The following is a 56,905-nucleotide window of genomic DNA, read 5'->3' on the forward strand; positions in this document are numbered from 1 at the left end:
TTTATTGAGTGCCATATCAGCCTTTCCAATATTTTGTCAGGCTGAGGGCTGTAATTAGTCCAGTTGTTCCTTTAATCCCCTCTGAATATTGGCAGAGCAACTCTCTTAATAAGCACTACTGCCTTCGCTGAATTGCTATTGACAGTTCTGTAGATGTTACTCATACACGTGTCAGCTTTTGCCTTGAGATGGCCCTGCTGGAATCTCAGTGTTTGTGTGCAAGAATTTCAGACTCATCACCTTTCTTTTTTCTTCCATTTTGTTGCTGTTTTTTGAAGAACAATTGGAACAATTTCTTGATCAATAGACAGAGGCCCGTAGCATACTGCTGATGAAATTCCCCATGGGGTGCTGCAGGTGAACTGTGAGAAGAGTAGAGGAAACTAGGAAACCCTTTGTAAACTAGGGTTGTATTCTAAGAAGTGTACTTATTGCGAGAAAAGCAGAATGGCATGGGCTGGACAGAGGGACTAAGGACCAGAGTCTAGTAAAATGGAGTGAAATTAGTCCTTGTCTACAATGTCCAGGGTATAAATTCAATCCAGTCTGAATGCCTTCAAATCTTTTAATTCTGGACCTTCCAATAGAACTCCCTTTAAGGAAGCAGTCCCTCCTAGTAAATGAATGCTGTGTACTGTGGGGATTAGGACATACTGGGGAGCATCAGTGGAATCCTTGACATCCGTAGTATCCCAAGTCTGCCTCGCCTACTATATCTGCTAGTAGCAGACAAAAATCCTTTCCACCAGGCTGCACTAGGCACTGGTATGCAGTTTCAATATTTTAATTCAAGCCTGTTAAACTGCTAACAGCAAAGTATACTTCTAAAAGCGTCCTTTTAGCTCTCATTTATATTTTACTCTTTTTTTGTATCTTTTCTGCAGTTTTAGTAGCAGAACCTCCTCGCAAAAGGTCAGGTGCCCCACAGCCAAATACACACAAAGCTGCCTAATCCAGCTAAGGCAGCTCCAGGGAATTGCAGAAGGGGCTGAAACAAAAGGACACAGCTCAGCACGCAACGCGCGTAATCTCTCAGACAGAGTGCAGGCCCACAGAGAGGCACTTGCAAACTCAAATATGCCTCCATGGGCACAGAGACACATCATGTGGGGAGCAGACACATTTGGTGAAGAAAGACATCCCTGGGGGAAGAGCTCGAATGAAAGGAGAGTGGTATTGAAGACGCGCCTCTTTGGGGTGTCGTGGCATTGTTACTCCTTTCGGCAGTGCGGAACAGCAGCTCAGCGCATCAGTCCCCAGGCAGTGCAATTCACTCAGGCACATTGTTTGCTGTAGCCATTCAGGTTTCTGCTCAGTGCGGGCTTGGCCTATTTCCCTTTTCTTTCATGCAGTATACAATCCATTTAGGGATTTATAGCAGCTTAGAGGCCCATGTACACTGCCTTGTCTATCTGATTTTTATTCCGTGATAAGAAGGCTTGGGGTCATGGGTTCATGGGCACTTGCTCCTCCTTGCCATTCAAGTTGCATGGAAATCCAATTATTTGTTAGTGTTTATGATGTCTTGAGGTCCATCAATGTCCTCATCACTGTTTGGAGAAGTTCCAGGGTTTGCCACAAAAAGCATATGAACCTGCTCTGATGTGGTGTTGTAAGCAAGGGGTGCAAGAGACACCAGAGTGGAGCAGGTGCATAAAACCAAATGTGATAACAAAGTGCAAAGGCTATTTGTGGTGAAAACCTTGGCCAGTGTAAAGTGAGGTGATTCCCAGCCTGGTGCACGCTTATGCCAAATCATATAACGATCTTTAACACTGAAAACTAAAATCTTCCTGTTTGGACATTTTCTCTGCCCTACTCTGGCCAGTAGCCCCTGACCTCTGCTCTCCACACTCACAGCACATCTAACTGCAGCCTGGAAAAGGGTGTATTTGCCTCTTGTGCCTGCAGAGGAAATACTGTCTTTCCCTTTCTGTGTGGGCTTCTTTAGTATTAACCATTCCAGTAAGAATACATATCTTCACACTTCTCTCCTCCTCTCAGCTTCCTTGGGAGTTTGATTTCAAGTCATACAAAGAGCAGAGCTATGAGAGCTAGCAATGCTAGGAATAGTCACCAGCTCTGCTGACACCACCATAGTGAAACTCAGTGGAAATGCCACTTATCCCTAGGTTGATCAAATTCTATTCCTCATCTGTACTAACATTACATTGGATATGTAATCCAACAAATATGAGTGGTCCAGCTGACATATTTCACCTTACATGGAGTGATCATGGATCTCCTGTGAATGTTCCAAAAAATGGAAGTATACCTCTTAAAAAGGACACAAGTAATGGATGCAGAAACCCCATTAACTTCATATTAAGCCAGGTTTTCAAAGTCTCTGACGCAGACCATGATAGAAGACACTAAAGAAGTAAAAAACTATTCTCTGACCATTATGTCCTAGAGTACAGAGTACCGTTTCTGAAAGAAACAGAGCTGCAGACAGGAAATAACTTTCCAGAAGTCAAGCAGCACCCAATCTGTTTCAAAGGAAATCTTATGCTCCTCCAGCTCCCACAAACATAAATCACAAGAGATACAGTGACACAATTGTCCATGCTTGCATCAATAGCTTTTAAAGACACACACCTGCTGGGAAGAGGTCAGAACATCTAAATGCTCTTTTATGTGTGTCTGCCATAGCTTGACTATAGCTACAAGAGTATTTACACAGTGTGTTGTGTATTGCTGCACTTTTTCAAGCTTTGGGTAGTTAGTTAAACAAGAGAAGGCTGGGTGGTGATTTGACTGAAGTTATTGTTTCACTGCATTGTGCCTTGCCCTGAAGGCACTTAAAGTACTCCTGGGTTCCTGTAGTGTCTGGTGGATTGTGTGACTGTTCTCCAGGCTGGATTTCTTCTCCTGACAAGTTCAGTATCTCAGCTATTATTGACTCAAAGGCAAAAAAATATGTCTCAACTTATTCTTCTGATGATGTTCTCATTTTGGAGATGGATAGGTTATAAATAGAACTGGATAAAAATTTTACTCTTCTGGAATCAAATGGAAGAAGCAGATATTTAACAAATCACAATAATTTGGTTGAACCAAATTGAATGAAAAGTTTATTTTTGTGACATTTCTTATCATGCTTTGTTAATGAAAATCCAGGAAATCTTAAAATCCTGAACAGTCTGGGAAACCTGCATTTCTATGCCTCAGTAACTAAGTAAAAGCCCAAGACCCTGTTGAACTCCTCTGAGGAATATAGTGATCAAAGTGATAAAATCCTCAAGCCAGGAAAGCATCGCCAGCTGGCAGGAGCTAGGTGGGCACTGAGTTGAGCAGGAGATGGGGTGGCATTCCTGAGGGGAGATCAAGCTGCTGTAAAGTGAGGGCAGCTGCTGGGGACTGCCCTTCAACACAACTTCAAACCTTATCCATTGCTATTTACTCCAGAACTCTGTTTTCTTTTACCTTTCCTGTTCAGGATCATTTGTTTCATCTGTCTGAGATGCTTTTATATTTTTCTTGTGGATTATCAATTATATTCAGCTCCTGCTCTAACCCAAATAAGCCTGGTGTCTGGCTTCAAGGACAAAAGCATTTCAAGAAAGAAGGCTTCTGCTATAAAAAGGAAATAGCTGCTCTTTCCTACTGTAAAACTCAACATTTCTCAGTTGGCTTCATGGCTACAGTCCATCCCCACTTCTTGGTCTATTCCTGGATCAGCTGCTGGCTGGTTTTGAGGGATTTGATGCAACCATTTCACATTCGAATGGCTGTCTCCTATCCACAGAACTGGCGTTGAAGTTAGGAAAGTCAACAGTATTGTAGCTTTTCCATTTTAAAATTTGCTCTGAGATCTGGTGAGATCACATGCAGGTGGAAAGTTAGTACCTGTGTTATACTAGTTGGGTATCTGGCAAGCAGAGTGTATGTTAAATTTTATATTTGTGAACACTCATTTGATGGGTCAACAAGAAAAAAAAAATGTCAAGGGATTACCAAATCAAATAAAACTAAATAATAAATCAAAATGCAAATATTTTGACATGTAACTCCAGGATCTTCCCACCCAATCCAACAGCTGATAAGATAAATAGAAAAGTCATTTGAGGAGACAGCTGTCAGCTCACAGCTAGCCCACAAAATGTAGAAACAGATGAACTTGTTAAAAATACTGTTCACTGCAAATTATTAATTCTTTTCATATTTGGTATCTGGGGGTTTAACCTTCTGAATGAAAATAGTGCTATGTAGTTAATCTCTAGATATTCTTATGGAGAAAGCAAGCAAAAATAATTGTCCATCTGCTCAAGATCAAGATTAAGCAAAACTGGAGGACAAACTTTTTAAAAGTTGTTCTGTTCAATTTTTCAGTTTTATTTTTCATATACAAGGCACCTGGCCATCTCTCTTCTTGTTCCTGGATGTTTGAATTTTTACATTTTTTCTAATTCTGATATGGAAAGTTTCCACCATTTTTCCTCTGGGAAAACCAGAAAGAAAGAAAGAGTGCTGGATGTGACCTTGGGAAGTAATGTAGCCTAACCTTTGGTCCTAAGACAAGATCTGCTGTACTTGTCTTAATTGTTTCTAACGATGGCTATCACAAACTTTTTCCATGTAATCTGCTGCAATGCTTCTCAGTCCCTATTGTCAGAAAATATTCCTAGTATCTAATCTAGTATCTAACCTCATTTGTACTTCATTTTCCCTTTACTAATCTCTCAGCTACCTTTTTTTTCTGTATCTCATGGCCATTTGGAGCAGAGTATTTCTCTGTTTGAAGGGACTTTACATACCTTGGGACATAGCGCGGCCACTCCTATCCTTTCCAGCTCTCCCTTTGGGTGCCACCCAGGTGGGATACACCGTGCAGGCTAGGAGGGAGGCATGGATGGCTGGTCTCCAGATGCAGCAAGATAAACTGAGCTAAAGCTTGCAGTGTTTTGCATCAGTCCTACAGACATTTCAGCAAGACAATACTTCTGTGTCTTGGTTATGAGAGTGCTGTGTGAGATGGTGTTGAAAGCTTATCTAAATCTACTGCTTCTCCCCTAGCTCTGAAGCCTGTTGGCCTGTCAGGGAAAAAAGTTTATTCCATATGTTTATTCTTCAGGAGCCCACGTCTATTCTTCATCTAGACATTTTCTTTGAGGAATTTAGAAATTGTCTGATGATTTGTTCCAGGATTTTTCTATGAATTGCTCATATTTGAACTTTCCTATGAACAACAATCCAATAAAAGGGAAATTTAACACATTTTTTGGCCTTCTTGATATATTCCTTTGGCAAATTCTGTCTGTTAGTGAGAAGATAATTGTTTCCCTCCTCTCATGTGCAATAAGGCACCTCCAGCTGTTTTAGGGCAGCAAAGTGAATTCATAGCTATCCATTGCTTGTCAATCCCCATTGCTCCTCTGGTGCATAAGGGACTAGTATTTTTAAAATATGTATAAATCAAAATATATTTACATAGGTTATTGAGACTGAGAAGAGTATATCTAATGTCCCCGCGGGTGAAAATAACAATTATTAAGGTGCTTTTTATTGTCCTTGAGAAGGATATGTGAATCAGTGTAAATGGAATGCAGGTGATTTTCAAAGTTAAGCGGGTATAACTTCTTTGAATTGCAGCATTGATCAGTCATCACAACAAACTGCTGGGTGACTGCCCATCTCTTGAAACCTGTGTGAATTTGTGTAGGAAATGTTTTACCCCTGCAAGTCATGAAGCTGAATCTTTGTTGATTGAATGAAATGTTAGTGCCTTCCAGTGTGTCATTCCTGTGGATCCCAAGGCAGTGTAAATGCTCACCAAAATCACTAAAGCCACAGCAGCCAGAGATCTGCTCCACCAGGGTTTGTAGAAAGAGATGGGTGACCTGACAAACTGCTTTGAAATAGAAATCCATGGGTAACAGGCAGAGGAAAAAGAGCCTTGTCAGCAAAGGGGCAGTACAAGGCTGGTGGTGTCACCAGGGCACAGGAGAGCTATCCATGAGAAGGCACAAGTAGGAACCAGAGCTGTGAGGCCTTGGGGGAAGGCACAGAGGAGAAGGAGGGTAAACACGGAGCTGTGGGTTGTGCAGGGAGGGTGTGAGCTCCAAACTGACAGGCAGTGTGGCTGGCTCCACCAGTCCTATTTCCGCCCACGCTGTTTTATTTTCTTTACCACAAATGAGGATCTTGGCAGCCACATGAGACCTTACACACCAGGCCCCCAAGTTCTCCTGCAGCTCTGGTGGCTGCTTGCTGCTTGATTTTGGCAGAATGTCTCCAAAAATCCCTGAGCAGAGGGCAGAACCTTGTCCTTGTCCTTCCCCATTCCTCTGAACACTGGATACTTCCCAGACACAGTGCTCAGCAGAGCACAGGTTGTGAAAGCACTGACCACTCTGGCCACAGCACCACTGTATGCTAAAGTAATGTTGAAGAATATTCAGGATCAAATGCTGCTTGTAGAGCTAAATAAAAATTATTTTTTTCTGGAAACTGGTATATGTTTATTAATACTTTTCCACTTATTGCAATCCTTGTAACAAACATTACTGCTACACAGATAAGTTTGGTGATTAAAGAATTGCCAATGACAGCTCCCTGCACTACTTCACTTTAAGGCAGAAATGTATGTGTATATGCCACACGTATCTGAATAGGGTTCAATTTAAACCAATTAATAAAATAGCCTGTTTGGACTAAAAATAATTGTTGTCTTAGAATACGTGAATTCGACACTGCTAGAAAATCCCTGCCATCTGACGTAGAAGGATTTATAGGTTTAGTGGAAATTGCTTTCCCCACTGTCCAGATTAAATACTGCAGGATGATTTTTTGTATGAGTAAACATCCTTCCAATAACGATCAGACCGATAATGTCTTAAAAAGAGAAACAGGATCTACATTTAGGTTTTCTTCTTCTTGTATGGACTATTTCTGGATACAAGACCTTCAGGCAACATGTTGACTGTCCATAAAATGCGTTTTAGCATCTTCCTCCTGCTGTGGGGATGGATTTTATCCACCGAATGCAGAACCCACCGACAAGGAAAAGAAATACATGAGGTATACAAAAAAGGCAGGTGAGTCTCATTTTTTTACATTCAAGTAGCTACACTTTGGATAAATGTAATATTTTGGGTGATGATAAAATGACTAACAGATAATTTGAGCTTATATTTGCAGACTGTGATCTCTCAAGCAAAAATATTTTGGGTTTTCTTTTGTCAATGAGTAAGTTTTAATGCATTTTCTACAGTGAAAATCATTGCTTCTTTCAAAAAATAGGTTTCTGAAGCATCTCAGAGTTTGAAAAGGTACAAAAAAAGAAGTATTTATTTTTACGGTGGTTAAAATGTGATAGAATATGTACATGAAATTGCAAATGAAATTTAGGTCCATGAGAATTATTGCATTCACTGAAGATTAGATTGACTTGAGATCTCAGATGGAAACATTCACAATTTGTTTTTATTGTTCTCATGTAATTTGTTTTATAGACCTTTTAAAAGGAAAAAATAAAGTCTCTCAGCAAGGCAATGATCAGTTATCAGAAGAAAGAGAGAGAGCATTCAGTGTACTGTATTAATATGCTAAAATAATTTAAAATGTTGTCTACTCTTTGTCTCTCTCTTACAAAAATAATGTGATATTTTGCTCTCACTACCTTGTAGACAGCCATTTTAGGAGGATTTGAATTGAGGAAGGGTTTTGCTACAATTGAGTTATGATTATTTATATTTTATTTGGGAAATATTTAGAACTTTGTGTGAAGATTTTTCTGCTCGGGCACAAAACATGTTACACCTGGAGGAAAAATACTTTTTTTTTAATGTAAGAATATAGATGACACATTTATTTTTGTTTAAATACTGTGTACTTCTGCTTGTAACAGGTTGAACCTGGGTTGTCTCTGCTTTACTATAGTGCTGTTCTGTACTGTAAAGTGTATAGAGATGGAGCTGCAGGAATGTTACAGTCCTGAGGAGTTCAAACCACTCCTATTAGCCTTCAGAAAAAACAATTAAAAGTTGGAAGGGATGGAAAGTGCTGTGCCTTTTTATTTTCCTACAGGCCCTTGTAGCAGGTGAGGGGTACTGTACAGAGGGACTGCACGGTCCCGGTTGGTACTTGGGGATCCATGAGCCATTTTATACATAGGAAGTGGCTTTAGCAGTGACACCACTTCCATGGAGGTATAACTGGTAAAATGGATGCAGTGCCCTCTTCATGACCATCCCCCAGGGGATGCATTACCAGAGGCAGTATGGGTGCAAGACAGGCACAAAATCCCTTTTTTTTGTTGAGGCATCATGACAGTGACAGCAGAGGTGATGTGTTTGCTGTAGCAAATTAAAGGGGTGAGAAGCACCGTGTGAGATGAGAGGAATGTGCACATGCAGCCGTTTTCTCTTTTCTCATTTATCATCTTTAAGGAAAGTCTATACTGCATTAAATGCTTAACAGTGTCAGTGTAATGAAGTGACAATATAACAAATCAAAGCAGAAATGTGTTAAAAATGTGTGAAAATGGAAAAAAAAATACCTATTCAGTAAATTCGGGAGTTGCCTCTTCACCCATGCTTTGTATATAAGGTGAAATTGTTCCAGGGTAAGCTGGTCAGAAAGCCTTGACATGGTGTGGCTCTGGAGAATTGGCTCCACTGCCCCCCCAGCATGTCCATGCTGGCCTAGGAGGTCATCCTGGCCTATTTCTCCCCCATTAGGGCACAATGATGTTCAGGAGAGCTGACTGGGAGAGGAACAAAGCTGGTCTGTGTCTGTAGGGTTGTCCACCAGCAGCATGGTGTCCAGTACAGTGCCCACTTTGCCCTGTGATGGGACAGCCTGGGAGACACCATGTAAGGCGAAAAAAGATGATTATGGCCATCCGTAGGATGACCATAAGACTTTAGGATTTCCTTCTAAGCATAAACAACAAACCCTTCTGTGCCAAACCCCTAACCTTCAATGACAAACTCAGAATGGGATTGCAAGAATTTTTAAACTCTGGCTTCAGTCCATTTGGTCCTGTTCTATGCTATCTTGTCTCCTCTCCATCAAGGTATTTGCAGGTGGATCAAGGCTCCATTCACCTCTGCTTACATACATTCAGGAGATTAAGCTTCTTAAATTTCTCAGTGCGGGATGTTTCCCAAGCTTTGACCCAGCCATTTGCCTGTTTTCCTCTGTCTCTTCACTGCTTTTTCAGGATTGACATCAGGACTAGGTGCAGTATTTGTACAGCCCTCCTGCAGGTGCTGTATGCAGAGGTAATCCCCCTGACCTTCTGGGACTGCAGTCAGGCTTTCACAGTGGGAGATGATGCCTGCCCAACAGTACCAGGCATCTGTGTATGGCAGAACACCTCATCTCAGAGGTACAGTCAATCCTCTTTGCTCTCATGGGGTGGTCTCTTCTATGTTAAGATGCTGGTTATATAAAACAGTTTTGAAGTAGGCATGATTCCGTAGCACTTCAATCAAAGTCCATGTCTTTTTCCATCACAGAGTTAGATCCTGGACTCAAAACAGAGCAATGGAGGATGCCACATTACATCAGAAAAACTTGCAGAGAACATTGCTCCTGAACATTTTGGATTTGACTCTGTTTCCCCCTCCCTTCAACAACCAGCTCTGATCAGCCTTTATGCAGGAGGAGAAGTTACAGTAATTGACCTCTTTACTCTTCTCATTCTTATCTCTTGCACCAAAAAGCTTGTGGTAAGGAACAGGATGGAAATCCATCCTTTCACTTTTCCTTCTGAAGAAAGACACAGGCCTCAGTGGAGATTGATGGGAAGATCTATTTGAAGTGGAAAAGACTGTCTCCACACCATCGTGGGATGCTCAGGATGGCTTGATTTGCACCCATCACCCCCCTAACCCCCAGAATCCCTACAGGACAAGATCATCCTCTTGCCCTAGTGCCAGGGCTCAGCACAGCCACTGGTGTTGGCACATGGCAGAGGCACCTGCTGTAAAGACCTGCCACATTGGGTGGGTTGCCAGCATCCTGCTGTTCCTGACAGACGTGTCCAGCTTTGCTCCTGATTCTCATGGTGCAGCTGATGGAGGAGTATATAGGCTTTTAGCTTGTTTCTTTGGATGGTGTGTTAGTTTCTTCCAAGGAGACTAACTTGCTCTGAACTCTGCTTTTAAATTAAAACTCACCACTGGATCTTCAGTTTTCAGCTCCAGGGCTTGTCTTTTCACCTGCCCAGATCCAGCTGAGCTCACATCCACAGCCTTTACAGTCTAGAGGTATGATGAATGGAGTACCTTCTCTGTCACATTTTTTGTCACTGCAGGTACCCCATTCTAGCATAAGACATAAGAGCTGTGAAGAAGAGTGAGCAGACAGGCGAGGTTTTCCCCATGAAAGTTCATGCATGCACCACATTCTTATCAGGACTGGGTTTGCATGACAGAAATTTTTAAAAAGGTTCCAAGTAATTCCTTAAATAAGCTGCTGAGGTTTTACGACATAGAGTGACAAGAAAATGGCAAATCAGTCTAGGTCAAAGTATGCAGACAGTCACAGTGAAAGCAGCATAGTAGATAGCTTTATTCCATGGGACTTACTACAGAGTCTTCATATACTGTAATTCACTGTAAAAATGTCTGTGCCAGTCAAAAACTCAACTACTTATTTTTGTTAATCTCCAGGACAAATCACCTCAAAGGAATTTCACTTCAAAGAGCAGCAATATAAAAATAAAAGCCTTCTCACCTTGCAGACTTATTCACAGTTTGCAGTCAGCCGTGTGCAAAACCTGCAGGGATTGCAAGGCTTTTTATGCCTGTTAGATTCAGAGTGCCAAAACTCCTACAGGAAGGAGCTGAGTTCCGGAGCACTGGCAAGAGAACTGTCTGCTGTTTTCCCAACTGCTCAGGCTCTTGGAAAGTCACCAGGCTTCGGTGGGGGGTGTCACTAGAATGATGCAAAGGCTCACTAAAGTCACAACATGGTTGTGTTAACAAAAGGGCCAAAGCCTATGTTGCTAATTAGACTTGCAGAATCTACTAGAGAGGATGAGTGATAGGAAAAGAACTGTTCTGGAACTGAGCCATGTTATTCTGACAGAGCTAAATTCTGGGGGAGAAAAATCTCTTTTAACACTAAAATCTCCGTGGACAGCATTAAAACCACCTTTCAGACAAACAGCTCTCCATGGAAAGAGATTTCACGGTAAAAGATCTACAGATCATGTTTGTTTAATCTCACCTAAGAGACTTCATGTTACTCATGTCCCTACCATTCCCTGACCATGTTGTAATAATTTTGCTTCACTCTTATCTCCAAATAGTAACCCATTTGCATAAACAAACCTTGCTAATGGAAGCTGTCTTTAGATGAGACTTCTGGAGTGTATGGTAGGACTGTAAAATGCCTGTTGAAGGCATTGCCATTTTATCAGTGGCGGGCCAGATGAAGTGAGCCCACAGCTCCCAAGACATTGCTTTCCAGGATCAGTTTGAGTTGTGTTTGGACACCATTTGCTTCAGCAGTGCTGGGTCTCAGGAGAGCAAGAGGCTCAGTGTGGATTTCAGATCAGTGCAAGTGGTATTTCTCTATCTTGCCAGTTAGTAACTTGCCTTTCCTTTTCATCCTTTTATCTTCATCTCCTTCACTCCTTTTCTTTCCCTCATTCAAGGTTTCTTCTCTTCTTCAATCAGCTGTTCCTCTTTTTTTCTGTCCCTTTTTCTGCCCTCTGCTTCACCTGCCTCATTTTTTTTGTCCCTAGCCACATCCCTTGCCCTTGTCATACAGATCTGCCAAGATTTATCCTGTTGCTTTTCATTTCATATTACTTTGTGGCTTACTTCAAACCCTTTTCTTCCCTCCAACAGTGCTCCTCTACTTTATGTTGGTATACATTAACTTATTTTTCATTATTGCTTTGTTGTTTCTCTCATTTGCCTATCCCTGTCATTCTTTCAAGAAATTTCAATCGTGCATGGCACTTTTTCTTAGACCAGTAGAAGTGTCCCCTCTCTGCTTCTCATAGCAAGTGATAATGCTTTGAAAAATCTATTTTCTACTTTCATCATTATCACCGGCCTGCTTTCATGCCTTCTACACCGAGGTACTCTGCATCTTTACTTGGCCCCTAGTGATAGGAGCTCCAGGCAACATTGCAACTTGCTCAGGATCAACAGCTTCATGTTTTCTTCTGGCCCACCATTACTGCAATGTGTTTTATGAGGAGACATAACAGGCTGTGTGCAGCCTAGCCAAAAAAACCAAAAAACAACCCCAAACAAAATCAAAGATGCTGCAAGGTAATTTCTTCCCTCCTGAGTGCATATAAAGTGATTTTCTCATTGCAAGGTTGAGTTCACGTCTGAAATGGTGACGGTTTTTCTTCTAAAAAATTCTCAGTCACCTTCCAAACTCACTTGTGTGAAAGTACTCATGGATTTCAGAGTGAATTTCACAGTGTGATGACATGCCATGTTTATGTACTTTCTTTCAAATTTCTTCTCTTTGCTATGCATTGTGGAATGTCTTGAGTGACAGATTCCTGCCCACCTGCACCAAGTTACCCTTGAATCCATATGCTTGCACCATATCACTTGGCCAATTTCTCCTTTCCACTCTGAGAGCCCTGCTCAGCCTGCCTGGAAGGCTTCTCCACCTCCAAGATCTCTTATCTTACTCTGCTATTTTTTTCTGGCTGTGGACGTTGGATATGTGAGATGTGGACATGCCTTGGTGTTGCTAACAGCATTGAAATGCCCTCTGTCTGGTTTGCTGCTCTGCTCCCAGTAATGCTGAACCATTTTTTGTCCTCTTTAGCACTGTGCATTATAAAGCTTATGTTTATCAAGAAATACCACAATGACACTTCCTTAGCAGTAACAGCTGGTTTGGAGGCCATCACTATTTTGACATTGTTTCTGAAAGCAAAATGGAAAAAATTGAAAATACAAAGTAGAAAGCAATGTCCACTTTTCTGAATTTGCTAGCTCTGAATTTTTCTGAAGTTATGAGATTCTCCACCTGTAGCTCTGATTTTAACTACCTTGAACAGTCACATATCCTCAGTAAATATTGTTTCAGTAATTACTCTTTAATCCAAAATAATTTATAAAGTTACTGAACAACAGGGATCCTATCATAGGTGTCATAGGACTACAGTGAGAAACTTTCTTCATTATAAAAACTCTCCATAATTCCTCTGTTTCTTGTTTTGTAATGATTCATATGTGGGGAGCTTATTTCTGACTGATTTCTTTATGAGAAGAACCCGTCAATACTCTTTTGGAATTTGAAGTACAACGTGTCACTGATCACTCTTGTCTCCAAGGTCACTAACTTTTCAAAGAAGGCCATTATTTTACAACAACTGTCTGAAAGGCGTTGTAGTGAGGTGGGCACCAGTCTCTTCTCTTATGTAACAAGTGACAGGACAAGAGGAAATGGCCTCAAGTTGCACCAGGAGAGGTTTAGATTAGATATTAGGAAAAATATTTTTTTATCCCATATTATTATGGGAAGGGTTGTGAAGCATTGAAACAGGCTTCCCAAGTAAGTGGTGAAGCCACCATCCCTGGAAATGTTCAAAAAACATGTGGATATGGTATTTGAGGACATGGTTTATTGGTGAACATGGTGGTTGTCCCAGGCTGATGGTTGGACTTGATGATTTTAAAGGTCTTTTCCAAACTTAATGTTTCCATAATTCTAAAGGGCATAATATCCTTCAAAAAAAGTCAAACTGCCTCTTGCTCTTCTTCAATGCATACTATATTTATCTGGGGTCTACTTTTGGTGGGTTTTACTATCTTTGAAGCTAATTAGTCTGGTAGAACAGTTGGTAGCTTTTTAGAGTTCCAGAGAAGTGGAAAGCTGTTGCCTTCCAGTCCTTTGTCACAAATGACAATTGATTCAACAGTTTCTTACTTGGCTTTCTTCTGGGTAAAAACCTATTGACTTGTTACTGTTCAATCCATTTACTTTAAATCTACCTCTGGTCCTGTGCCAATATGAGTATTTAGTTGCCCCAACAGCAGAATTGTTATATTTCTGCTTTTTCTGTTCTATTCTATTCTATTCTAATTCTACTTTTTCATTCTATTATTTCAGCTAGCTATTCCCCATTCATCATCTATACAATTATTTCTCCATATTCCATGCAGTTATTAGTATTACCTTTTATTGCAATTCATCGTATTGACATCAGACCTTTTCTCCAACACATTGTGGCTGCTTTGAATTGTGATCCTAGATCCCCAAATGCCTGTTTCTCTTTCAAGCATGCCCTTCATACCTGAGTATTATAGTTCTGTCATCTGTCTTGTTATTGAAAATATTGACCAGCTATTTCCAGGATGAAATCTACAAAATTTTGTTTAGTGGCTCTCAGCAGCAAATTAATGGCATTACATTAACCATGGTACTTCAACCATCATCAAAGTCACAGTATCATCTTAACACTACTTCCCTTGTTTAGTAATGAAATATTAAAAACCTCACTCAAATCTACTTTTCTTCCTGCTTACACTAAGGCAGCCAGTTACACTGTCAGACGGGACATTAGACTGGACTGACGTCAATTATTGCAAAGACTCACATTGACTGATCTTTATAATCTCATTACTCCCTGGGGGAGGAGCAAACCAATGGATCACTTGAGTTTGTCCCAATTTATTTTCAGGTCTCAAAACTCCAACTTCCTTCTTTTGTACCCATCTTAAACCCAGCTATTGTTTTCACCTTCATGCTCTCCCAGGGGCATCACCTATCTCTGAGGAGTCCTTGGAGGTGATGGCTTACAGCTCAGAGCCTGTAGTGGCTGGTACTCCCAGTGCTCCTGAGGAAGTGCCATCAGCCTCTGTTGACTTAAATATCTCCAGCTACCTAAATACTCCTTAAAATGCCTCTCCCTGATATACACTGTGCTGATGTCTGCTTGCAAGTCAATTTTTCTTCTGAGACTGGGTCAGACATGAAACCTTTCAGGAAGTTCTGCATTGCTCCATTAGTTCTCCCCTTCCCTTCATCTCTGTTTCTCTTTTTAACTGGACTGAGTCCTGGCACTGTGCCTGCCTCCTCCTAGCTGGCAGGATGGACCTTCTGCTTCTTCCAGCTCTTCCTTTCAACATGTGTGGCACAAAACTCAACAAACACCCATGCACTGGATGCAATTCCTGCAACACAGGGGCACTTCCATTTTTGCAGTATCAGGTACAGTGTCAAGACCTCAGGTAGCACAACTTTTCTGTGAGTAATCAATATATATATACGTGTTCCCTTTTTTTTTTTTTTTGGTCAGTGTTTATGTCCAGGCAAAGAGCAAAAGAAGTGCAACTTTTAAAAGGTGTATATATGTCTTCTGCCTCTGTGTATTTTGCATTCTGAGACTGACCTGATGCTGATCTGAGACTGAACTGATTCAAGTAATAATGGGTTAAAATGGGGTTCTCATTGAACTAAAAAAAAAGATGGTAGAAGAGCTCTGAATCCCACTGTTGGACTTTGTGATGTAAACATCAAAAATAGTGCTATTTTCCCCTTTCTTTTCATCTATTTAAAAATATATATTATAATAGCGATGTATCACTTTTCTTCACAATCTTTAAACCTACTGGTCATAAGGACACATGGTCCAAAATAATTACAAACAAATAAGGGCTTGACAAATGCAAAAAAACCCCACCAAAACAAACAAACAAACAACAACAACAACAAAACATTTCATAACAAATTTTCCTCAGTTCTTAGAATCTTGTTTACAGCTCCTGCTAAGCAAGTCTCTCAATTTGAGTACAAATTAGTGGGTTTTTATCCTACATTATCCCTGGGGAATTAATGCGTTATACAGTGGATCATGTCTGGTGAAGTGCATGTCACCAGGAAAGAGCAGCTTCCTCCCATTTCAAGTTTGCTCTTTCCTCCCTCAGGTGCTGGGTGGGGTTTTTTTCCTATTTAGCTATCTCACTTTTCCTTGCCCTGCATAGTTCTTCTCTGGGCTCTGGATGATTTCTCAGTCTTCAGCTGGACTTGCTGCACCACCTATCCACCAGCATCTCCTGCTTGCTGAGAAGACCTTCCCAATTAATTTGCAAGTCAAAGGCATGTTATGAAGGAACGTTCTGTGAACTCCTGCTCTAAACATTCTTTTCTTCCTTTGGGACACAGGCTGGGAAGTTCTTTAGCCCAGCAAGGCTCACATGTCTCCAGAGCTGGACGTTATCTCTGTCCAGCACCACTCTGTGGTGAGGGGACACCACTACTCATGGAGGACTGTCCAGGCTCTCTGTGCCCCAGGAGTCATTCCACAAAATGATGAGGCACTGTTTGAATTTGATGTCTCCCCTCTTCTCTGCTCCTTCTGCTATCTTCCCTTTTGGCATTACCCAATGTTCTCCTTCCCTCCCCACCTCTGTCTACCCAGCCTCTTTCCTCCTCAGTCTCACCCAATGCACAGGCACTATTGTAGATCTCAGCTCCCTTTGTCTCTGCCCTAAATTTTCTCTGCAGAAACCTCCTGTATGTTTGTACATACAATCCCCAATTCCTTTTTAATTCTTCTCTATTCCCTTAGCCAGAATTCCCCTGTCTGGTTTTGGGCTTTAACAGGATGTGGTATGAACCCCAGTCACTAACTGGTCATAAAATAGGGAGAAGAAAAGTCTAGTCAAATATATAGGCATTTAATAGACATATAATAAGATTTTTACACTTCTCACAGAACTCTATAGTACCAATACACCTCTGCCAATCCCATGCCCATCCTGCCAAGACTTTGTTTCCTGCAGGGACTTGTGCTGCCTCCACTGCCCTCTCCTGCTTAATTTTTTCAGATATGAGCTCTGCAGCACATGCTGCGTTGCAGTGTGGCCGATCCGCAGGCTTCCTTACCACTGATACAAGGCAGAGGGGGATATGGATCTTGTGGAGCCAGTTTTCAGCAGGACTTCTAACTGGAAAGTACAGAAAGTGATGAAAGTCCCTCGTGCCTGCCAGCTGTGCCATGGCACTCATCTCTAGGCCCCCATCCCTGTGTGAGCAGGGGTGGACAGTTTGTGCTGTGCTTCCCATCCTGCACAGGCTGTGCTGCACAGACCTCATGCCATGATGGGCAGGGGAATGCCAGCAACCGCGTCCTGCTTTGTCTTCCCATCAAATTACATCTGGGCAAGGCAGGAGAGGGCAGTGGAGGCAGCACAAGTCCCTGCAGGGAACAGAGTCTTGGCAGAATGGACATGGAACTGACAAAGGTGTATTGTTACTATAAAGATTTGTGGGATTAAAGGTGGGAAATGTATGTTACAGAAGTAATTGCAAACTAGAATGCTACAATGGGTAATGACTTCTCACACATTTGTTTTGGTTGCTTTCAAAAGCTCCTGTTTCCAAGATGAAGAATACTGTGGGGTTTCTAATGCACATTTTAAGTGTGGACCTGACATTCCTCTGGCACATGTTCTATTAAGTTGGGCATTTGGAAATGCCTGATGGGACCTTCATATGTCATGGTTGGACTGTTTCTTCTGAAAATCAGACACTGTTAACCCTAACCCTGCAACCTTTTTTGCTATGTTGGAGTGACTATTAGATCAATAGGGAGTATCATGCTTTAAAATACCACAAGAATAAATGCTTTTTGCCTTGTTTCTGTAGCAGTAGTGATCAAAATCTGGGTTGGCTGATTTTCTTCCCCAGCTATCTTATGCACCAGCCACATCATTGCCTCCCAGCCCCAGCAAGCCTCAGACTTTGAGGCAGAGGCATCTCAAGATCCCTTGAAGAAGTGGGTAGATCTGGGGCAATAACAGTGACTTTGAAGAGCTTGCACCACCCCAGCTGCCATCAGGGACCCAAGAGCTATTCTAGCAATGCACAGGGAGCACTGTGAATAAATGCCACTCTGCTCCAGTTGTTGATTTTTCAAAAAGCATCTGTGAGCTTCATGAGACATGAAATGCCTTTTGGCATTGTAACTACTAGGAGAATATTGACATGGTGGGGGGGAAAAAAAAGGGTTGTTCGTTATTCAGTATATTTTACCTCAGGAATGATTGCTGAGTTTTAAAGACAGCCTGTCACCCCAGTGAAGACAGGAGGGACGCTCACAGCCAGTTGTGCTGAGCAATCTGTACACAATGTCTGGGCTGAATCTCCTGGGTGAAGCTGTCAACCGCAACCACCCAGAAACAGCGGAAGCCACAGCAGCTCTCCATCGATTCCCAGCCCAGACAGGGTAATGGGGTGCCACAATGGAGCTGCCATTGATCACTGAGCCAGCAGAGGAGTCCCCAGGAACCAGAGCAGAAAATATATTTGAGTTGTGGTAGTTTGGCATTTAGGAAAAAAAGTGGAAAACAGAAAGAAACACAAAGAAATGGGGCTACAAATTGAAGTAACTGGGTAACAGGTAAAAATGTTTTGCTGCCACAGAGCTGTGACAAGGGGAACAGGGCTGGCAAAGAAAAGCAAAATACCCAAACCAAAGCTCAAATCATGAACACAGTACCCTGCAGTGAGTGGAGCATGGGGGACATTTTGTGCTTGTTTGCTACAATGAAAGAAAGTTCATTTTAGAGGAAATGAAGAAACACCTGGAGGAAATAAAAGGAAGTACCTGGGGTTGCTGAGTGCAGAGGATGGGGGGGATTTGGCAACGAATCCTTGATGGCCATGCCTTGAAGTCTCCCTTGACAACCAGAATAGGGACAGAGCCACTGTGAAGCATTAGATAAGACCTACAAAGGAAATTAAAATTAGGAATGGCAAGAACATGGCCTACCTCATCCCTGTTCGAATACCAGCATTATTCCTGAACTGCCAAGAGTTTACTAGGGCACTTTAAAGTCATGTAAATCGGTCAGCTTGTTGCCAGAATCTGCTTATCCCCAAAACACGAGAAATTACTTCCTGACAGCCAGCAGATGAGAAACAGGCAGCAGAGGAACATATCAGCAAGGGTATAGAACAAGGCAGAAAGCTCCAGAAAGTGCATTTTGCATTTGCAAGTGTTTTGCTGCGTGATGCCCAGGTCTGAACAGTGCCACAGAAGCTGCTTCTCATAATGGCAATGGTGCTGCACTGCCCAAAGACTTCCCCAAACACTGGTCTGCCTGTGCATTTATTCCTAGAATTTCTCTGGGAAGCCTAGAACAGATTCTGGGAAAAAAAAAAAAAAAAAGTCTTACTCATCCAGTGCTTCACTTCAGGATAACCCTACAGCCCAATATGCCCATTCCTGTCCTGGCTGTCTGGTTCTCTGTGGCAGCAGCAAGATGAATTTCCCTCTGATACTATTGGCTTCTGGAATGTTCCCAGTCCAGGAAGGAACTGTCCCACAAGGCCTGGGGTCCCTCCACCACATACCAGAGGGCAATGGTGCTCAGGTGCTGAAAACCATTACTGCAAAAGGAATTTTACCACTGTAAATCTCTACACAGGGACTTGGAATGTATGCTAATGGGCAAAAAGCCTCATTCGTAGAGTTGATTTGAGTTAGCATTTATTACAGCGAGAAGCTAATTTTTTTTACTTTTAGTTAAAGATGACTTAGAAATGTTCAATATTTAAAATGTTACTTTTGCTCAAGCTAGCACTTACATCGCCAAAAGCAATATTCTTGCCTTTAATGATTAAATAAAATATTGGCCGAAGACCTGAGAAGTCCTTTCTTGACAGCCAGCTGGGAAATGGTATGAAACAATTTTCACAGTTTTTTCTTTTTTTTTTTTTGCCCTGAAATAATTTGAAAATATTTTTTTCCCGTGAATATAACCTGGCTGACTCTGTCTGTAGGTGTCACAGCTGTGTCCCCGCCACCAGAGGCCCCATGGCAGCTCCGGTCCCCAAAGCCCCTGCTGCTGCCAGCTGGGCAGGTGCGACCTGAGCTGCCTGCCTGGGTTCTTTGCCAGACAATCGAAAACACAACCATCCCACCCTACAAGCATCACGGCTCCCTTCCTTTTGCCCTCTCCCCGCTGTGAGCCCGAGCATTCCCCCCTCGCCATACCCAGCCTGAGGCCGGCCTTTGCTGAAGGGGTGACAAAAAAGGTAAGCACCATTTCTCACCTGTGACAGAAGGCGATGCTGCAGGGATCTGGTGCCTCCCTCCTGACATCCTCTCCCGCCTGCCCGTGCCCACCTGTCTCAGCTCTCCCTTTTCCCATTGTTTTCCCGCAGCCGGCCGCAGCGGCAGAGGCGGGAGGCCCACGGCGAGGTGCACAAGCAAGGCAGGTAAGCAAAACCCTCAGGGGGCTGCTGCTGCCCAGGCCTGCCAGCCGCATGCCCGGGCTGGGCAGGGGAAGGGGGCACCACTCACACAAACCCGTCGTCTTTAGGTTTAGCCGTGCCAGTAGCAGATCAAGCAGGCTCCGGGGGAGGCCCCGCTGCCTGACACCCTCATGGGCGTGAGGGGTGAGGCTGCGGCCATTTGCCACATCCCCTCAGGGCTCCATGTGGTGCTGATGCGCAGTTTGTGCTGGCGTGCTGTGCCAGTGGGTGCCTTCCCTCTAAGAATCCATTCTGCAGACCTGAGCCCCTTTCATGGGCTCTCTATCATGCCATTTGTCCTTCCCACTGCCGCTGGACGGGAGAAAGCACCTTTCTGAGCACAGTCAAACCTGCTCACAAATGTTTGTTTTGCCACTGGTCTGCTAATATTGCTCCTCTGCCTTGCACAGGCATAAACCTTCCCTAATGTACACTCACAGGTCTTTCAGAGGATGACTTAAACCTAAAGGAGAAGCAGGAGCCACCTTTTAAAATGCCAGAAGGATAATTCATGGCTAGAACTCACTGACAGAAGTAGACAACTCAACTCTCCTAGAAATTATTTAACTCAGACTAGGCATCTTTCTAAGATACTTTGTAGTCCAGATAAAGGATTTGAGAGAGGAGCTGCTGAAAACACCACTGGCCTCTGTTAGGAGATTGTTGTATTGGCTTCTTGTACAACTTTCAACGCGTCTTTGAGAAGTACAGCATGGCTAAGCAGTCTCAGTTTTGAAAAACTTTATCTCAGGAGCTTTTTCCTCATCAAGTTTCTTTGTCAGCCTGTTTTCCTTTAATCTACTTCTTACTTGTCTTGTGTATATTCAGATGAATATACACAGTGCCTGTCTGAGTGTGCCATCTTTTCTAAAATCAAGAACCTGCAAAACCTTTACTCCTTCTTTTGAGCATGCAGCTGGCTCTGAGGGCAGCAAAGGCTTCCCCTAGACAAGGGAGCAACCAAGGAGCTGCTGCCATCACCATCCCAGTCAAAGCACTGGGGCACTGAACAGCAGTTTGCATTTTGGATGTGGAAGGGCATCAGAGCCTCCTCTGTCCAGCATTCAGTGCAACTCCAACAGCTTCTGGAATTACCCTCCCAGGCTCCTTAATGCTCAGAGACCTCCCAGGTCTGTAATGCTGCTTTTTATCCTTGATGGAAATCTGGGGCAGAAGCTAATAATTTTATCCCAAGTTAGGGAATGGTCTGCCTCCTGGCCTGGTTCCCAGACTGTCTCCATTTTGTTCCTGGGCAACAGCCAGTAGCTTATTTGATATATTGTTTCCCTAATTCCTGGCCTCACACTCCATCATAACTCAATGTCAGGAATGCCTCCCCCACTCCACTTATCCACACATACTATTCCTCCAGCCCACACGTTTTAATAGCTGCCCCCAAACTGCTGTATGCAGAGAGAATTTTACAGGGACAAAAAGCCACCCAACAAATGTTTTCTTAGTGCTAAAACTATCACAGGTGCCTAAACTGGATGATCAGTGCAGGAATCAGTTTTTAATGACATGTTGCCAACCACTGCCACAATCACAGGCTCATGGTCTAAGGGGTGGATGTTCTGAGGAGTAAATGGAGTGAAACAAGCACGTACTTCTCACAGGCACTGCTCAGGGCTCATAGCTGTGCTTCTCTCCTCCTGGTAGCCCAATCTTAAAACGAAGCCCTGACATCACCAAATCTCCCCTGACGAAGTCAGAGCAGCTGCTGCGAATAGATGACCATGACTTCAGCATGAGACCAGGTTTTGGAGGTATGAAACATGCACATTTGTCACTGTTCCTGTTTTACACTGTCAGTTCTTTATACTGTAACATGTACAGCAGTGAAGAAGCAGACTGGCTGTTCTGTCTCTAATTTCTGTTCTGAGTTCTGAATTCATGGCACTCTAAGGGGAATAGAGGTGCAGTGAAATAGCCTTCTGGATGAGCAAAAAGCTTAGTCAAAGGCATGGAAATGTGACTAACAGGCAATATATTATTCCTGGTGCTCAGTGATACTTTCTTCTGATAAAATCTGCAAATACACCTTGTGTTTACTCCTGGGTGATGGAGGGAATTCTAAGATTTTCTCTTAGTGTGGCACATAGGTGTGCACAATCAAATGATGTACCCCACTTACTTCATTTATAACCCAAAAGAAAATATTTTGTCTGTCTGTGTTAATGCTTGCTCGCATTTTTGTGGTTGTGTGCTAGAGCACCCAAAGCTTTCAGGGAAATGGATGAAGGAGAACACACTTTCTTTTAGCCCATCGGATTAGAGAATGTTGTAATTTATCTACCCTTTCTGGCTGACAGATGGTCATTCAAATCCAGGATACCATTATATACTCTGATGAAAGAAGATTTTATCACTAAATGCTCAATATACCAAATACCAGCATGTTCAATTAATTTAAAAACATTTCAGTTTCACAGCAGTTCACAAATGTGAGCATTATTTTACTTGACAGCTCTCCTGGACTGTAATTGCCAGAGGTATTTGAGGGACTAGTCAAAGCCTGGAGGAGGGAAAAAAGTTCAGAATCCCTATTACATGGGGTCACATCCTTCCCCTCAGGAACCTCAGGCTCAGTGGCACATGTATGTGTCCTGCAATGTATCCCCTCCTGTCACCCTTTCTTTTCCACAGCTGAGCACTGAGTCTTGTGAAGGTCAAATACACATAGTAGCTCTCATGGATGTTATTAGCCTGCAAGGGGAGCAAAAGTGAGGGAAAATCTCCCACATTCCCTTAGTTGTGCCACCACTGGTCTCTCTTCCAGTGATCTGTCTTGCCAGTCCTGGACGCCAGCACTAGTGAATTACTGAATTACAGTTCACTTTTAAATTTTGAAGGGACACATGTAGGATGACACAATAGAAAAAGAAAGTTATTAGTGGGTCAGTCTTATTACTGACTTTGTTATTAGGAGTTTTTTTGTTGTGAATTTGTCGTGGTTTTAAACCAGTAAAACTCCCATCAGCCACCAGCAGCTTCAACTTCCCCTCTTTCCAAGCTGTCTTAAAAGTAAAGCTACCCCATGACAGAATTCCAATAATTTATACTTTCTATTGGTTTACTGTTGTTTCTGTTTCAGACTGAGCATGTATTTCTATCTGTAAGATGGTAAAATCAGTGGATTGCTTTGTTTCACTAAGTTTGTCAGCTCCTATTTTTTTTTTTTTTTTCTCTAGGCCCTGCAATTCCTGTTGGGGTGGATGTCCAAGTTGAAAGTCTGGACAGCATTTCTGAGGTGGACATGGTAAGAGTCACAGACAGGACCTCTGGAGACCAAAACTCTGCAGGCTATTTGGGTTTGTGTCCATGGAGTTTGAATACTGCCAAGGACAAACATTCCACAGCCTCCAAAGGCAGATTCAGGTTTGATCTGTATCTGCCAACAATTACTTCTATTAACCTCATGCTACCATTTAATGGCCCTTGAAGCAGGAGGAAATCTGACATTTTCTTTTCTTTATGACAAAATGATAAAACATTACCAAGACTGTCTCAAGGGATTTGGGTTTCTATTTTATATTTATATTCTATATTCTATCTATATTTTCTTAAATAGTGGTAACACACTTAAAAGATCTGAGATCAATGAATGTGTTTGTTTTAAGGGACTTGCATGCTGTAGACACAGTATCACTTTGGACAAGTTCTGAGGTAGTCAGGGGCCAGAAAGCTCCCAAGGAGTAGGGGGAATGGCTTTAAAGTGAAAGAGGATAGGTTTTGATTTGATGTAAGGAAGAAATTCTTTACTCAGAGCATGGTGAGGCACTGGAACAAACTGCCCAGAGAAGTTGTGGATGCCTCATCCAATTCAAGGTCAGGCTGGAGAGGGCTTTGAACAACTTGGTTTAGTGGAAGATAGCCTGCCAATGTCAGGGTGGGTGGAACAAGATGTTCTTTAAGGGCACTTTATCAATCCAAACATTCTATGACCCACAGAGTCTCTAAGTAACTCAGGTTTTGCTTTGGAAGAGAAAAAATCACTCCCCACTACAGAATATTTTTCAAAATGTTCTGACTTTTCAACAAAATTATCAAACAGGTCTGAAGGTTTCACAGGAAGCCTCAGATTCTCTGTGCTCCCAATTAACAGACAGAGGGTTAAAGAGCCTGCACTGGACCTCCTCCCATGCCTGAGCTAGGAAAGGGCTGTGTGGCAACACAGGTGGCGGTGGGCAGACATACTGGTGGCATGTCAGGCTCCTCTCACTGCAGCTATTTCTACTCTTGTGTGGGCTGGGATATCTGCAGTCATTTGACCTCAGGGGTGAGCTTTTCCCCCAGAACTGGGGACCCCTTCAGCTGACTTCCTGACTCCAGTGCTCTTGGTACCTCAACAGCTAGCCATGGGTATCCTGAGCCTTCACCTGTCCTGGCTGAGGAGAAAGCTTGTGAAGGTAGCCAGAGGGCTCCTAAAAAGCTTTGGGATTTGAAAGCAAAGTGGAAGAATTAACATTGAGGACTTAGAAGTTAAAAAAAAAACCAAAACCAACCCCCCAAAACAAACCCCAAACCAAACAAAACCCAAACAATAAACCTATTCTGTTTCGGTTTTTTCTAAATCAAAAATTATGATTTTGAATTAGTTCCCATGGCTTTTGAATACTGCCCCTGTTCCTCCTCTAATGTCAAGTTGCAACACTCATCAACATGGGAAAACCGCTAGATGGCCTTGGGTTAAAAAAAAATTCAGGGTCAATTTTGGCTGTTAGCAAAATAGTAATGGAGAAGATTTTATATTTTCAGAATCAATACTTTTTAACTCATGCAGCTTTGTAGAAAAATGCCATGGTGCTTAGCAAGATCACTGCTTGCTTTTTAAATGAAGACACATCAGTGACAGAGTTATTCATTCTGTACTAAATTTAAGTTTGAGAAGTCAGTTATGTCTGAACCCAGTAAATCTATCTGACCTGATGAATAAACAAGCTGTAGCTGGTGATGGCCCTTTCAGCCCAGGGGGAGTGGATGTGCCCTCAGGAGAGGTGCTTTACAGTTCATTGTTTGTCCCAGAGAGGAGCTATTATGCTGATAAGGTGTAAGTTGTGACAGAAGTCTGTTTGCTGCAGGACTTCACCATGACGCTTTATCTGAGGCACTACTGGAAAGACGAGAGGTTGTCCTTCCCCAGCACCAACAACCAGAGCATGACCTTTGATGGCAGACTGGTGAAGAAGATCTGGGTGCCTGACATGTTCTTTGTCCACTCCAAGCGTTCCTTCATCCACGACACCACCACAGACAATGTCATGCTTCGGGTCCAGCCAGATGGGAAGGTACTTTATAGCCTCAGGTAAAACCGCATTTGGTCAATGCAAGCTATTAGTGGAAAGAGAAAGTGTTTTAATTGATTCCTGTATTGTGTTTTTGCATGACTTCATACAAAAAAAAGCATAAAAAATAATGAATGTGCTGGCTATCCACAGACATCTGAGTGCCTGTATGAGTACATTTAAGTGCCTGTTGCAGAAAGCCAGTTTCTGTGCCAGCATTGTTGGTTCCACCACTCTCCCTTCGCCTTGTGAGCATGGCTAGCCCCTGTTCCTGTTGGGAAGCTGCAGTCAGCTTGGAGCAGCTCAGCGAGGGCCAGCAGGCTGCAATCCCTGCAGGGCACATTCTAAATAAAAGGGCAGTTTCTGGCAATAAAGAGAAGTCCAGGGTAGCTATAGTTATCCACTTCACTACACAGCAAAGTCTCTGGGCTTAGCAAAATGTGCAGTTTCTATTCTTGAGAGCAATGATGGAGAAGTATAAATTTTACTGAGTGCCACTTTATGATAAGCAAAAAATCAGAGGGAACATCCTTCAGCACATGAAGTGACAAGCTTCAGAGCAAGGGTATATAGCTTCTGGTGACTCCCACGTATGGTTAGAGCAACCCAAACACTTGTTTTGGTTTTTTCTGCTTTTTGCTCGCTTTTCATGTGAAATCCATTGGAGCTCCTTGCAGGAGACATTTTTGGTAGTCATTTCTTTGTCCACTGGCTTGAGGGGTGGTCCCAGCCTTGGCTTTCTCTCTTATTTTCCAAATAGTTCATCAGTTGACATAAGTCTGAATGTTATTAAACTGGGATTTTTTAATTTCTGGTAAGTAACACTTTCATGCTTGGAGATGCTAAGTGAGGAGCATCTGTGTCATGATTTAACCCCAGCTGGCAACTAAGCCCCATGTAGCTGCTGGCTCACTTCCTCCTTGTGGGAGGGAGAAGGGAATTGGAACAGTAAAAGCCAAAAAAACCTTCATGGGTTGAGATAAAGGCAGAGAATTAGATAAAGCAAAAGCCCCATGCACAGGCAAAGCAAATCAAGAATTTCATTCACGACTTCCCAAGGGCAGGCAGGTGTTCACCCCAGAAAAGCAGGGCTCCATCACACATAACAGTCACTTGGGAACATGAATGCGTTTACTCCAAATTTCCACCCCTTCCTTCTTCTTCCCCCACTTAATATGCTAAGCATGATGCCATATGCTGTGGAATGTCCTTTTGGTCAGGTGGGATCAGCTGTCCCCCCCAAACTCCCTGTGTGCCCTCAGCCTCCTCCTTTTTGGGTTGGAGAAGCAGAAAAGGCCTTGATGCTGTGGAAGCCCTGCTCAGCATTCATGAAAATATCTCTGTGTTATTAACATTGTTTTCTGGACAAATCCAAGATGTATTCCCACACTAGCCACTGTGAAAAAAAATTAACTCTATCCCAGATAATCAATTTGTCAATCAATTTGTCAATCTCTAAAAGAAAATAAAATCTGTGTTTCTGTTTTACTTGGCTGCAGCTCCATTCAGTTAAAAAAGCAAGTATTGCCAAAGGACCCATAAAAACCTATTAGAAAGAAAATTTCTGTACAATATTCTGATGCAAGAATGTCAACATCGCTTTCACAGCAGTGAAATAATACCTGATAAATAAACAAAGCATCAGATGATAGATAATATATTCTGAAGGACAAAAAGAAGGAAAACCTGAATGATAGGAGGTCAGTATCAGCAAGACTCATAGCTTTAACTAGTGAGAAAGTTGCAGAATACACTGCTTGTGAAGGCTGTGGAGGTCTTTAGGGAATGTTGGTACTGGCAGAGGTGAAGCTGAGCCTGCCACAAGGTGAGGGGGTAACTTCTCAGCCTGACAAGGTGTTTTATGATCCTACAAAAGAAGTCAAGCAAAGAAATTCTTGATTCCCTAGGGGGCATCAGTTTGACAAAAATTCTTTTGTTCTTTGGTATTTTTATCCTACAGTTCATTTGGATACATAGCCTGAACATTGTCTACCTTCTCATTATCAAATATTTTTCTTCACTCATCAGATTAGACAAGGTTCAGATATTCTTTAGGCCTTTACAAATTTTGGTCAGGTCCTGAGTACAATAAAAAAGGCCAAGAATATGACATACTGTTCAGCTGTATCATGCGTGCCTACACACTCATTTAGCTGCCAACCATCTGCATTGCAAGCATTTATGATTATATAAAGAAGATGGGAACAGGAGGACACCAAACTACTCAGATCCTTCACAGCCTTGTGCTTAAACAATTGCCCAGCACAAAGTGGTGGCGAATGTCTTCAATAGCAAACCGGCAGAGTTTCAGTATTTTATTCGGCAGTGAGTGCAACTTGCAATGCTTTGTGAATGCTGGGGAGGGACAAAGGCTCCCCATAAGAACAAGCAGGTCGTTACTGCCTCTCTGCCTTACTGAATGCCTTTGCCTGAATATTGTATTTTTCCTTGGTGTCTGCCTTTTTAGGGTTCTTTGCCAGACATTGTTCTCTCATTTTAGAAACCACCATAGACCTCACTGGCTCCTAAACTTCCATTTCAACCAAGGACTTTCACTCAAAGTCTAATTTCAGACAGGAAAGCAACATCAGACAGAACCCACTTGTGCAGAAGGACTGCTAACATAAGGGATTGCACTGTGTTTTTATCACCGTATGACAGATGTCTCTCTACCAACTAACTCTTCTAAACCTTATTAATTCTTTCCCCGATATGATTTATACTTTTATTTTCATTTACTTCTTTAGAGTCCAAACCAGTCAAGATTTATGGTTTCTTCTGATTCAAACACTAAATTATGCTATTAAAAATGTGGTAATCAGACTATGGCAAAGCCAGAGAGCTTGATTGATGTGCCAGAGCATTTCAGTGGTCGCTGTTGCATTCCAGCTCCAGCCCTGTGCCCTCTGGTGGCTGATTTCCATGTGTGATCACCGGGTTCCCACTGAGCAGCTGGAAATTCACTCTGTGCAGGGAAATTACCTGCATCCCTCATGGCACTACGATGGCTTTGATAAATGAAAATTATTTTACAATACAAAGCATCTGTTCAAAGGACAGATGTCTGAAGAGATATGTTTGCTCATTGTCAGGGGGGAAGTGTCCTTTTTGCCCTTTCTCATTTTCTTCTCCAATACTTTTGTCATCTAATTGCAATTTGTAATGGCCTAACTTTCTAGTCACCTTTAACAGTAGTTTTCTGAGAGAAAGAAATGGCTTTAACTAAAGTGGAATGGCTTTAGTGGAATGGAAGGAATTTATTTTCAGTTGAGTGATAGTGGCTGTAGTTGTTTAATAAAATGAGTGGTACTAGTTGTAGTTGTTTAATAGAAAACCAAACTCACAGCTTTACTATTTTTCAGTTGCACAAGGAGAAAAGTTTTTAATGCGTGATTTTTATTTCTTCCTAGAGTTACAGTAACAGCAATGTGCAACATGGATTTTAGTCGCTTTCCGCTGGATACCCAAACATGTTCCCTGGAGATTGAAAGCTGTAAGTAATGTGGAGGCATAGGGGAGCCAAGGACACCCCATGAGCACCCAAACTGTGTTAAACCAATAATTAATTGTACCAATAATTAAACTGCTGCTACAGTCATGGGAGCTCTAACCAAAGTCATCAGAGTTCAACACTAAGAGAAGCTCCCGGCCCGTATTTTTTCACTAGAATTAGGTGGTGGTGGAACAAGTGTTTTTAAAAACCAGCTGTGAGCACTGCCTTGCCAGTGGTCCTGAATGCCAGCCAGGCTGCCCCACTGCCTCTCCACCCACAGGGCCCTTGCTTGCAGGCCAGCAGCCTCCAAGAGCACCTGTTTGCCCAGGTGCCCTCAAACACATGGATAAATGGCCTTACACCCTCCGCTCCCATCTGCTCATCTGTGGTGTAGAAACCACAGCAGGGTAGTGACATTAATTGCCTTCCTCTTATGCTTCTTAGTCCTATTTGAGATAAACCCAGCTTACACCCTTTGTCCCAAGTATGATGCACATTTGAATTGGCCAGATTTCATGTAGCAACGTTTGAAAATGTTGGCTTTTTTGAGTTATTTTCCTCTGCTTAACCTTGCAATAAGAAATTACAGTCTTAATTCTGTTTTAATACATTAATATATGATTTTTTCTCCCACTCTGGAAAGAGCTGCTACTAAACCCATGTAAAAGGATTGACATTACTGTTATTTCCACATGTATTAAAAAACCAAGTAATGTTCATGTGTATATCACAGGCAGAAAAATTAGAGTTTTTCCTCCTGCATTCTTCAGACCATTGATAAATCATTCCTCTCATCACCCCAAACAGGTTCTTTCTGCTAAGGCTGCTTTTCTATGCTACTGATTTTAGGAATTTTACAATAAAGAATTTTTCAAGTTCTGATGCAGTGGGTTACTTGACACACCTATTATGTGTGTGAAACTACAATTAGAGAAGCAGGAGGGTTAACAAAATGTACCAGGCATCAGGCCTGAGGGCTGTGACAATGAGCTAGTCCACTCCTTGCCACAGCCATACCCACAACCTAGGTGGGTGGCATTGGGAATTTGAGCTTTTCAGCTGGGAGCTCTGAAGGAGCCAGGAGGGCTGTGTGGGCACATCCTGGACTGTGGGGATGGTAGCAGCTGTCTTAGTACACTATCCTGAGTTTGCTCTGCTTTCCTAGATGCCTACACTGAAGATGACCTTATGCTGTACTGGAAGAATGGGAATGAGTCCCTTAAAACAGATGAGAGGATATCACTGTCCCAGTTCCTGATTCAGGAGTTTCACACCACCACAAAGCTTGCCTTTTACAGCAGCACAGGTGGGCAGACAGAGCACCTGCCAGAGCTGGGGGAAGAAGGGGTAAAAACTGTCTCTCTTGGCCTTGGCCATGGAGGATTGTCCACTGGGAGCTCTCTCTGTGTCCCATCAGACCTGCCACTCTTCTATATCATGTCAGCTGTCCCTGCCACACACTTCCATCTTAATGGTCATGCAGTCTGGAAAGATAAGCCCTCTTCAAGGTGACACCAAGTCTTAACTTGAATTAAACTCTCTGAGTTTTGCATAGGTTATATTTTCTGGAAGATATCAGCCCAAGAGATGCTTTGACTTTGATAGTTGGTTCAGTAAGGAGTTTTTTTCTGTAAATTGCAGTGATTTGCAGCCATTAACTGTGTGTAAAGTTACTCACTTTTCCCCTCATGCAGCATCACCCTATCTGAAAGTAGTCTGATGTTGGTGTAACTTCTCTTTTTCATTCTGTTTCACAGGGTGGTACAATCGCCTCTATATAAACTTCACGTTACGTCGACACATCTTCTTCTTCCTGCTCCAAACCTACTTCCCTGCCACTCTCATGGTCATGTTATCCTGGGTGTCCTTCTGGATTGACCGACGAGCAGTTCCTGCCAGAGTCCCGTTAGGTAAAGTCAATCTTGTAGTCAGCAGACCTAAGAGACAAAGGCTGCAACCATAGCCTTGACCATCAAGGTGAAATCCCTGGTTCCATGCGCTGCCCCCGTGTTGCCTTGAGGCACAGAAATCAGCTGTGGCACACATACATGCCCCAGGGACAAGGCATGTGTCCCCTCAGAGTGCAAACTTCTCGTGCCCTGCAGTACCAAGAGAGCTGCTTTCCCTGGTTGTACAATATGCACCTAGAATGAGTCAGAGAACAAACCTCCCACTCTGCTTTTACTGCTCTAAACAGAGACAGGGTACGTGTACAGCCAAGGTGTCAGTATCCTTTGGAGACTTCAGTGAGAAAGAAGGTGAAAATCAGTATCAGCAGCCCTGACAAAATTTCGGTTTATTGAGTTTTGCTAGGGGAGGGAGGGTGGAAATAACACAGCTGAACTGTGCTGTGCAGTTTAACTTGTTAAATTAATTTGCACTGCAGTGTGAGGCATTCAGACTCCACTTTTGCTGCATCTTTCAGAGAGATGAAGTCATATATCACAGGAGTCACCATAGGAGCAGAACTGTGATATGGACATAAATCTTCTAAAGTGGATGTTTTGCCCTCAGCAAAGTCCTGTTTAGGTTTTTTTTGCAGATTCTGAACTCAAGCTTGCTTCCTCTTATTCCAGGCAACATGCCTCAGGATTTTATTTGTTCTTAAAATCATATTCCCTCAGTGGAGAGAATATTGAGACAAAATAGAGATGGCAATAAGGCAGCTTTTCATGTCTGAATTTAGAAACAGCACCCATTGCTTTGAGACATCATTAAAAGAAGCATAAGGGTATGGGCCGTGTCTTTTCAGAAGATGTAGGCACTGCCTTAGCAGTATTTTTAGCACCTAGATACTCACGTGAATTCAGTCCTTTGTGCTTATATACATCATTTCAACTTCCAAAGTTATCACTAATATGACATAATTAGCCCCTGAAATGAGAGGGCCATGGAGGGGTTCTCTCAGAGCCAGGGTAATGCTGAGCTACTGCCCTTGACAAGGGGCTCCTGCCCTTGCTCATGTGCTCATTGTGCTCTCCCAGGGTGTAATGTGGGGCAGCACTACCTTGTGGGGCACCATATTCCCTGCTTGTGCTCCAGTGAATGCACAGACCAGGTGTGAGAGTCAGCTGGAGACTTCTGTGACTTCTCATGAAGCAAGACTTCCCAGGAGAAGTCCAGCATACAGAAAATACAGGGGAAACAGGTAAAAGCAGCAGCTTTGCTTGTGTCCGTGCTGTGGAGGGGTTGAACTAGAAGCTGAGACACTCAGAATCACAGAGTCATAGAGTATCTTGAGTTGGAAGGGAACCCTTTAGGATCACTGAGTTCAAATCCATGTATTTGTACCCCTCCAGGAACTGTGGTGAGCCTAGAATGGGGTGCAGCCAGCACAGGGTCAAAGTGCCACTGCCTGGCCATAGGGTGGGAGGCTGCTGGTGTGGTGAGGAGCCAGACTAGCAACACCTGAGACCAGAATTAGAGCTGTGCTCACCAAATAGACAAGAAAATACCAGTTACAAATCAGGGCTGCCTGGACCCTCCTCAGGCAGTGAAACTTGATACCCAAAAGTGAAAAAAAAAATATTGAAAGGTAAATTCAGGTGTCAGGAAATTGTAGCAACTGCTGTATTTGTGATGAAGGGTCTGGTTTGAAAGCATCTTATGATCTCTTCTGCTGGTGCATTCCCAGGGATAACTACTGTGCTGACCATGTCCACGATCATCACTGGGGTGAATGCCTCCATGCCTCGTGTTTCCTACATCAAAGCAGTGGACATTTACCTGTGGGTCAGTTTTGTGTTTGTCTTCCTCTCGGTGTTGGAATACGCGGCTGTGAATTACCTGACAACGGTGCAAGAGCGGAAGGAGAGGAAACTGCGGGACAAGGTGAGGTTTTCTATCTCCAGTGTCATTTTATTGCCCCTGGTAAAAGGTGTGGCAAAAGTCTGGAAATGTTCAAGGCTTTGAAACTGCAGAGTGCTGCTTTCAGCTGCCTGGGAGAAAATGCAATGTGTGCAAAAAGACACCAGCAGTGAGGCATTGTGGGTTATAAAGATTTGCCACACACAGCCCATGCCCAAGCTCACTCCTCTTTCTTTGGAATCTGCGGAGGCTAACTCCCTCTAGGTATAGCCCTCCACTGCCTGTATAGATGGGATGGGTCTTAGGATTTTACCTTTAAATATTGTTTTATACCGTAGATTAAAACCTGTGGATAGAATCAGTTAGATTCTGTGTTTCGGGTTTCAGATGACATGACAGATACTGTCTATGCACAGTCTAAACTTATACAGCGGTCCAAATTTTCCCATTCTACCCTTGTTACATTACATTTTAACTAAAATTTCAGCCTGAGATCTCTCCAAATGGGGCAGGTTTCAAACATTCCTTTTGCAGTTTCCCTCTGCCTTTCTCTGATTTTCTCAGCTGCAAGGTGTAAGTCCAACCTTTGTTTACACCCTGATACCTGTGCCTGAGCCAAAGGAGTTTTTCCACAGACAGTCCTGCTCTCTCCCTGACTGCACCTGTGCCTTGCAGACATGGAAGTGGAAATGGAAAAAGCTCCTGCCCAGCTCCACTGTTTTGTCCTCCCTTTTGCATCCCAGCAGCCTGAATCCCCCATGCCTTTCCACACCATTATGGGTTGGAAGGAGGAAAGGGCTGTCTGTGACCGTGTGGACACAGCTCAAACCCTTGCTGCCCTTGTGTGTGCCCACAGCCTGCCTGTGCATGCAGCCTACCTCAGCCCCGGCCCATGATGGTGGATGGCAGCTACAATGATGGGGACGTGAACGAGCTGGGGCACTTCATGTCCGAGGATGGGGACAAACAGGACCGGATGATGGTGCAGCTGGCACTGGGCTCGGAGAGGGGCTCGGCCAGGAGGAAAAACCAGAGATACGTCAGCATGCGGATCGACACCCATGCCATCGACAAGTACTCCAGGATAATATTCCCTGGGGCATACATTCTGTTTAATTTGATATACTGGTCCATTTTTTCATAAAGATTCATAACCTCTCTAGTCACAGAGCATTGTGACATTACATGAAAGTACAGTCTCATAGGCTAACAGAAAGAAAAGAGAGAATTGTTTTAATTGGCAGGAAGATTGATTTTTTTCCAGGATTTAATTTTTTTTAATTAGAGGCAACTCATCTGTGGCATAAATAATTGTGGAAGTTTCACATGTCAGCAAAATATAGCATATACAATCTAAAATTTTATACTTATTTAAAGATGTGCTATGTTCGTTCTTGTGCCTCACGGGCCACTGTAAACTATTTTAACAAGTGACTACAATTGCAAGTTGCTTATATATGGTGCATCCTCCATTCTGTGCCCCTGAAATCCTAATTCTCTGAGTAACTGAATGCATGCATACATCTCTCAGCTCAGCAGACTGACCACATTCAATACCAATAAATACAAGAATATGCAAATACTTGCATGTTTGCAGGATGAGGTCAGAAATGGTAATTACAAATACAAAATACCTGTACTGGAAAACACTTTGGCAAGGTTATTGATGGCTACATCTCTCACAGCTTAATGCATGACTCATTAGCAGTACTGCACTGACAGGTCCACATAGTAATACTTTCAGACTTGTGCTTTGTCTTAACGGTATTTAAAACACGGAAATATTTCCAAACTGTCTTGGCCAAGTTTTTATAATACGAGTTGCTATGTACGTTTAATAAGGAATGAACAAAAGCCAGAGTTCCTGTAACCAAATCCTCTGGGAAACACAGGAGCTCTCCTTGGATCTGCTTATTTGGGTCACTCATTTGGGTAGTTTTGCTCTTGAGTTTCCTGGGAACGCATTTCTCTACAAAAACATCCAGTGCAGACAATCTGTTGTCTATGAAAAAAAACCCAAACTACTTCAGGAGAAACCTCTTTCCTCTGATATAGTCTGGGCATTACCAGCCTGTATAAGCCTGAAAACCTGTTGCAGCCTGCAATGCTAGCAGTATTGTTGATTCAGTGTTTCTGTTGCACTCACTTCCAGGAAAATCCAGGTTCATCTGTATTAAAAGCATAATAGAAAGGTGCTCAACAGCTGACAAAGCAGTAGTAAGGACTTTACAAGAGATGCCATGCCAAAACCTTTGGAATGAAGTAAGAAAAGTTTCTACCATAAGACAGCAGCTCCACTGCAGACGCAGGTACAACTAACAGAATCTGCTTTCGTGCTGCACCGTGCCCCAGCATCCTGCAGCTCACCATGCCCTCAGAGAAGGCTCAGCACCTTCCAAGGCAGAGCAAGAGGACACAGCTGGAGCTGGGGGCAGCCAGCACTGACTTAAATGCCAACTCTCTAACACAGCGTCTGCAGAGCAGCCAGTTAGTATGAATACACTCCATATGGAAAAGGCAGAATCTGTAATACAGAAGTGATAAAATAGTTCAGAAAAACAAGAATCAGTTGAATGGAATCAGGGGCCTTTACAACACCAGCAGCACCAAAGGTGTCTCAGAATTGTGATCACTCACTTGCTCTGCTGCTACGTGATATACACCTGTGTTCACAAAGCTACCTGAGGGTTTGCATTCACAGGACTTTAAACACACACATGCTTTTGCACACAACTGCAGAATTCATTACTGCCTGCACAGCAGATACTCTTGTGTTTGACAGGTGGGGCTGCTCTGAGCATCAGACCAAAGCAGTTAAGACTCCACAAGGAGAGTGAATCTTCTTACATGACACCTGCCCTGGCCTGCCTGTTCTGTCACTCTACCATCAGGTGTGTGACACAGTCATTGCAGTTGTTTGAACACTGCTGGTTGTTGTTTTTATTTCCCATGTAAATAAATATTGCATAAACATACTCAGCATTTCTTACAACTGCTAAAATTGTGACCTGAAAAACTCTCACACTTACAGCCTACACTCCATAGGTAAGGCAGTTAAATCACAAAAACTAAAAATCATTGAGAGACACACCCACCCGTAAGATAGTTTTACTACTTATTTCTTATTTCTATTTCATTTACAAGTTTTTTTAGTTTTTTTTCCACATGCACATATACTATCATACCTTTGTTTTATCAAGTCCCCTTCATATCATATTATTCTCCTGTAAGCTTTTTCAAGAGATTAAAAAAATGCCTTTTTCTTTTTTTTTTTTTTTTTTTTTTTTTAACCTGTTAACATTTCAGTCAAATTAAAGTAGAAAGGTTACTCTGGCAAAAGCACATAAAAGGTTGACTACCAGGTTTTCCCACCCTACCTTATTCTGATGGCACCTTCCACCACAAATAGCTCCAAGATTTCTTGGGCAAACTTGCACAGGAATGCATTTAGATTCTCAGTATTGCAAGAACCCACTTATTTCTACAATTTAAGAACAGCATGAACAGGAGTGCCAGATTTTATAGTAAGCTCTTCAGCTCCATAAGAAGCTTAATGTTCTGTAGTTTGCTGCAGTACAGTACATTCCTTTATAGACTCATTAATCTCATACTGCATACATTATTTGGCATCTAATCAGTATATTAAAGGAGATTTTGAAGATACAAATGGGAGCTGGACTTTTGAATTCCCTGGCTTTCAGTGGGAACCTAGTTTCTAACTTCCCATGTGATTTTTCAAAATTTCCTTTCCAGCACAACTCCCTAAATAATCCCCCCAACTTCAGTGTTTGGATTTACACTGTTAAATTACTTGTGTTTTATTTGGGAAATTCTAGTGCCTTTTCAGTCTTATATAAATGTGTATATACATGTATTCTATAACTACAGGATATGTCATATACAGTCAGTGTTTGCTATCAGCAACTATACTCATTAAACATATTTACATACGCACTTTTTTGGCTTTTAACCTTTCACTATATGGGTTTTGTATGCAATCACTAACATGCTGCTCCTTTCCACTTCCACAATAAATCAGAGAGGTTTTGCTTTTGTTTATTTCTAGAAACACTCAGAATCACAATAAAACTTCACATTTGTATAGCATCGTGTGTTGTCTGCCTTCAAAAAGCATGATCTCCATGTGTTTATCCATGGAGAGCTCAGGAATTGATCCAGATGAATACCAAATGCATCCTTAAATCTGGCTATGCTGGTAGGGCTGGAGAGTGCCAGAGTTTCACAAGCAGGGCTGTGATAAGAAGCCTGCATGCAAACTCCAGATCACCATGATGATGACACTTGGATTTCCATCTCAGACTACAGTCCTTGTTCTTCTTGCTGTGGGTGTTAATCTGCAATTTCTTTGAGATTAACCCAGAAGCCCAGCCTGGGCTGAGGCTATGTACAGAATGCAGGTCTGTGTGTATTGTGGATACACAGTGTGTGGATACACACTCTGCCTGTGAGCACATCTAGCTCAGTTCTAGCTTTGGAGGCTGAAGCCTTTGGTAGTCTTTAAGGATGATGATAATTACTGATAGGGTGAAGCAGCAAGGAGGCAAAATTCAGTCTGTAACTGAGAAGCTGCAGATGCTCCATCCCTGGGAGTGTTCAAGGCCAGGCTGGAGTAGGAAAAGAAATCCAGTTATTCTAGGATCAGTGAGAAGGCATGAAGAACTAGATGGTCTTTCAAGCTCTCTTCCAACCCAAACCATTCTGTGATTCTCTGAAACTCCAGAGCTATCATGAACAATAGCACTATATTTTTACACTATCCTCAACTCTGTGGACTTCACTAGGACTGAAGCATTTGGCTTCTCACCTTATTTATAAAAAGAACATTAGATGCAGTTGTAGATTGAGAAAAATCCTTAGTGAGTTTGTTAGATACTTTAGGCTTCCATTAGTGCCTAGAGGAATCTAAAGCAGCAGCAATTTTATCCAACTCTGGCTTAGTATAGTTTGGGTATGAACACTTATGCAGGACGCACTTTTGCTCCCTAGTAAGAACAAAATGTGGGTAGCAGCAGCAGTCAATGAAAGTCTGGTGGACAAAGGCTCTGTGGAGGGTTGCTATCTGCAAGACAAGGCAATTGCAAACCTCAGGGGTATAAAGGAAATAATGTAGACTGACTTTTTCTTTGTTATTTCAAAATTATTTATTCCTCAACATTTTTCTCTAAATAAAAGTCTGTTTTCAGGAATGCTGCTAGCAAGTTATGAGATCACTCAATGAATACTAGAGAGACTTCAACAGCTAGTGTGTTGTGACTCTTCCTCAGAAGAATAGAGTCCTGCTCTGTGTGACTGCAATGGGAGCAGGTACAGAGCACTCACAGTGGGGGGAAACAATTACAGAAATGAGATTCACAAGAACATTAAACTGCTTCCAGTTTATGGTTGGAAGGACTGCTGAGCTCTTCTACACCTGGAACACAGCAGGTTGCAAGTTCTCTCCTTCAAATCTTTTCATAAAAAATAAAGCCATCACATTTAATGTTTTATTTTTTTTTGCTTTAAACTAGGTGTATATTCTACTCACGTTCTAAGACAGACACTAAATAAGGAAATAGAGTAGTTTGGTAGGCTGGCAGAGGCTTTAAGTTCTTCACAACATCTGGGCATCATCACCTCATCCTTTCACAGCTGTGATTTGCCATCAGCAGTTCAGAATTTCATCCATTACAGTTCATTACCTACACATTTTGATTCATTACTGAGAACACTATTCCTGAGAAATATTCCAATATTCTTAAATTACAAACCACTTGGGCTGCACTTAGGGCAACTTAAAAAGCATATTAGATATTTTCACATATGTGTGATTTATGAGCATAAATTACTGAAAATCGAAGTTTTATTCCCACAGGAACTTAAATTCTCCCATATAGTATCACTGTGATAGTAAAATTGCAAGGTTAAATCATAAACTACGTTAGTTCTGGACCTCAAGAATGAACATTCTGAGACAAACTGGAATTAGCTTACATGGGGAGTTGAGAAAGAAGGCTGAATGAGGATTCAAGGATTTGGCAAATGAAGCCAAGATCACCTGACCTACTGTTGGTGATAATGCCACTTCAAACTGGAGGCTAGAGCAGCTTTTTAGCCTAACAGCGATCCTTCAGTGATTACTCACAAGCTCACATTCCCACTTATTCTATCAATTCTAGCATGTTTTAACAGTTAAAACAGCCATAAGATTATAAAGACTAACATTAAATACTATATTTGAAAAGCATTAACCCTCACAAACACAGACCAAAATGGAAAGCTTAAAACACCCTCCATCTTACATAATTGTAATAAACTAGAGGGGAAAAAGAAATAATCAAACATGCTACTCGAAATCATGCAGCATCCCAATATTAAGCAAAGGACAAGAAAATTCAATCACAATTAAATTCCTTTATTAATATCAACTCATCTTTAACCAGTACCTCAATTCCATTTTAATTCCAGCAATGATTACAACAAAATGAAGGCACGTTTTTTAGTTCAGAGAAGTGAATATAGAAATCAACAAACTATAAATGCTGAACAGAATTTTAGTTTACCAGTTAGAGACTGTTAATAAAAAAAAAATAAAATTTCTGAAAGTCAGTTATTCTGACTTCCTGAGGAATACAGCTGGCCTGCCTTTCTTTCTGAAGCTTACAGTAATACCTGTGCTTAGGAAAACCTTAATCAGTAACTTGCTTTCTCACTCCATCTGTCCACTAACTTCTTTTCTGTGTACTCATGACATCCTTTAACCTGTGGGTTAAAAGACATCCTAACATGTTTGGGCACACAGAATACTACCTAATTAAAACTGCAGTATTAAAGCCTCTGGGAAGCAAAATAACGAAGATTGAACAGACTAACCACACAACACACAGAAAGGACAACTGGCAAGAGGTAACAGATCTGCTGCTTAGGACACGGGAACAAACAGGTTAAAGAAGCCAGTTACTGCACCAGCAGTCCTCACAGCAAGCCCCTCTGAGCTTACTAGAGGGCCTTGCACACAACCATTTATTGCTCATGGCACCACACTTGTAGCTTTGTGAAAAGAATTTCCACTGGTTTAGCTAAATTTATACACCTCCTTCAGATCTGTTAAGCCAATGCAACATCTTGTGCGGACACCTGTATTGCCTCAGAGCAGAATTTTTCCTGCAGTAGTTTAAATGTGTTAATTAATTCAAATAAATATTTAGCTGCTTTCCAATTTTGTGATCCATGACTTCTCCACAACACCTCTGAAATTTATTAGGAGGAAAATCAATGTGTTTCAGAACAATCAAGCTTCACAGACTGCACTCCCATACAAACAGTCGTCTTCCATTGCTAGAAGCTATTATTATCAAAACCAGGTATATTTCCAAACACAGTCTTTTCCCTCCTGTGAAACCAGCTCATGTTTTAAGTCTCCACCTTGTCCCAAGCAAAGTGACTGACCAAAAATTTCATAAAAGCTTCACAGATTGGATTCAGCATATGATCACTGAATGAAAAGTGCTTATTTTAGAACAGAAAACTGCCACATTTCCTTTACAAGGAATATTACTATAGCATTACATAGAAAATTACTGACAAGGGATCTAAACACTGTAATTTATTCAACACTGCAAATTAAAGAGAACATATTTGAGATCTCTGTATGAAAATCATCACCATAGTGAACACAAACATTACAGCTAGATGAAATTTCACATTTTTGAAAGCAATGATACTATTTACTTCTCCTAAAGTCAAAATAAAATAAAATCATCATTTCTTCAGCTATGTATTTATCCATCCCCTACTGGGATTTAAATACAGCATCTCCATTAAGTCAATCCTACTGAGAATGTCTTAATCAAGTTTAGTGTGATGCACATGCTCCTACACCAACAACAGATTCTTTTTTAGGTCCTACTGGATTTATTTGCTCCTCTTCTTTCAGCTTCACTTCTCTAAAGTCTTCCCTGACTTCTTCTAAAAGACCTGGCTTGAAAATGACATCCAGTGCTGTCATTGCCAAAGCTTTTGCTGTGCGCAAGGCATAGAACTGAGCAGTCTGTGACCCTGCAGAAAAACAGTAAGAGGAATTTCAGGCTGTATTACCAATATTAAGCCACTTGCTTACTGCATAAGGGATATTTTATAAAATAACATCAGAAGTTTCAGCTGCAAGAACATTTTCTTAAAAATCTACTTGCATGAAGTAAACCTATCTTCCCATGCCTCAAAACATTTTTTTGTTTTGCAAATACTTAATTTTCTGCTACTGATATAAACAACTAAGACTGAGAACAGGAAAGTGAGTGTTCACATTATGTTCATTAGAAAATGTGCAGTTTTATAAACTAGCACTGTTTCCTAAGTACTGTGTTTTAGGAGTAAAAATTACTTTTATCTTATGGCTCATGTTAGAAATTTGTCTGAAGATGATGTTATGGATAATCCTTCTAATTTCTTTTGTTTAGATGGTATTATCAAATCAGGAGTGGTTATCCTACCCATATACATATAACCTCAATACAAACCAAGAAATTATACATTTGTCAGCTTTTTCTGCAACTCTACTATTAACATTAATTGTTTCAAGGTCCTTATTCAGCTCAGACCACGTCATGCTGGACAAAACCAATCCTGTTAGATAAGGTATTCATATGCAGCCAATTTCAGATCTAGTACTTACACTTTTAAACACTTACTACAGAGTAGTTTTGAGTGTCAGTGAAACATGGGAGAGCCTCAATTCTGTGTAATTTGAAATATTTCTAATTTCTAGATTTGCTATAGTGAGCAGTCTGCAAGCAGACTATACAATGCTTAAGGATTCCAAATATAAACCTCTAACCCTTTTCACATCCACTCACCTGCAGCTTCTGTGTACTGCTCAGTATGGTTCAATGCATCAGAGCCAATATAAAAATAAGGATGAATCCCAGGGACCACAAATGTAACATTTCCAAAGTCCGTGGAACCTAGAAGCAGCATAGAGATTTTCTTAATGAAAAAGTGTTGGGCAGTTTTGAATGCTGTAAGAAAATGCATGATAGACATTCTTTCCAGCCCATATCTAAAATGGAGTATCCTTTGCCCCAAATACTAAAATAAAAACATTTCTAATGAGTCATTATCCATACAAATATTTCCTGCCACCAAGGTGCTTTCCCTAACCAGCCATCTCCAGGTGCTGCTCTCCAGTGCACTTCTGATCAAGTATCAGTTACTGGACTGCAAAGAAGATGTCCTTTTACTACTCCTTTTCCTGCTCATTTTTATCAAGCATCTCCTGATGCTAAGCTGTTAATTCAGAAAGAGGAAAGCTGCAAACCTTGGGAGTATCAGGCATTTTAGCTATTTCCCTGTTAGAGCCCTTTAGAACTAGGCCAAACAATTCCAGCTTCTCACCAATATGCAAATATTCAGCATTCTGTAGGGGACTAAAGCAACAACTATTTATCTTTAAACAAAAACAGAGTGAGGGTAACTGTTTTTTCCCCCCATGTATTTTGATTATTCTCAGTCATGGAAATCTCAATGGTACAAGTACCCTTGAAATAAAATCAGAACTAAGCTCCAGACAAAATGCTAGGGGCTTTGTAAACAAACACCTGATAGCAATGCTGCAGATTGTAATGATGATTCTTTCATGCCTATCACTTTCAGTATGTTATCTAGCACCTATCTCTCAGCCTTATCTACTGAATGATAACATCCCAAATAGAAGATTCTTCATAGTAAATCATCCAAGAGTCTACAACTACATCTCAAGTGGTTTTGGTTGGTTTTTTTTACCCAAACAAGCAATGCATTCATTATTTGTTAAAATCACATTTTGAAGCTAGAGAAATCATTATACCAGTCATTGTGAAGTCCAGGTACCAGAGGAAGAATTGTTTTGTAGCAGGGAAAAATAGGGGTGACCCACTAAGATCTCAATTAACTTGTTTGGGGCCAGAGATGCAAGAATTTGTTTCTTTAGCAATGGTGTATAAAATTTAATTTTAACATATCAAGTAGCTTCTATATCATGATACTTTATGAAGAGAAGATGTTGCTAATGCCTTAAGATTTAGTAATTAAATGTTTGAAGAATACAGATTTTACTTGGAAGCCTACAGTTAGAGTCCACCGAGCCTACATTATGAGGACAAGAGTTTGCTATTTACTCTGCTTACAGATAATGGAAACAGCAAAGCTTGTTCAAAAACATCTCTTCCCATAAATTCAGGATGCATTTGAAGAAAATCCAACTCTTGGCACAGCAGTAAGTTATTTTACTTTCCAGTAGTCTGCACTACTGATTGATTCTTTGGTCAATCTGGACAGACAAACCAGAAGTTCTGCATACTCCAGACTAAATCAAGGGTTCTAGACCTGCCTTACTAAGTCCCAATACACAAACCGCTGTGAAGACTGTGCTGTCCTTTTCCCTGCTCTCACTTAGAGAATGAAATATTAGGAATTTCACTGCATCACAGCTTTCAGTCATGTTATTCCTCCTAAATTCATATCCATATTCAATGTACTACCAGTTGACATGTGATTTTTACTGAATAGAAGAGATTTAAATTGGGTATTTTCTAGTAATATGGAGAGGCAAAATGCAGGCAGCTTTTAATAAAAATGTGACAGCTAAATCTTCCCCTCTATCAGACAAAATGTTACACCCTTTATGGGAATAACACAGAGGTATGTGTAGAACACCAGGGATTCCAATAGTTTCCATACAAACATCCGAAATTGTATGCTTGCTAGTCACATACAGATTGGAATTCCTTCTGGAAGCATAAGTAACTGCAGTTATCAATGCAATATACATAATCCTGTGCTATTATCAACAGAGAGATATTGGAGTTCCAGCCTCTCAAAAATGTACCCTGAAGCCTCTTCAAGTCACTGCATATTTAATGGAGTCCACATTACCACAAACATGAACAGAGGGGAAAACAGAATATTCCAGGAAACATTTATAAACAGTCCCAAGCTTAAAAAGTGAAATTTTCAAATATACTAGACCTTAAGATTTTATCAGTTTTGTGCATAGGAAGCCAATGAACCCCATGAATACTACATTTTGACCAGATTAAGTTATCACAGTTGTGGGTGCCTCAACTAAGACATGTTTAACTAAGCCATCTGCTTTAGGACGTTATGAATATCCTGTAGTAAAGCTACCCTATGACCAGTAAAAGGAAAAACAGGTCCTGGCACCTGGTCCAAGCTAGCTCAGTCTCACATTATCACATCCCCCTGGCTGTGTGCCCAGCGAGCAGAGCTGCACGGGGCACACCTGGAGTCTGTGATTTGAGGTACTCAAGGAAGCCTTGGTGATGCTTATCTGCCTAGAGCGATACCTGGGAGCAGAGCGACACTAATACCATGCAGAGGTGGCAGCGAGTACGCTCAGCTCTTAACGACTGTTCTGCTGCACAGACATGGAGAAGCAACTGAGCTATCTTCCTTCCCTTTCAACAGAAGAAACTGATATCCTAAAAGAAAACATTGAAAACCACATGAAAACTAAACAGAAATAGAGGTCTTGAAAAAGATGATACAAAATACTCAACCCCCTCCCAGAAAAGGGTAGCATACAAAGTTCCAATCCTATAGCTCTGGAGACTGTGCTTTGTTATCTCTCCTGAATTCCCACTGCAAAAACTCTGAGGAGAAGCTGTGGAAAGAAGATTCAGTAAACCCTACTGCAGTGTGAGATAAAAAAGCAATTGCTCAAACACATTTTGATATCTGACATGCAATTCAAGGACAGGACAGCTATACAGGGAGTTTTGGTTTAAGCAAGTTAATAGTTAACATTGAGCATATCATATAACTTATATATGAAAGGCCTACTGCAGCTGGGTATCTGTGAAAAGTTCACTTCAAGACCTCAGAACAAAAGCAAGATCACCAATATTCATGATCATCCTTGCTACAATGGCTTGGAGGAACCAACTAGCAGAGCTCCAGAAAGTTGCACTGCAGTAAACATTTTAAGGTTCCTCAGCCCCTTTGGCTAAACAAGCAAAGTAGTAAATCTTATTTGTATTACACTGAAGAAAGAAGAAATATGCCTTAAATTATAATTTATTTTTAAACACATGACAAGGAACCAGTGTTTAATTTGGAAGTAAGAAACAGAAAAAAACCCATCACCATTAGATACCAAGAATGCTATTAGATACAATGTCTCCCCTACCCACAGAAAGTTTAGAAAGCTGTTCCTAAATACTTAAGTCTTCCCAAACTCCAAAGATAATCTGCATTTAATATAGAGAATACAAGTACCACAATCAAACTAACTAAAATAACTTTTCACTGAAAGAGTATTTTCCTTCTAAGAAAAAAACCTTTAGCATGAACGGAGTAAAAATGTTCATAAATACAGTTAAGATCAGTAGTGAAGTCTAAAAGTTTGAGCAGAAGTTGAGACTTGAACAGACATCCTGTAGGAAGATTCTGAAAAAAAGAAAGTGTTAAGGATAACAGGAAACCCACCTAAGCATTCAAGAATTCCCATTTCTGTTATAGCTCGGAGACTAAAAAAGTTAAATCGCTTGAGATATAGTCAAGACCCAAAAGTGAACCTGCTTAAAGACACACTTTAGAAAACTACTGTGTTGAACTCATGAACTAAAATTAGAGGTATGTAATTACCTATTAATGAAAAGATTAAATTAGGGTTAGTGAGATATTTAAACTTCCATTTATAAATCTCTCCAAAAACTCCCTCTAAAATAATTGTTAAATTCTAGTAGATTTGTTTATATGTAAGCCTGGAAAACATTATTGAACAAGGTTCCTAAAAACAAAGACTCATCCCCATTTATAGCAAACCAGGATTCTGTACTTTAAAGACACAGAACGAGACACAATTCATTATACATCCTCATGTTCTCAGAAAGACAGCTCTTAGCTTTCCATCCTTTCCCCCAATCAAACTGTTTATTACTTGAAATATTTTTTGAACTATAATCAGAAGGTGTTTACTGCTTTTCTTACCTTAGTTTCTGCAACAAATACAGAAACATAAGCCAGAGATAGAAGCTTTCTACAGAGCTTCAGCTTTTGGCTTTTTCTTCTGACCAAACTGTGTTTAACTTAGCTCTATTTTGTTATTTTATGCACTTGAGGGTTGATCAACCTAAGCCTAAGAGTCACAATGAAAAATGCAGCTGGAGTTACCTGACAAACCATTCAAGATAGCATCTTCTGATATAAAATCTATTCCAAGCTTCTTTCCATTCTCCTTGTAAATTTTCTGCAGGATCTTATTTGGAAGCACATTGTAGTAATCATTTTCACCACCTTTTATTTCCACCTAGACAAAAACCCCAAATTTTCATAAGTTTTTTCTCCAGTGTAAGCCAGTTCATTGTAAACAATCTGAAGCCAAAAAAAACCCCTACATATCCAGACTTTAAAAGCCCAAGGCAAAACAGGTGTAAATGCTAAATTTCTTTCAAAAATACAACATTCTGTCAAATATCACTCTTGATCAAAACACAGCTTGTGTTCTGTTCAGTTTGCACTAAGCATGAAATTCCAGAAGCAAGAATTTCAAAATTTTCTCCAAAAATAGGAAACAAATATTTCCTGTAACAGCATGTAATGATCTTGCCTGCAGGTACTATTAAACTATATATAGGCTTTTATCAAACTGTATGCTACCTTTTTTAGAATACTTCCAATAACTAAAGCCCCATTCATGAAATGGCTTCATACGGGTAAGAAATTTGAAAACAAATGGAAAAAACCTATCAATGTCAAATTTCAAACAAGGTCTTAACTTTCATTCTGGATAAAGTGCACTTTATGAAACTTTTCTGGATATAGTGAAGGGGACACAGTAGGAAAACAATATCTAATGCCTCAAAAAGACTATAAAAGTGTCATGCTAACATTCACATACCCCATACTTATTTTAGATGATCACATACATTCTTTTTACAGCTGACTTAGTCATAAGATTGTAATTAACAGAGCAAGTAGAAACATCTATCTTAGCAAAGCAAAAAAGTTAATCATATTGCTTGAACCAGCTAGATGAGACACACTTCCATTTACTAAAATCAAAATAAATGAGAATGCTAATTGAAAAATCACTCAGTTGCTACATGAACCTGCTGTTTAATGGGGCAATGGACCTAATGACCAATAATATGGGAAAAAAACAGACAGAAGACCCAATACCTGTTTTGCTTGTTTCTACAGGTGAGGTTTGCCATCAAGCCTCCCAGGTCTCTGAGCCTAGTAGCACTATCTGTAGGATAGAAGCATCACCCACAGCAAAACAAGAAGAAATTACAGGGCACTTAAAGAAATTGAATGTACATGGGATTAGACAGGATGCACTCACAGATGCAGAGTAAGAGAAGCAGAAATGCAGTCTAGGAGCTATCATTCTTTAAGTGCCACTGAAACAGAGGGATGTTCCAGCTCACTGAACAAGAGCAAAAGGTCACATCCTCTTGAAGGGCCAAGAGGAGGTCCTTGAAAACTACACACTCCTCAGATTACCCTATTCTGAAGTTCCCAGAGAGATTACAGAGCAAATAAATCCTCCTAGAACTCATGCCCAGGCTCATTAATCACAAGGTCATTGTGAACATCCAGCATATAAGATGGAACTCATTTAAGAGCAGATAGTGCATGACCAAGACTAGCTTTGTATGACAACATGTCTGGCTCAGATGACACAAGGCATGCAACTTCCAAGTGTTTTACAATCAGTGGCACAAAATACCACATTGCTGCCTGTTACTTGTAGCACTCATATGCAACTGAGTCTGGTGCCACTAGTGTTTTAGTATTTTTATTACTTATGTAGACAACCCCTGTGAGACTACATCTGGTGTTCGGTTTCTCCCCAGATCAAGACTGGAGCTAGGCCAGGGGAAGGCCACCAAGATGATTAGGTGGAGAACATGATGTACAAGGACAAGCTGAAAGGAGAGAAGATTAGTGGGGTATCTTACTACTGCATAGAGTTACCAGATGGGAGGGGTAGAGAGAAGGCAGAAACAGACTTCTCAGATGTCAAACTAATGCAACAAAAAACAACAAAGTAAATTCCCATTGGATACAATAGAATCACAGAGGGTTGATGTGGGAAAGTATCTATGGAGGTCATCTTGTCCAGCTCCCCTGCTCAATCAGGGTCACCTAGAGCTGGATGCCCAGAACCATACTGAGGCAGCTTTTGAGCATCTCCAAAGACGGAAACACTGCAATTTCTGCAGAAAACCTGTTCCTGGTCAAGTCCTGTGCTCAAGTCATTGCAGCAAAAACAGTAGGAAAACCCTTGTTCACCATGAGGTGGGTAGAACACTTGTTGAGGGGCGGCAGAATTTCATCCTTGGAAGTAGTCAAAAGTCCACACGGCACTCAGCAACCTGCTCTGACTGATCCTGTTCTGAACAGAGAATTAGACCAGATGACCTCCAGAGGTCTCTCACAACACAGATTCTTCTAGGATTCTGTGGCATTCTATTTATAAACCAAAGCCTTCTTTCAGGACACAAAGCAACAGAACAGCAAAAAGTGTAACAGTAATTCATATTTACTTTGGCTGAACACTATGCAGACAAATAAAGTAAACTTTGATTTCCTGTTCTGGTCTCTGTAACAGAAACACATGACAATGAATATATTCTTACCTTACATCCTGTGGCCACTGCTGCAGATTTGAAGCAGTTCTCAACTTTCTCTGTCAGAACAGAAAGCTCTTTTCTTGAAGGAGCACGCAAGTAAAACTCTAGTTCAGTGTAAGAAGGAATGATGTTAGGTTTCACACCACCATTTTTTATTACACCTGCAGAAAGAGAAAAGTCATGTCATCAGTGCTAAATGCAATTGCTTCATCTTCATCCCTGTCACGAAATTCCTGGGTCAAGAACTATAAATATATAAACAAAAACAACAAAACATCAGCTGAGCGTGAAATACAAACAACATAAAAAATGCAGTATGTGGTCAAAACTTCTTCATCGTGTCAGGTTAAGTGGAACATGTCTTTCGGCACAATTTCACAGCATTCTTTGGTTAGACATCTGTTTTACATCCCAGAGTCAAACCAAACTAGCATTTCTAATTAATCCCCTAAAATTCAGTGCATTGGAGTCATAAAGCAATATGTCTGCCAACTAGAAAAAAACTGCTATAAGGGCTAACTTGGATTCCAACTTTTAAATGTTTCCTCAATTAGAATGTTTCCAATTTACTTTGTGAGCCTGAAGAAAAACCAAGTTAGTTGCATTTCTCAGCAATACTGGAGTAATGTGTGTATTGCAGTGCACAGAAAGTTCATTAGCTTGCTCATATTAATTCTTCAGAAATATTGGAATGTATAATAGATGTAGCTTTATTCACAAGAGCAGTTTCAGTTGGAAGTGCTCCCTCGAGGAAATGTGTGATTAACTACATCTTTTACCATTATGGCATCAAAGGCATTACCATAAAAGACAACAATATTTATATATTTTGACAAGAACATATCGTAGATCCCAGTTCCACATTACATTTCATTGCACTAACAGATAGTTGCTTCCAACTGTTTCCCTGGCCTCCTACCCTCAATTTCTTGTAAGTGGAATTAGATTTGTTTCCTGTAGAACCTGAGAAACTTCTACCTTAAATGGAAATATTGCAGAAGCTACTGTTGTGTGTCACTGAGGCCTGAACAGACAGCACTAATGGGTTGCAAATAGGCAGCAAAATGTTTCTTTTGATGCAGAAAAACCTACTGAGATTATAAACTTCACCTCCAACAGTCTCAAATACAGTCAAAATAAAAACCAAAGTGTTGAATTAATCCAGTAGCAGTATTTGTCCATAACAATAGGAACAGCTCAGATGAGAGGGACAGACATCACAGGAAAGGAAGCAGTAAGTATTCATGCAAATTTGCATGACACATACCCATAAGAAGCTTTCTCAGAACAAGTAGCTCCATGAATAAACAGCTTTCATTTGTCTTGTCCAGCACAATTGTAAATAGAACTGGAGAGAGTCTGAGTAGGTCAACAGTTAAATTTCAATACAACTGCAATATGGACTGGACAGCAGACCTGAACTAAAAGTAGGATGCCTGCACACTATTAGTAGCACCCAATTTGCCCTTCTGGATAGAAACTTTTTTTTTACAGTCTATCTAATACAATTTCTTGGCAAGGGGGAAAAAAAAATCTACATTCCTGTGTTTCAAAGGGGCAACATATATTCTGTTCATAAGCAGGGAAGAAAGAGAACATCAAAATCTCAGATGAACTCAACAATATTTCAGTTCATGAAACATTGGTTAGAAATTCTAGACTTCAAGTCATGGAAATTATTTCAGCTTTTGTTAGTGGGTTAACACTACTATTTTTAGGATCACTTTATCCAGCCACTGATTATACTGCTAGCCTACAACATGAGATGTCCTACACAACGTTGTCATGAAAGCATGCCTAAAGCTAAATCTCATCTTGGCTGCTTGTCCTTTCCCATAAGTAATTTAAATATTTCCACTTTGAAAAAACAGTTATGATACAACCAGCAGTTGTATCAACTGTAGCTGATATTGTTGTACAACAATACAACAGTAATTTCAGTTTTGCTGCTATTCAGGAAGCATTACCTCTAGAACACTGTTTAGATACTCAGATTTTTTGCCAACATTACTCATGTAGCCCTTAGAAACTGGAAAGAAAGCAGTATTTAGAGGTTTAGGCTTAGATTCAATGGAAGACTTAGGCATCTTCAGCCTTAAACCTCCAACATATGGGTTGCAGACATCAAAATTTGTAATTACATGCCTTGTTTTCTACAGAGAAATAGGATAGAGAAGGCTGTGCCTGCTGTCTGAAATTCATTTGGGCATGCTGCACAACAGAACTGCAAACAGCTTCATCTACAGTCAAAAGGATTAGGACTCCATCAGATATCCTGGAGAGAAATGCACACTTGTATTATACACAGCACAAGCAGCCAAGACACATAATGATCAGTTCAGAGCTTCTGGAAGGATTTTTAGCTTGTAACAAGTATTCCAAATAAACAGCTCTACATTCAAAAATCCTGCAGAATTGGCAAAATTTCTTAATTTCAACTTGGAAAAAGTTGTGTTGGGTGCAATGAGGAACCCTGGGTTTATAGCTGAAGGGCAGCTTCACCTCACCTTACTTTACAGCTAGAAATGCACAATGTTGAAGGAGGACAAATCAAGCTTAATGGTTAACATGCCTTACTGCAAAATGGCCTTTCTAATCCAAAGCCTACTAGATATTAAATATTAGAATCCAGTGAACATCTACTGGGCTACTAACCAGGAATATAATCTTCTGCCATCACTTGTTTTTCGTACTTCACCAAAGAAATTTCATTCCAGACCACTAGATCCTTGCAATAAATGCCATCTAATTAATGGAATGTCAATTAAAAAAGTGATGCAATAAGTAATACTTCACTTTTTGGAAGCATTTGATCTTACACCTTTGCAAATCCACATACATTAAGGAGCTCAAGGCCATGTACCAAAATATATTTTGCACTTTTTTCTTTTTTTCTGAACTGCAACTCAAGACTTAAAATTGGTCTAGCCTTTACCTAAGCATCAGAGCCCCCTGTCAAATCTGACCTCTCAGCCTATTTTAAGCAGTTAGTTCTGGACACTGACATGATTTTAAAGACTGCAGACACACCATTTAAATGAAATGGTGCTGTTCCATAATATTTGAAGTGACTATGCTAATTTAGTGCTTTAGTGCAATACTTTGGAATGTGTGATATTGTATGTTAGTACTTCAACAGCCTAAACTCTTACTTGCTGGATATTAGGTTTAATGAATATCTCACCATGAACTCTCCAGGTCGGTTTCATTTGCTGTCTTAAAACAGACAGATTGTTGTATGCAAGAACAGCAGCATCTAATGCATTAACTCCTTCCCAAGGATAAGCAGCAGCATGAGAAGCTTTTCCATAGTATTTCACAGTCACACTAGGAAATAAAAGGCATTGCTTATTTGTTTCTCATTCACTGAAAAAAAAATCTTTGAAATGAAAAAGTTCCTTTTGTTCCCACAAATATACATTATTTCAATTTTGTGCAGCATAACACCAAGCAATTTATCTGGCACTAGACTTCTGCACAGTTAAACTGTCTTTGAGTGCAGAAAAACACTGAAAGATTTCTAGAAAACCAGTAAAACTGAATGATACCAAGAGCCAGTCAGGCAAGGGAGTTACTGGTAACATACCATTATATAGCTTTTTCCTGTAATGTACACGTTTCACATATTAATTAAATTTCTCCACCGCCTTTTTTATGCTGACTTCTGAGACCTAAAGCTACTAACATTCTTCTCATAGGACAACAAATCCTTTTCTCTGATTCAAATTGGCAGTTGAGTGTCCTAATGCCTATCCATAAAATGTGTACAGTACGTAAAACAGCTAATGCACATAAGATCACACGTAACTTTTATTTCCTACAACAACCCACATCTAAATAACAAAAGTCAAGTTTTACAAGTAAGGAAAAACACAGCCTACTGTAAAACACACGTTATTATGCTACAGCAAGGATGTTCTCTCCTTACACCCTTCAAAAAAGGTGGTAGAAAGGCTTGCAACATGTAAAGGCTATCCTCCAACTTCACAGAAGTCATAAAATATTGCACCTTAACATATTCAGTAAAAATTCATGCTTTGCTTCACCTGAGGGCCATTAATATTAGCCTTACAAAATAAGTTAGCATTTCAGACTACATGAGAACTCTTTACAAAAGAGTAAAATATTAAATACTGACATCTACATATAAGGTCTCACTATTTATAAAATACACGAAACTAAATCTGTTTGTACTTCATACCCACTCCTTTACAGAAAAAAAGTCAATCTTCAAGCATTCCTTCAACCCCAAGACACACAATCTGGCTCTTATCCAGCCATGACCAGCCTAACTTGCTTGTCCCTCTGTCTTGCACAAATACCAACTTAACCAGTTATCCTGAAGTGACCCCTTGTGCTCAGAACCATGCCACAGCTGCAAGTTGACACCAGCACTTACTGGATGGTAAAGAGGGACACAATGCAGTGTACTGTGGCAACAGGAAACATCTCTTACTACTGCTGCAATCCAAATTAAGCATGCCTTTTTCCATCCCCGCTAATCTTCCAACACAATCATAGAACCCATTCTCTAGACTATGAGTTTTATTTAAAATTTATTATCATTAAGAAATGTAAAAAACTTGTCCATTAATGTCCCAAGAATTAGACTGTAACTCCTCAAAGCAACTCACAAAGATCCCTGGATGTTGTAAAAAAATAGAAAGAAGGCAAAGTACAGCAAAAGGTCATGCTGCAGTATTCTTTTCCACAAGAAACATGTGTTTCTTATTAAAAAATGTTCTTTCAGCATTCCTTTACTTGTACTTCTTTTGCTACACAATGTCACAGACGCTCAGAAAACAGACTCTGCAGAATAATAACACCCTAAGCAGGTTTAAGAATACCAGCAGAAGAATGTGGATCCTGTTTGACCAACAATAAATAGGCTGCTTAAGGTAAATGAATAAGGATCAGCAAACCATGGCATGTATTCACCAGTTATCCTAGTATGTTAATCTTATTTCAGGCACAACACAGCTTTCAGTACTGCTGACACAGCAATACTAGCAACTTAGTGATCACCAGTCCTTAAACTCCCTGCAAACAACCAAAGGTCAATTAAAATTAGAAAAATTGTCTTTCTACCTTTGAAACCTCATAATTACATAAAACATTACAAATTCAGTATTTCAGGCTTTTGGATGTAATAAGTTGTTTCACTCAGCACTTCAATTCCATGCCTCCTCCACATCCAAAGGTTTAAAGGCTATCTAGGTCTTCCACCCTACTGAAGACCTTGACCTCTGAAGAGAGATTTCTAAATCTTACTGTATCAAAGTCAAAAGGTTATTGTGAGCAGAAGGACAAAACTATCATTGAAAACTACATCTTGAAGATTATAAATACAGTCTTAAGGTAAAGCAAAGGCAAATTGGGCTAAGTCTTGAAGGAGGTTACAACAACCATGTTAGAAACACAAGGAAGGAATATAGCAGAGAATTGGCCAGATGATGAAGACTAACCCCACCTGTCTTACCATGAAACTGTAACAGTAACAGAAGCAAACTGTCCACTGGAAAAACAGCCCTCGTAAAAGCAAAGTGGTCAGTAAAACCAAACATATCAGAGATGGACAGTAGCACAACCAATCTGAAAACAGTTCCCAGTACATCAAGTCATAAATGACTGGAAAATTAGTATAATTAAATAATTCAGAATTTAGTCTGAGACAGTCAAATGTAATACTTGTAAAAAAGGTTGCACTGAAGGGAGTTTACTAATGGGGTCTCTGCAAGGTAACATCCTAAGATCAGGAATCACATAACACATAAAATGTAGGAACAAAACCAGCTGGTAGACTACTGCTGGGACACTGTGGAAATAGATGTTTCTCACACCAAAGGAAGAACAGCATGGCCTTGCAGACAGGCAGAGTAAGAAAATAAGGAAGCTCCAAAGTATTTTTTTTAAATCATGTACTTAAAGACCAAGCATTTGCCTAAGTGTTGACTGCTTGAAAATGACTGAAGAGGAAGTCCCAAACATGCCATCTGTCTCAAAAAATATAAGGAAACACTTTGGTCCCTGCATCAGCTGAGTAAGATCTAAGGCAATTACACCTCATGTACTGTGCACAATTCTGGGCCTGCACATCCAGCAAGTTGTATTTTAAGACAAGTGACTCAAAGCACAAGTGAGCCAGAGCTGTCTCTGAACATCAGGGCTAATCAGAAGAAGACAAGGTATAATTTTCAAAGAGTTATATGGCTGGCAAAAAAGGCAGCTGTGTGAGGGTAGGACTGTTGCCCATCCTTACAGTGGGGGCAAACATGAAGGAAAGACAGGTACTACCTTGGATCAAAACCAAAAATTTGATATGAGAGTTAATACATGCAACATGGCCATGACTAAATTTAGTGTGGAAGTTACTACAGATCCAAATTCAGTCAGGCTTAGCTGGCCAGGTATTTTCAAAAGGAGGAAGGCAAACCTGAAACACCTTCCAAACTGATAAAAATGCATACCACATGATTGGCATCCAGGAAAGCTTAGAATTATGACCCTTGAGACACTGCAGTTGCACCTTTAAATTCTACTTCAACAGATGGCATAACCACGTGAATGTTTAAAATAAACACCTAGTAACACCAGAACAAAAAATAGATTTTTGGGATACATGGAAGATTCTCAGGTCAGGTGGGATTTGAGCACTAGGCCGAACACAGCACTTTCGAAGAACGGCTAGGAGTGGTGTTCCCTAACACTCACCTGGCTTCTTAGCTGAGTGAAAATACCTTTGTCTGAAGGGCACCTGCAAAGCTAATAACAAACCACCTCTTTCCACCTGAACCCACCCACTCACTCACTCACTCATGCTCGGCCACGTCGGGCAGATAAGCAGCGTTTTCTTGCGAGGGGTGCGCCATAAAAACCACATCCAGGCCATCGAACGCTCCAGCCTTGATCAGGTCTATTTTGCCTCCTCCTTGCTCTTCCGCGGGCGTCCCCAGCACCGTGATCTGCAGCACAAACGCACACAGAGAGTCAGGGGCTGTCAGGGAGCTCTCACCACCGCTCCCCCGGGAAGGCTCCCACCTGCACGGCCACGGGCTCCCTCAGGCTCTCCAGGGCGGCTTTCAGCGCCACCGCGGCGGCGGCTCCCACCTCGGCGATGAGGTTGTGGCCGCAGGCATGCCCGAGCCCGGGCAGCGCGTCGTACTCGCAGAGGAAGGCGAGGCGGAGCGGGTCCTGCGGGGCCGCTGTGCCCCAGTCGGCGCGGAAAGCTGTGCCCAGCTTATAGCGCGGCTGCACGGCCCAGGCGGCGCCGGGCAGGTCCCCGCAGGAGAAGAAGCGGGTCAGGGCGTCGTGCGCCTGGTGCTCCGCGTACGCCAGCTCGGGACGGCTCCAGATGTCTCGGCTCAGTGCGCCCAGACGCGCAGCGTTCAGATCCACGCTCTCGCATGCTCGCTGCTTCAGCGCCTCCAGCGCGGCGGCGGCGGTGGTGGTGGTGGGACCGCTCTCCGGCGGCTCCTGCGGCTTCATGAGGCCTCGGGAGCACCAGTCCCCAGCCGACCCGAGCTTGCCGCCCGCACCTGCCCTCGGGCGCGACACCTGCGCCGCCGCCCCCTTTTATCGCCTCTCTTCGCCGCGAGGCACGCTGGGAGATGTAGTTCACAAACACGGCCTGGCCTACAGGCTGCACCCAGCCGGAACTCTCCGCCCCAGCGTGCCTGGCGCGGCGCCTCCGGGCAGCCAGCGGAGTTTCGCGGGCCCGCCCGTAGCCTGTACCGACTGTGCTGCCGGGCGCCGCTCCCTTGACTCTCGTAGCCGTGGGATCGCGGAGAGAATCGGAAGGGTAAAGGCAGGAAATTCATGAGTTGAGATAAAGGCAGTTCCATAGGGAAAGCAAAGACTGCTCACACAAGCAAAGCAAGGAATGAATTCGCAGCTTCCCATGGACAGATGGGTGTTCAGCCATCCCCAGGAGAGCAGGGCCCCATCACACCTCACGGTGATTTGGGAACACAAACGCCATCACTGCAAACATTCCCCTGTTCCTCCTTCTTCCCCAGCTTTATGCACTGAGCGTGATGTTCCATGGTCTGGAATGTCCCTTTGGTCAGCTGGGGTCGCCTGTCCTGGCTGTGTCTCCCCCCAGGCTCCCCCAGCCCCCCACCAGCCTGGCAGTACGAGAAGCAGAAAAGGCCTTGGCTCTGTGTAAGCCCTGCCCAGCAATAACAGAAACATCTCCACATTATCAACCCTGTGTTCAGCACAAATCCAAAACACAGCCCCATGCCAGCCAGTTGTGAAGAACATTAACTCCACACCAGCCAAAACCAACAAAAATATTAGATAAAATATATGTTGGAAAAATTGCCTTATTAAACCTTAGGGCTTGGTGTGCTTCAGTGATCTCAGACCTGATGAGGAGTGGGTGGTGTTAAAAAAGCTTGGGAAGAAGGATGTCCCACTGATAGTGGGTAAAAAGAATGCAGAATATACAGGCCACAAGGACATTTGGCAGAACTCCCATGATGAGG

The 56,905-nt window shown here is 41.6% G+C and overlaps 2 protein-coding genes across 3 annotated transcripts; one reads left to right on the plus strand and one right to left on the minus strand.

Annotated features, from left to right (window-relative positions):
* The first annotated feature begins 6,824 nt into the window (after window positions 1-6,824).
* On the plus strand, window positions 6,825-36,554 carry LOC102105411 (gamma-aminobutyric acid receptor subunit rho-1). The gene is made up of 10 exons (XM_014263370.2): window positions 6,825-7,037; window positions 20,110-20,163; window positions 21,859-21,965; window positions 23,391-23,458; window positions 25,281-25,504; window positions 28,895-28,977; window positions 30,143-30,283; window positions 30,735-30,887; window positions 32,612-32,808; window positions 33,641-36,554. Exons 1-10 carry the CDS (start codon window positions 6,916-6,918, stop codon window positions 33,926-33,928), a joined length of 1,437 nt encoding a protein of 478 aa, XP_014118845.2. The 5' UTR covers window positions 6,825-6,915; the 3' UTR covers window positions 33,929-36,554.
* Window positions 36,555-39,175: 2,621 nt separating this feature from the next.
* On the minus strand, window positions 39,176-56,615 carry PM20D2 (peptidase M20 domain containing 2). 2 transcript variants are annotated; one of them, XM_005518198.3, is made up of 7 exons: window positions 55,458-56,532; window positions 55,233-55,381; window positions 51,604-51,746; window positions 48,426-48,580; window positions 45,952-46,087; window positions 41,637-41,744; window positions 39,176-40,839 (listed from the first exon to the last, which is right to left on the minus strand). In XM_005518198.3, the coding sequence occupies exons 1-7, from the start codon at window positions 55,902-55,904 to the stop codon at window positions 40,637-40,639; spliced, it is 1,341 nt and encodes a 446-aa protein (XP_005518255.2). In that variant the 5' UTR covers window positions 55,905-56,532; the 3' UTR covers window positions 39,176-40,636. The 2 variants fall into 2 exon arrangements, with proteins under 2 accessions (XP_005518255.2, XP_014119140.2); XM_014263665.2 differs by lacking the exon at window positions 39,176-40,839 and adding an exon at window positions 44,124-44,258 and having other exon boundaries at window positions 41,636-41,744; window positions 55,458-56,615.
* Window positions 56,616-56,905: the final 290 nt, after the last annotated feature.

Source organism: Pseudopodoces humilis, chromosome 3 (genome assembly GCF_049639895.1).
Source record: "Pseudopodoces humilis isolate 2021_Gansu_Grassland_sample_001 chromosome 3, ASM4963989v1, whole genome shotgun sequence".
NCBI lineage: Eukaryota > Metazoa > Chordata > Aves > Passeriformes > Paridae > Pseudopodoces > Pseudopodoces humilis.

Excerpts from the sequence above, each read along its gene's own strand:
- LOC102105411 (XM_014263370.2), top strand. The coding sequence starts at position 6,916 with ATGTTGACTGTCCATAAAATGCGTTTTAGCATCTTCCTCCTGCTGTGG. Across the intron at positions 20,164-21,858 it reads GAGGTGCACAAGCAAGGCAG|CCCAATCTTAAAACGAAGCC; the intron begins GTAAGCAAAACC and ends TCCTCCTGGTAG. Across the intron at positions 30,284-30,734 it reads TGCCTTTTACAGCAGCACAG|GGTGGTACAATCGCCTCTAT; the intron begins GTGGGCAGACAG and ends TCTGTTTCACAG.
- PM20D2 (XM_005518198.3), bottom strand. The coding sequence starts at position 55,904 with ATGAAGCCGCAGGAGCCGCCGGAGAGCGGTCCCACCACCACCACCGCC. Across the intron at positions 48,581-51,603 it reads ACCGACCTGGAGAGTTCATG|GTGTAATAAAAAATGGTGGT; the intron begins GTGAGATATTCA and ends CTCTTTCTGCAG. Across the intron at positions 46,088-48,425 it reads CAGTGGCCACAGGATGTAAG|GTGGAAATAAAAGGTGGTGA; the intron begins GTAAGAATATAT and ends GTTTTTGTCTAG.